The sequence below is a fragment of the Manacus candei genome, unplaced genomic scaffold (genome assembly GCF_025592945.1).
Source record: "Manacus candei isolate 608988 ecotype Guabito, Panama unplaced genomic scaffold, ASM2559294v1 h1tg000010l, whole genome shotgun sequence".
In the NCBI taxonomy this organism is placed as follows: Eukaryota; Metazoa; Chordata; class Aves; order Passeriformes; family Pipridae; genus Manacus; species Manacus candei.
Genome location: NW_026138058.1, coordinates 4,987,699 through 5,059,787, shown reverse-complemented (window position 1 = coordinate 5,059,787; position 72,089 = coordinate 4,987,699). Strand labels below are relative to the sequence as shown.

Genomic DNA, 72,089 nt, shown 5'->3' with positions numbered 1-72,089 from the left:
CTGGGCACACTGCAAGGAAATGAGGTGGGAGTAGGACAGGGGGCTGGGGACAGGAGCACCTGTTGGTGTTGTGGGGATACCACTGTCCCCTGGTCCTCCTTACTCCTTACTGCTTTAAGCAGTGGGCAGCACTGTGGGCTGCTGAAGGTCCCTCCACAGATACACTGCATCATTTCTTGTGGGGGAGGGAGGGGTGTTGGGCGGGACAATACAGAGTCACAGAAACATAGAATGGTCTGGGTTGGAAGGAACCTTAAAGATCATTTTGTCCCAACCCCCAGCCATGCTCAGAGACATTCTCTGCTAGACCAGGTTGCTCAGAGCTCCATCCAACCTGTCCTTGAACACTTCCAGGAATAGGGCATCCACAGCTTCTCTGGGCAACCTGTGTCAGTGCTGTGCTGATGACTAAATATTTTATACATTGAGTGGTACATTAGATCATCTGGAAATCGTTACAGAATTGGTGGCAACAACAATATGAACAAAATTTTTTAAAAAAGGCGACGCATTCCAGGTTTTAAAAGTACTTTGTGACACTGTTCTGTCTGCCTTAGTTGAGGCGGGAAAATCAGGGAAACAAATGTAGCAATCTAAGGCCAAAGTTGTTTTGATGTTATTTAGAAACTACGTATCAACAGAAAGGTTCCACTGTCGTTTTCCTTTTACAGAAGAAACTAGAACCCCTTTGGTGTTAGGCCTGTTTATTTAATTGGTCCCATTTTACTACAGAACAGCTTACCCCAATTTCTCAAAGTACAGCAGATGCTGTATGTTGGACACAGCAGCTCTCTGCCTGTTCCTCTCCCCTGTTTTGGGCTGAAGCCCTTCCATCTTCTGGGCAGTGTGGCCTCTTGGACATGCACGTGCTGGGGTTTTGTGAGGCCATTTCAAATAAATTAAAATAAGCATTTTAATTTATTATACTTTCTAAAAACTAAATTCTTCTGTCTTCAAAGAACTCATATACATTGGCAAACCAAGTTTCTACTATTAAAAAAGTCAGTTATTTTCCTTATTAGTAGTAACTTTCCCCCTCTGATCCTTAAAAGCAAATTTGAGGCAATTTATAAAAATTTAAATAGGCAGTAAAAGGATAAAGTGTTTGAAGCATTCTTTTCATGCTTCTTTTTTTTTTTTCTTTTTTTTCTTTTGCTCACAGGATCTCACGTGAGTAAAGGCAATAGGCAATTGGATTTTTAAAGAAAAAAGGATTTTTAAAGAAAATTTAATACTGTTTCTTAAAAACTAGAGTCTTAAGGTTATTTTTTTATTTTTTATTTTTCATCACTGAAATGAAAAAGACATCATTTTTGACAAGTTCTTACATCTCTCAGAAGAACCTATAGTCCAAACAGGAATCACATTACTAAATTTTATGTTAGACTGTATGCTAACTTAGTCATGGATCACTACATAACTTCTGCCTTCAGTCAGTGCAGAGGGCAGTTAATTTTGTTTTAAGGGAAGTGTTTTAGATTCCATGAATTTTTCATTTAGCTTAGCTGGTTACTGCGAATTGGTGCACATCTGTAATTTCCCTTAAAAGAGCTAACAGCTCCTTAAGGTAGGCTGAGTTCACAGGCTTTTACTGAAATGACGTGTTCCCCCAGGTACAATCTTTGGTAGTTGCTAGTAAGCAGAACTCCAGCTTGACTACAAACATTTTTAATAGCAAACAAGTTAACCAGTAGCTATTTTCTATTGCTGCTATTTACTTACTAGCTCATAAGGAATAGATGTCAGCATTTCATGACAGACACATTGCCTGTCTGTATTTTGACACAACTGTGTGTTGTATTGACTTGCTTAAACTTCTGTTAGGTTATGTCATTAAAGGCTTAAGTCCAGACAGACAGAGGAGCCCAGCATACCACTGGCAAGTGAGGTGACTCAACAGACCTATAAGAGACCTGAGCACCTGTCCCAGAAAAGCATCAGCCCATCTACCCTGGGCTGGCACCTGAAAGTCCCTCCATCACCCCTCAGCCTGAGGGGTACTGCCAGCAACACTGCAGGACTTAACACGGACTGCAGGTAGCAGAATTTCAGGGTTATGAAAACTTGTCCGTGGATGTTTAGAGCAGGACCTTAGGGGAGGACCACAGGCAGAAAGTGGAACAATCAAGGTGGTTCTGGGAGGAGCAAGTGGGGGAAATTAGAGGACTAAGGACCTAAGTATTGGTTGTATGCAAAGAGGTATGTGTGTCTGGCCATGCCCTGTGCTTGGTCATTGAACTACTCTGTCCTCTCATTAAATTCCATTTCTAACTATTTTCTTAGGTAAGGGAAAATAGTCTTTTCTCTGTGTGGAGGTGCTCAGTGCCAACCACTGGACCATGGGACAGAGGGGGGCTGTGTACAGGGGGTGACAGCAACAGAGGAGGCTGGATCATGTGCATGCTGTGTGATTATTGCTAATATACCAGCATGTTAGCAATAGCATAAGCCAAGCCAGACTTGACAGTGACCAGGACAAATAGCTTAGGAAGCCAGGTAGATGTCAGAGCTTTGTGAATTGGCTACTGGAAGAACCGGGGGGGCCAAGTGACCTACTGAGGACTCTGCAGGGTCTGGGAGTTGGTTGAGAAATGTATTTGATGTGTGTTTCATCATGCATTAGGGAATTGGAGACTGGAGGATCTGTGAGCCATCTACTGGGTAGATTGGGTGTCTGAGGTCAACTACTGGAGGCATCCTCAGCTCGTGTCTGTGTGTGTTGACGTTTTGGCTGGCTGTGCATAAACATATATATGTGTTGTACAATTATGCTTGGGAGTGTGTGCCTGCAGCTACAGATATCAGACCTGGGGGCATGAAGCTGCAGTAAGCTTTCTTCCACCAATCAGACTAACTAATCCAGCTACCCCTAATGCCTTTTACCTTCCAGCAGTCGGCAGAGCACAAACACTTATACACATATAACAGGATATCCCCAGATGGAGTAATTTTGGTCACTTTAGATGGTAAAAACCAGGTAAACAGATCTTGAAATACCTGTCATCTAGCTCATTTTATTTATCTATACAGATAGAATTCTTTTCCGTTCATTCCTTTTTAACACCCTTTCTCCACTAAATTTTCGGTTTGCTCCTTCCATTAGCAGTGTACAGAAAATGCAACAAATGAAAATTGAAACATTTAACTTCATCATCAATATACATGCTTTAAAAAGAAGGCATTTACGCTATAGAGCTACAAAATTCACTCCAGAAATTAAAGGAAAACAAATAAACCACAAATAAGCAAACCCAAACCCCGATCCCCAAAAAAACCAAAACCAACCAAACAAATTAAAACCGAAACCAAAGCACTTGAAAATGTTTGTTTTTCGTTGGAGTTGCATTATCCCAGACATTAGGGGAATAAGTAGCTCTGGCCCCTCTGGGGAGACCTCATCTCCTCTTCCCACTACTGTTTGTTATAAAATTATACAGCTCAGAATACAATGGGCTGGTCTGCAGAAAAAAAGTATATAAAAGTGGGCTTTTTCCTTTGTTGTTTGTTTGGTTGGTTTGGTTTTGGGTTTTTGTTTTGTTTTTGTTTTGTTCTTAGTGTTGTTTATGATCTTACAATATCATTCTCTTTAGGAAATACGGATACAAAAATACAAAAATAAGAAACACTTATTCTGTACCTATTTTGAAAATTGCAGTGTAGCAATGCTCTTCTATCAGAGCCATTCATATGAGCAATGAACTTAATCATAAAACTGAAAAAGCTGATTTAGTCATGAAAATAGAAAGCTGTATTCTACTTGAAAGAAAGGTAGGCTAAGATTTGCATAGTTCGTAACATATTTTTCTTGCTAGAAAGCAGTATTGGATATGCATGGTAAAGTCAAATGGGAATGTTTTATTGAAAATATGTTATTTTCATGTTTTAATATTAATTAGTATATTAGTATATGCATAAAATTACTATGTGTATATAATTTAATGAGCATATAATTTAAACAATTAAATTGTGGGAGAAACAAAGACTTTTCATACATGTCAATAACCTGGATAGGTGAACTGCCTTTAGTAAGTCAGCACCTATACAGACACAGAGATTTGTGGAACAGAAATACTTGTAAATTATACAAAAGTAAGTATAATCATATGAAGAATGCAGAAGGGTTGACTGGCTGAAAATATCTAGCAGGATTTTAAGAGGAATGTGTCTGGGAAGCCAGTAAATTTGAATCAACTATTTGTAGCGTCCTTCTCAGACACTTCTGTCTACTTACACTATGAAAGATGTTACCTCATCTCAAAAGATAACCCAATGATTTCTAAGGCATCTTGTTGGCCTCTCATTTGACATTTAGATCATATGTGCCAGGAGCAACTCACCTTAAGGGAAAATACAGTTGGCAACTCACGTGTTCTGTGTAGGCTGTCTTTGCCTATTGACAGGTCAACTTATTTTTAACTGGGAAGAACAAAATCTAGTATTTATACTGAGAAGGTCTTAATATAAAATTACTTCCTTGCATATCTCTAGGAATTCTAGATTAGACTGAAATGAAAAGTCATGCAAGCATTTGATCATAAAGTTGTTTGCTGTAAATACCTTTATGTGAATAAATCATGAATGACTTCATGATTGCTTTCCTGAAACCAGGATTGGGATACCACAATTTTCACTATAAATATATTGGCTCGTTGTCATTTGTTGTCTAGTGCTTGTACCTCTGCCAGTGAATTTCCAGTGTTGTCATTGACTACAAGGGTATATTTATTATTTATGCATCTATAGGGAGGAAATAACATTTCACATTGCCAATATATTTGTTTTCTAACTGGGTTGGATACATACAGTGTTGCCTAGATCTAAATATATCTTTTCCTGAGCAATCAAAACACTAAAGATTTTCGTCTTGAGTTTTGAGAGGAGTAAAATGATTAGAGGGAACCCTTAGAGTCTATATGGATGTAAAGAAATACATCAGTGTTAAGATATTTCTTAATTAAAAAGATATTTTATAGAAGTATTACATTGGCAATAATAATCACATTGTCATCAACTAGGAAAGCAACTGGGAACTACTGTGGTGTAAGGGAAGATGCCTCCTATCATGGATTTGAGCTGGGGTCTGCAGCATCCATGGCACTTGAAGTGATGGGGAAGCAGGAGCTGGTTTTGAGATGTGGGCCTGAGGGGTCCACCAAAAGATAGGTCTGAAGATGGGCAGCCCATGGAACAGGTTCAACATCCATCCAGGGAAAACCTGTGTGTCCCAGTTTGAGCTTATAAATGGGACCTCCGGGATGGATGCCCCAAAGTGGGTCTGGTCAGCACTGTTAAGGTCTGATGTTGGGTGTGGAGTGTGAAACAGATGTTTACATGATTCCAGAGTGGATTTTGATATCAGTGGGATAACAGTGGGATAATACTTACTAGTGCACACTTGCTATGTCTATTCCAGATGGTCTTGCTGCTTTAGACCTTTTATTTTTATGTGCATTTAATCATCTGACTGGGCATAGATTTTTCAGTGGGAGGTACAGAAAGCAACTGAGTTTTGTTCCATGGAAACTGAACCGTTGTAAGTATGGGACACTGCATTGAGAAGTTTCAAAGTGAGCTACAGACAACATGATGCAGGTCAGCTAAGGAAAAGTCTGGATAGAGGAGGCTGGCATGTTCTACATCCTCTTACTCCTGCTTGATCTCCTCTCCTTTCCTTTCAGAAAGAATATGGTCCTTATGCCAACCCTCACAATACAGTAAGCCCATTATGTAGCCCTGAATGGAGTTTGCTCTGAAGAAAGAAAGAAAAAACTTCAGCAGCCTATGAAGTTAAAATGCATTCTCTAGCAAATGTAGATCCCAAAATGCACCTGAGTCAGTAAGACTAAGACAAAGAAAGAGGACGACAACAGATTTAGTCCTTGAAGTATTAAAAGAGATAGTCCAAAAGCATGAGGGTTTTTTGGCAATATGCCACTCCAAATTATTTTTCTGCAATAAAACCCTTTCTTCCTCACCATACCTCACAACTAGCTTACAGTTCTAAATCCAAAATACATGATCCTCTACTAGATTATTCTGTGGGAACGATTTGAAAGGAAATTTGTCTGGGATAAAAGGCCAGTAGAAGATTTCATTAATGACATTTTGCTCTGAAAAGTCAAGAGCTTACCATCGTGGAGCAAGGCACATAGTTGTGCCAAGTTCACTATTAAACCATGTCCCTAAGTGCCATATCTATTTTTAAATACCTTCAGGGATGGTGATTCACCTACATCCCTTGTCAGCCTTAGTTGTTCCAGTGTTTGGTAATCCTTTTGTAGGAGAAAATTTATTTTTTTTGTTTTGGTTTGGTTTTTTTTGTAGCAACATTTAGGATTAAGTTCACCTGCAAAAAACCCTGAATGTTGTGGTATCCTAGATCCTGCCCTTATTTCTGTGTCTTTAGTGGAGCTTGTGAAGTGCAGTAGAAAATAGCATTGAGGGAAATCTGTTTTCACAATAAGGCTTAGTTCACTTGGCTCTATTTATTCTGGTGCAGGCGAGTTTCTGTCAGGGAGAGAATAATCTTACTGCAAGAACATGAAGAGAAAGCAAAGTTATGAGACCAGTTGGTCAGATGCTTCACCAGATCAGACAAGTCTCATGTCACTGTGTTATAGCAAAGCCAGGAAACTCACCACTCTATGTTGTGGGTAATGATAAACTATTCCTGTTCTCAGAGGACTCTGTGAAAGCCAGGTGTCAAAATATAAATAGGGCATATATGGCATGAAACCTGTATGTATTTTGTACAGTTTGTTCTGGCTGCAGCCAAGGGATTCTGTTCAGTATGTGCTTTTTGCAGAAGGGCATGCACTGACTTCAAGACAGTGAGGTACTCCTTCCTTCACTTTGCTATCTTCTTCTCCCCCATCCCTCCAAAACTCTTTTGAATTTTGAAAGCAGTGAAGTTGAGAAGAGGGGGCACCTTCTGTTTTCTCTGTAATGGTAGCAAATCCACTGATGTTTTTGCACTTTTCTGGAAGACAAAATAAAGTTTGGGGAAATCACGTCTTTGCAGTGTAGAGATTGTCTCAGTATGAAAAGCCTCTCTAACTCTGGGAATTTAAAACATAACTGGATCGTTAGCTGTCTTGCTAATTTTTTGTTGTTGATCAAGATGGTTCAGGCTCCATGCTCTTAAAAATTACAATTCTTTGTCTCCTTCCTCCCAGCCAAACGTAATGAACAGCTAATAATCATCAACACTATAAAATAAATTCAATAAATAACCAGTGAATGAGCCTGAAGGGCTTTTATTTGAAGTATTCTGTAGATTTCAGCTCATTGTTTTGCTCTGTTTAATCTATTTCTTTTAGCTGTGGCATGTTCTGGGACTTTGCTATTACGGCCTGATATAATAATTGTCTCTATGAGGATTTCTTGAACAAACATCTTGACAGCTAAATTCTCTGCCTACTGGGACCTGCAGACATCACTTTGGTGCTGTAGGTGCCCATTTATGTCTCCCTTCTGCCTGTCTCTGCTGTTAGTGAGAACTGTTTCCCAGAAGAGATGGACACCTTGCTTTCGCATAATATTGGCAATTCCTGGAACTCCCTATTTTGAGTGCATTGTCTTGTCTTCTTTGTCAATACACACCAGCAGGTCACGAGCTATCTTGATGTTAATTTCTAATGCACGTTTTTAAAAAATCAGCTGTGATGAGCTATGTTTCACCAGTGTTTTATCCTGTTTTTTAACATAACTGAATAGGAATCAGAACCTGTCTGCATCATTTTGGTAGGAGATACTATTTTCTCACCATTTTCCATTAAGACATTTTGCATGGGAATAATGCTAGGTAGTATTTCACTTGTATTTTGTTGTGAAATGTGTCACAGAGTTAATTTCATAAGTTACTTCACCTAAAAATGCAACACTTCATAAGCATTATGTCCTATTTATTTGCATTTTGGTAAGACTGTCTCAGGGAACTTAACAGATAATTAAATTTTTGTCTGGCAGCAATAACCTCTGCCTCCCACAAGTGCTATTTTTAAAAGTGTTGGGAATATCATCTCTTCTGCTTGCATTTTTCAGTGCCTCTATTCATTTGAAGCTAGAAAAGAAAATATTGACTTGTTTATTTTTTTTTTTTTGGATCACAGATGATTTTCATCCACATTAAAAAAAAAAAAAAATTCTTTCTTGTCAAACTGAGGAATTGCCATGCTGATATCTTTAACAAGATCTCCTCTTGCCTGAGTGCTCCCACTTTTAACTGGTAGCAGGATGTGGGCATATGCTGTTTATCACATACTGAGTCCCAGTGGCTTTTAATAAGGCTCATCTTTAGCAGCGTCTCTGATATCCCTTGATGATGCACAGGCTTTTTACTTCTGTACACTTCTGCTTGTTTTTGTGAAAATCTACAAACTTGCTCTGCTTTCCTCTAAGGGTTTATCAAAAGCGATAAAAAACTGTTTGAACTCAAGTGTTGATTAGGCTTGTAATTCTGATGTTTTTAACCACTTTTTCCTTGGATATGGGAACATTGTTTTGCTGTTGCTGATCATTGAAGGCAAACATTAATTTTAGCTTATCTTGTTTTCTTGTTTGCAAAAGAAAAAAGAAACCAAGCAAACAAAACTCTCCAGCTCTGTAGTTAGAGGCCACCTCCCTCCAGTTTCCCCTATTCAAGAGTACAGATGCCAGGCTTTCACTAGTACCATAACATACAAAAGTCCAATTTTGACCATTTCTTAGGATAATAGCACCAATAACTTTCTTGCATGTGTCTCACACACATCAGACTCTTATGTGTTAACTCCCTGGGGGCCTTTTTTACTGAAATCTTCAACTTCATTTAACATTTTCTTTAGAAGGTTGTCTCATGTCCTTTGGATACCCCTTCCCAAAAGTCTTCATGTGCTCATGTACACAGTCAGAACTGCAGCATGTTCTAAGAAAAGCTTAAACTCTTGCTCTTTCTTCTTGGACTTTCGCTGTGGCCACGTGTTTGGAACTAGGAAATGCACTTAATGTATCTTGCTGTCTTTATTTCTGCTTTCTAGCTCCTAGTCTAGAGCCTAGTATCTTTGTCTCTTTTAATGTTTTAGTGAAGCACTGTATCTGGTTAATTCAGTCCAAATAGCAAACAACCAATGAACAGTGCTTTTTGTTGACTGCACCTCTGCTCTGCTGCAATCTGCTTTGCTAATTGCACCTACTATTAATCAGCTGTACATGTAGCAGAGTATCAGACATTCCTCACGGAACTTCTGCCAAATAGGTAGCACAAAACATATCCTCTTTTTCTTATACTTATACTAGTTTATTATGGAATTTCATACCTAAGCAACACCTTTGTCATTTTGAAAATGTTTATTAGCTTTCAGACTAACTTGCATTCAGGTAAAATATTCTATGCTGTAATAACTCTAAAAAATAAATAGCACTTGCAAAAATTGTTTTGGAAAAAAGGGTTGTGAGAGACAATGTTACTAAGAAATATTGCTTATTTCTGGTCTCCCTGAATCATTCCAGGGTGACAAACCATTTTCCTGCTTCTATGGACCATTGATCTACCAGTGTTCACACGGGCACTGTAGAGGTCAGTGCTGCATTTGGAAATTGTTTTAGAAAGCATACTTCATAGAAAGGCCATTGAATTGGAAGCTTGTAACACGTTCAAGTTGAAGAGAGAAGGTAATAACTGAATGACTTTAAACGGCAGGAATTTAAATAACCACTGGTGGTTTCAAAGAAAGCAAAAGAACAAAACCTGTCAAAATATAAACTGATTTGTAAGGTAAAACATACACAGGTATTCTTCCCAAGAATGCCAAGGCAGTGAAAGGATTTCAAAAAAAGGTTTATTTCAGATGCAAGGACCACTTTTTTTATGATGCAGCTCATCGGACATTTGGGGGCAAAAGGCAAAGCCCCTCCTCCTCCAAGGCTTTTTGTATCTTCTTTCTCTCCTCTCCCACTCTCTCTGGCCCAAGGAGGCCTTTTCTTCTGGAAATGTGTCTATTCCTACAGATTGGAAAACTCTTTAAAAGTACTATGGATTTAAATATTGACATATATAAAAATTATTGTATAGTACTGGAGAAAATAAGCAGATTTTTATTTAAAGAATAACTTTACATTGTGTTGGTAGCTAAATAAAACTCCACTCCTATTGTGCAGATGAAATCACTCTTTTATTCTTAAGAGATTTTAGTACAGCTTTAATAGTTTGACTTCTGGTAATCTATAAATCTTCGTCAGAATTCACATTTAAAGAGTTAGAGAGGATTTTTAGAACTATTAAACCTGTTTGGCCTGCACTTCCGTAATCAGTTGCACTGATTGAAATTATGTGAGTCCAATGCCAAGGCTATACTATTTTGATAATACTATAGTAAAGAGAAGAGAATGGGATTTTATAGGAAAATGTGATGCAAGATTAGAATTATTACACAGGCAACAAGAAAAGAAAGGTAAGAACAAGTCTGACTAGCAACTATAGAAAGGGACAAGGGAGTTAAACCTTAACAATATCAGGAAACCTTTCCAGATGTCTTACATGAAATTAGGGATCTCTGTAACTATGATCTAATTCCTTATATCAGTCAATAATATCAATCAATATTCACAAAATTTTGAACCCAGAAATCATGAGTGTATAAGCCTATAGTACAATGACACATGATCTTATTGGTCATATGATTGTTTAGAACTTTATTTCTGTATGAATTCTTTTCGAATATGCAATTTTGGGAGAACAGCTGAATGGGATATCATAAACTCTGAAAAAGGATTCAATAAGTGCAAGAAACCCTGATGCTCCACTAAGAGGGAAAAAAAACCTTGAAAAAACACCCTAAAATAAATCAAACTGATACTATCAAATTAAGCAATACTGTTAAGGTTTAAAAAAGGAAGCTGATCTGTGATAGTTACAGTATGCATGCTACTTTTCACTACAGGTACTAGTCATAGCAGGAGAGTAGTACCTACAAATGCTGTTGTAAGGTGAAAGAGGTGGGATTTATTTCAGCTACTGAAGCTGTAAAACAAAGTAGGTAATATTTGAGCAATTACTTTGAAATCTCTGTTTTGTATCTACTTACTTATCTACCTATTTATATGCCCACTGACTTTTTAAAGAACTTCAGCTGTGCTTTTTCAGATGATAGAGGACTGTCTGGTCAAGGGTGGAAATCTAAAGTGAGGGTGTCAAGGAAAGACACGGGAGAAGATCAGCCCACAAGTATGTGTGTTTTTGGATACCTGGTTTCTTTCCTTGCAAAAGCAAAGCCTAATGAACTGTAGCACTGATAGCAGGGTGGTACTTCAATACTTTCTATACCACATGGTAGGCATTATTTCATTCACTTTAAACTCTTGAATTGCACCTTGAACAATTCTACTTACTTGACCTTTTTTCAGGGAGACTTGACAAGGGAAGGGGTTTGGCTTAGAATCACAAAGGTGATCAAATTTGTATTTGGGGAATATTAAAAACTTAGTTTTAACCTGACATTTCTTTATGAAGAGAAGGAAATAATATAGAAGTTCTATAAATCAGGTGTTGGATTATCAGTTTAACAAATAAATGAGAAATGTTTCTCTAATCACCACTTTCTTTTGCAGTCATTGTGACCTACTGTTACTACCAGTGGAGTAACAATGGAGTAAATGGATCATTTCTGTAATTTCTTTTTTCTGGGCAATGTAATAACCACATTTTTGGGGTTCCTTGGACTTGTCTATTTAGTGCTTTATATAATGCTGTATTCCATATGCAAAACATTAAAAGGTCCACTTTCAAATTTGCTCAGCTTGTGGAATGTTTTTAAGTTGCTTCTAAATAAGCAAACTCAGGCAATGAACTAATAAGCATATCATTCCACTTGTAATCCTTCTGGAAAAGGAAATTACAGATCAGAAAGGCATCAGTTTCTAGTGAGAAGCATAGTTTGGTGAGTGTGTTTAAAATTGTTTGGTGCTTCAGAAAGATTCTCACGTCTAATTGCATCACCCAATTTAGGCAGAAGAGAGGTCCTCTGAAACAATGAAAAGCCTTGTCTGGAAGAGCAAATGGGCTTTTTGTAGGCAGGAAGGTCCTGTAATTCAGATTTACAGCTGAGGAAACATGCTTTGGAAATGTAAGGTCTCTGCAGTCCTGTAAGTGTCTCCTAATTTATCCTGTCTGCACACAGAAGAGAGAGTGGCTCGCACTTAACTACTCACAACAGTAGAAGGAAATTTGCATTGCAATTGACAATAGAAATCTTCTTCAGCTGTAAGTATGATGTAACCTTTAAAAGACCTTCTGCTATTCTGCATGATTTGAAAGGTACTTACATTCCATTATTTTAATAGTTTGGTGGTAGATGTGCATTTTCTTCTTACACTTGCCATTTAGCTCCAATCCGCATTGCTTGATCTCTTCTCCTTTCCTCTCTCACCCCTAAAATCAAACCTGAGAAATGCTCTGATCCTGTCAGTTTAGTCTGCTACAATGAGCTGAAAATCAAAGCTTGTATAGTGAAAGCTTTGGTGGCTTCAATGACTTTGACTTTTCAGAATGTATTTAATTCTTCTTTTCATGCATTGGCACAGACACCCCTCTCAGATGCTCTTCAACTACAGCTTTGTGCACTTGCATTGACGAACTTATCAAATAAACTCAAAGGGAAAGAGGTAAGTAGAAAGACTTTCTGCTACAGAAAATAAAAAAAAATGAAGAGGAAGAAGAAAAAAATCAATACCTTTTATTTTAGATAGGCCAAGTAAATTTCCAAGCATTTTCTCAAGCAGGCAACAGCAGTCTGCTAAGGCCGTTGTGGCTATTACTTGCAGCTATTGAACAGCTTCCATCTATCATATATTTGTGTTCCATGCAGGTTATGTGGGATCTAAGTACATTTGAATGCCCTTCTGTTATTATATAATATCTTACAACTTATACACAACTGCCTGTCTCATAGAGTACTTATATTCTGTCATTCTGCAAATAGGTCATCCCAAAGGTCTGCTGGAATTTACTTACTTGCCTTTGGTTTTTGTTTTCCACTGTGCTTAGTTTCCCTACCTTGGTTTATGCAAATTCACTGCTGTTTACACCTGTGGGAGGATGCTGCTGTACAGCACCCCTCACTTTGAGGACTGCCACACGTTTGACGTCCTTAAAATGAGAATGCCTTCTTTTTCCTGAGTGCCTGATGCTGTTTACACACTGCAGTCACCGCCGGCCATATGGCCGGGACACCAGGGGGAAAAAACAGTTGCAAGAAACAGAGCCTCTGCAGATATAGAGGGAGCAGAACACAGACAGTCTCTGGCTAAATATTTTGTCAAAGCTTTCTGCCTGGAGAGTGTTTTTTTCCAGACCCAGCTGGAATGATAGACTGTGGAGAGCAGCAACACGAGGAGGTGGAAATTACCATCTTAATTCACCTGAAAGTGACAGTGGTTAAAAGAGTTGAATGTCTCTCAACATGCCTTATAGTTTAGATACAGATTGGAAGAAGTAGGTATTGCTTCTGGAAGAAGTAGATATTGCAGCAGCACCTCAATGTGTTCAAGTAGGAATCTTCCATGATGACTTCTGAGAGCCAAACCTCTGAGAGCTAGTATAAAGCACTTTACTGCTATTTTTTAAACAGTAGCTGCTTGAAGCTTACTAGTTGAAATAGGTCATAGGGTAGATTAAGGTAGGATAGGAAGCAAAGTACAGGTGAAGTAACCAAAGCTGCATGATAAAGTTATTAAAGATGTGTAGTTATTGTCACTGTCTTCAACTGCTTGCTATGTCATCAAATTTAGTTTTCAGCAATTTTCTCTCACTCCAGATTTAGACCAGGTGATTTCAGTGATGTTGCACTGAGCTGGTTCAGTTAATAGTTGCTGCAAGTTAACTACACCAGGCTATGTCCTTTGACTCAGTCTTGCTAAGGCAACTTGAGGTAGGTAGCCCTTGCCAGCAGGGAGTTCTGGCAATCATTTGGCAAAAGAGCCCATGGTGGAGTGTCTGCATTTCAGTGTTTAATTTTGCCTTGTGGTTTGATAGGCCTTATACTGCTGGGGAGGTGGAGGGAACCAAGAAGTTTCTGATGCTCAGCATTTATGCAAAAGGGATATTTCGAGTCATGGCTGTCAGATAAGCAGTTTGATGATGGAAAATCATGTGTTGATGCTGTTGCCAGGGAGATCAATGGTTTATTCAGAAGCTGCTGATGTCCAGAGTTAAAAGGAAGACAGTGAGAGGGTGAGTTATGGATGCCTTTGCACAGATGTCGATCTCAGATTGTATTAGTGGGACACGAGTTGCCCTAAGCTAAGTCTGGTCACTATTTGGTAGGTGAAAGGGATGGGAGTACAGCACTGAACCTCTTCTCCTTCATGGTGTGCTCTGTAGTATGTGCTGTGTCAAACAGTACTGATGAAAGAGTTCACGGTTTCCTCGGGGAATTGATATATTTTCTTCCTTTTTTCTATTTACCTCCAAGGCCAGGGAAAAACCATTACTTTGGTCTGGGGAATCTGTGTTGTGGTGTTGTTCTGCCAGGTTTCCCTTTGTTAAGACTGTAATGATCTATACCTGTGATACCAGAGGTTTCACCTTCTTTAGAAAGACCCCTGTTGCCTTTTGATGAGTCAAGGCAGAGAGGGGCTGCTCCTCAAGCATCTCTCAGTTCTTTAGCAAAGTGTCATTGTTGTATTACTCTGGAATAATTCCTTCTAGTAAATGCTTCAACACGAAAAAAAAAAAAAGGGAGAAGTTTATAAAGCTACATTGGAATGTGCTTCAGGAATATGAAGGTAAATGGGATCATCTTATCAACAGGGTTGCACTCCTTTTTAGTCATTCACCTTCAAGTAGAAATTTAAGAAGCTAGTAAGACTCTAAGTCAACAATACACCAGCTTCTTAGACTGCTCTTAGTTATCATTACTTAACAGTACCATTCACAAAAGTAGAGGAAAATCAGCTTCCAGTACTGGCAGGAAGCTTAAGGAAAATAATCCACTGCCCCTTGAATAAGAAAAGAAGTCCTAGAAGCACTAACAGAGATCTTCAATAAATAAAACTAAAAGTAATTCTAACTATGTGTTTGAGTAAAGAATTGAGCTCTCCAGTGACTCTAATGATGTCTAATTGCTATTGTATTTATTTCTTATCAATGAAAGAAGAAGCTCATAGAATCACAGAATCATAGAATGGTCTGGGTTGGAAGGTACCTTAAAGATTGCAAATTCCTCCATGATAGGCAGGGACAGCTTCCATTTGAGCAGAGCCCCATCCAAGCTGGCCTTGAATACTTGCTGAAACAATTGTTTTACTAAAACTTGACAGTAGATCTCTTATTATTTCAGGTAATTGCAGAGGACCAAGCCTTGATCATCAGTCCCCTCTTATGAGGCTGCTGCTTATTAAAAGCAAGTATTGAAAGTCAAATGCACTAGAATATGAAATTCAAGATTAGTAGCGATATCCTGAACTTGGAGTTAGGTTTTCAGACAAGCATACATTGATGTTTTTTGCTAGGGAGACCACAATTTTCATGTTTCTGTTGTTCAGTCAGATAATTAAGCATCGGAGTTCCAGGGAGGTAAGTGACATCCAGGCTGCTGGTTCAGTTCACCTTGATATGTAATGGAAAAACTTTCAAGCCACATTCTTCTAAGTATACCACATACTGTACTATGGTATTCTTGTAGCAGGAGTACCTGTGGTCTTGGTATATCAGGCACTAAGTGTTCCCCAACAGTCTTTTCCTTGACCTTGCTAAACACAGCTATTCCCACCTCATTTTTGAACACCTGGAGACAATGTCTTAGTTGATTTCGTCTTTGCAGCACTCTAATCTGTGGCAAAAAGCAATATAACACCTGAAAATACCTGTCTGTCCCCTAAAGGTGCTCTTGGTGAACATGGAATTGGCCTTGCATACGTGAGGCATCATTCACCTTTGTGTGAATGTCGGTCTTCCTATCTGGATAGCTCCTTGGCAACAACCCAGAAACCACTCTAATCTGCTCTGATGGCTGGTAGAGAGCAGCTATGTCCTGAAAGCAATGAGCTTTAATTTTTTTAATGGATTTTTCTGTTATGCCCCTTCTCTGCTACCTTAAACTGCATCTCAGTCCAGGAGAGTATCTGACGTGTTAGTAAACTGTTAAATCCTATTTTGTGTCAGCATGCCCCAGCCTAAATTCTAATGCCATCTCACAGCTAATGAGCTGCTAAGAGCTGTATCTGATGTTTGAAATCCCAGTGGTACTGCATCCCAGACTTTAGTGCATGAGTTCCATGCAGTCCAAACAAAAAAGGTGTATTTCCAAAAGTATGGTAAGTGCTTTTAGGGAGATGTCTGATTTGTGGAACATGTGCCCTGAGTTAGGTCACTTTCCTGAAATCTTGTGATTCAAAGACATGGTATTTACCAGGGTCATCCTTCCTGCCCTTCTTGAAAATTGGCACAACATTTGCCAACTTGGCTGGTACCCCTCCACCCTCTCAAAAACTTTGAAAAATCACTGAAAGAGGTCTTAGGATGACATCAACCAGCTTCTTGCATACCCTAGGATGAATCCCATCAGGCCTCATAGACTTATAAGGATCCATAGAGAGTAGTAAATCATGCATAAGTTTGGGGGAAGATCAAAGCAATATGTTTAAAGTCCACTACTGACTTCTGTCTCCTGTCCCTGCCTGGAGCCTTGTTCAGCTGGGGGTGGGGTTGTATGGTGAGGCATGTGTAGGTTTTGGCAGGGTTTCTTTATCTAAGGGTTAAAATAGAAAAATAAGAAGGGCTTATTGCCCGCTCACCCCTGTGAACTGAACCTCTATGAGATATATATGCTGTTGAATTGTCCAACTGATTCCTATCTTCAGGTTTTTGGAGTGTCCCAAATATGTGGTGTAGTTGGTGGAAGCAGTCAGTACTGGAAAGTGGTTGTAGGCTGCCTGGTAAGTAGAGATCTCACAAATGTTGCTTGTTAATCTGGTTATTTAAAAACTGGTTACAGATGACTGTCCAGAGTCAGCACTCTGGTACTGAGATGAATTCAGCATCTCAACCTTGGGTGTAACAAAAGTGACACAAAGTGCCCAGAGCTGCTCAGGGTGAACCACACACAGCATGCAGCTATTGCAGTAATTCACCAGGAAATTCTGGAGACACAAACAGAGCTGAAATCCCACTCCTCTAAAGTCTGAATGTATTACATCATCATATTTAATACGTTTCCAAGCAGCATTTGTAGTCTTTCTTTGAGACAGGAAGATGGAGTATCTAAGTCAGTGTAACGTCTTTTTATTTCCTACATTCAAGAGGATGTTTCAACCAACTGCTGTGCAAGATTGCCTGTCCTTGTGAGCATTTTAAAGTAAATTAGTAGGTCAGTTTTGGGGAGGATATTCCTTCGGCAGGTCAGCGTTTGTCTGTGTTACATGTTTCACTCACTGTGACCAGGGTGGTGGTGCCTGAGATCTGTTTTTCAGTGGAGGGCAGCCTGGGGTCCTCAGACCCTCAGGCATCTCAAGTCCTGCATGACATATGAGATAAATTCTGCTCAAAACAGAGCCAATGTCTTCCCCTGGCCACCTCAACCTTTACAGTAATAGATGAGAGTGTAAAATACTCTGTTCTATTCAGCCTGTTCCTTAGGTCTCTTCTTGAAAAACAAATACAGGCTAGATGGGTACAGATGTGTCTGACATGGTCAAACTGTCTGATTGAGAGGTCAGAAAGATTACAGGGATTCTTGACAGCCTAAGACTACTTGAACAGACAGTTCTTCTTTTGTAGCAGTATGTCTCAGTCCTCCAGGACCACTGAGAATTACAAAAGGAGGAACTGTAATTAGAGCAGGGCAGTAAGTAAGCCAGACACGATTTGGTTCTGCTCTCAGTGACAAAAGTCTTCTTGGGGAGAAAGGTGAGTCAGGGAGTCCCAAATTATCTTTCTTCCAGAGATATTGAGTGTAGCAGGAGCTTCATTAGGAGCAGAGATCAGAACACAGGGTTCCCTGTGCTTTCTGGCAGTGGGTTAGGATGCTCATGCCAGTTGTTTTTTGGGGGAGTAGGATTTTTCCATTCTTTCTGCTCTCCTTCTGCATGGTGGCTCAAACTTACATCCAGGTGAAGAATAATTCTGCCATGGCATGTCCAATGACTAAAGTGTGTCCTATGAGGTTAGAGGGATGAATTCAGAATACAGTCCAAAGCCCCTAGACTGTAAATATCCCATATCCTAGGCAAGAACTGTGAATACTGTAGCAGTATGCAAAAAAGCAGGCTATAGTTGCTTCCTTTCCACCTCTCTTAAACATGCTGAGTGTTTTTTTCTTGTGCAGTATCACAACTTTCTCTTCACGGTGTTTTTAAGTCTCCATCGTTCCACTCCAAAATCAAAATTAAAGTCATTATTCAGTTAATAGAATTTCTAATGTCTTTTTTTTTTTCTCCCTGGATGCCTGAATTAATATCCCACATCCTCAGCACCTCCACTGCATAATGATGGTTCACAAGCACAGAGATGAAACCATTCAGCACACAAACATTCCAATGATGAGTGCTCCAGCTGTAACACATCTCTCTATAGACACAAGGGCACACTTGCTTGCTTGTTTACCTTTTGCAGCAGGATGTAAAGACTGAAGTATTTCATGCCCTGTCTCCCTCCCTTCCTCCCACTCAGAATTTTCCTGTATGTGTTTGATCTTCCTGTGTTTTTTGGCTGCCATACATGAAATCTGTGTTAACTCAGATTTACTTCCTGGTTATTTCTGCATGCATGTTTTTTTAGCAAGTGAAAAGTGCCCCCGATGTTTCAGAAGACAGTTGGAACTGAGGAAACCACAAAGTATCACAGACATAGGCCTCTTTATTTACCAGGAATACTAATGGATCAATATAGCAAAGAAAAACTCAGGTTAAAAACAATGAAACTAATTCAAAAAGGAAGTTATTGTTTTTATTGAATCTACAGTTTCACCGGCCATTAGTCTTTCCTGTTTCAAAAAGGAAATATCACTTAACTTCATGGCCATGTGTAACAGAAAAAATTGGAAATTTTAAATGTTTCATGCTGTACATTTATTGAGAACTAAGGTCTACTAACAGAACCCATCAGAAAAAACTCTCTGAAGCTATGGTTCCTTTTGAATTTTTCCTCCAACACTTCTTAACATTTATTTACAGAAATAAAGTCAGATCTCAAAAAAAATCCCTCTCGTTGATTTTTGCTAGTATTAGATTCATTTTTTTCTCCTCTGTGAGAAGTACATACACATGTTCATATGATACTGGCTATGTAAATAAAAAGTTTTCACAAGTATTCTGGGTATAAAGGATATTTCAGAGGCATCTGGAGACTGCAATTCACTTTAAATTCAGAATTCATCCTGTGTCTCTCAAATTAAAATATACTAAATGAGTCCTTAACATGTTCAGAAAAAAAAGTGGTGTCCTCCTGTATGTAGTCTAAATTTAACATGTGGGTTACTGAATTATTTCAAACACAATGACAATATTCTTTTAGGGAAGGTGTCTTAAAATTTTATCCTCTCCTGCAAACACAGCACTGTTGTTTCCACTCTACTCTTTCACACAATGTTGCAATAAGGCAGAATTAGGTAATTCAATAAATTAATGGAAAACATTTTTCCATGTGCACTAAATAAACAGAGATTGTTCAGCAGTTAAAAAAACCTAACAAAACATAGAATAAAGTACTTTGATCTACCATACGTCTAGAGATAACTTAAACTAATGTGGTGCAGTCACCACTCTTGTTAAGTGACTGCTGATGTTGTGCTTCACACTAGTGAAAATGTAGAATACATGAACAGTGGCTCAGAGTTCTTGAACTTTTGCAAATCACAGCAGATTTAGACCTCCAAATGACAGACCATTATAATGAGGAATACTTCATTTGAGATATTCTACCTATGAATTTTCTTTTGCAAGCCAAGAGTTGTTCTTTGTCCCTTGCAGAACAGGCACAAATGTCCATTACTCTGTCCTTTGATATCCCTGCACCAAACTGTGGGACCGGGGAAGATTTGGGGTTGATTAGCCAGCCACTGGGGTCCTGGTTCACTTAGGTGTTAATTTCCCTGAGTCAATAAAAAAGAAACTGCTTCTCTTGGTCTCCTCACTACCATCTGGTCTGCAACCGTGTCTGATTGAGTTTCACAGGAACATCTTTTCCCAGTGCAAATGAGGTAGTAGGCGACCCACATCTCTCAGTTTAATGTAAATACACTCTGAAGACCTGAATATAATGTTGGTTACAGGGATTAGAAGTGAAAGGGATTCAGTATTTCACTTGTGTCCCAATTGTCTTTACAAATTAAAATGCATCTTTAGTCTTTGTGCTTCAAACAAATTCAGAAATAAGCTACTTTACAGGTTTTTTTGGAACTGTGTTTCACAGCCAAGCTGTGCAATGCAAAAAACATTACCTGATATTCCACTAAAGCACTGTCTTCCTTAAGCTTTTCTTCTGATTCCTGGTAATGATGGAAATGGGAAGCACAAATGATAATCTCAGAGTTAACTTATTTTAAAAGTTTAGGACCTGGAATGGTTTATTGTACTTACAAAAGTTTTACAATTAAGTATTTTTGGAACAACTTGTTTTTTTCAATGACCATTAGACCTTCTAAAATTAACTTCTCTCCTAAGCAATTAGATCTTATTAGGCAGGTTTGTAATGTGTTTCTCTAAGTTGTATCTCAAAAAAAAAAAAAAAAAGAGCATCCAACTGAGTTAAAACCACCACAATGAGAATACATCTCTCCTCTTGGCTGAAAAAGACTTGACTTTCATTGAATATAATTTGAGATGACAGTGCCTTCTGAGAGAGAGAGAGAGAGAGATCAGAGAGGGTATGGTGGATGTTAAATGGTTTTGTTGTTTCCTTTGTAACTCACTGTGATCAAGTGAAAGTTAACAATATACCATTGGTCAGATAAAAATTTTCGCATAAAGAAGACATTTAGGGCATGATAGGAACAAGGAAGAGGGACGAGGTTTGCTCAGTTTCGGTCAGGCCTGTACCATTTCTGTAAAATATTGAGCCTGTGCTAGTGCTGCAAAGGAACTACAAATTTCTGTATTCTCCATCTCCATCTGTATCTCTAATTAATCCAGATGAACAACAATACAGGCTGTCATAATATGATTTGCAAACATCTGTAAAACCAGCAAAGGTGTCTTTCTGTAACAGAATTACAAGCCAAATTTGCAACTGCTTGTACAAAGAGTTATAAATGGTAAGAGTTTGACATGGGATTTTGTGAAGCATCATTTCAAATAATCTCATCTGTTCCAGAACAGAAGTTGCTAAATTCAGTAAAAATTAAACTGTAAGCCAAGTGTGGTTTTGCTTCACTTTATTTTTAACTCATGCAATTGGGTTTTTGAAATAACAATATAACATCGTTTAGAAAAGATAATGTAATTAGAATGATATTTGTTACATACTAAAGGCCACATATTTCAAGGCCAAAATAGCTCTTCAGGTTTCAATCATTTAGACAGTTAGCTGCTTCTGTGTTTGAAACCGTTACAGATGAACAATGAATTCTAAGAAATGTTGAGCAAAACTGCAGGCTGATGTCTCACTAAAGTCTGGGAGCCAAACGAACACTAATGCAGACAGTCGTAAAATTGCTTCTCTGCAAAATGACCACCAAAAATGTCTCACAGGCTGACCAAGAAATCTTTGATGTGTTTCCTTTCTTCATTCATGACAAAGTAATTGAAATTCCGATAGATTCCTGCTTGTAAACAATCATGGCATTGATGTTGTAGAATTCTCAAGGAATATTCAATAACTGTATCAGTATCTGCAACTCTGCTAATTTGCAGGGGGGAAAAAATCCCCTCCAGGGATTTATTTGTTTGTTTGTTTGTTTAGGACTCCACTGACTTTTGCAACACTCATATGATCCAGCAAAGCCTGCCAAAGGTCATCCAGAAGAACATATGTCACAAGGGAAGCAGATGTCTCTTTAGGTCACTGCCAACAGAGACAGAGCTACAAATGCAGTTCCCTGCAGTAATTTAGCATAAATTTCCTTAGAAGTCCTCTTATATTCTTCTAGGTCAATTTGACTTTTAGCTCAAACTGAAGATAAATGCTGTGTGGAGGTTAACACCTGGGTATATTTAAGAAGGCAATGCATTTGCTTACCTCTTGAGACATTATGTCGAATTGCTATTTTAGAATCTGCAAAAGTAAACCTCCTGCCAAGTGTGGAAAGCCATGATTTACTTGCCGAGGACTGAAAGTTACAAATCCTTGACCACTGAAGTGATGGCAATCACAATTCCTAAAGCTTGAAGCCTGGCATCAGGGCTCACAGGCTCACCTTAGACCTCCCAGGTGGATTTCACTTCCAAATGCTGAAAGCAACCCAATGCTACTGGGAATGCTACCAGCTGTGTGTTTGGAATTGAAACCACATTGTCTAGGAAGGGTTTTAAAACGAAAAATAATGTGTTTTTTGTGTGGATTGATGCAGCTATGCTTTTAAATTTTGTCTAGCAGGGGAAGTGTGCATGTACAAGTTCTCTGAAAGGTGATTTCAAGGGGAAGAGATGAGGTGGGACCTCAGTGAACTCAGTGGCAGGGCTGAAACTTAAAAGAGCAAAGGAGTGCTGGCACCTGCCTGCCCTTGGCCCACCACCCTGAAGTCCCACTGGGAGGGCAGTAGGTGCTTCTTTCAGGCCTTGGCTTCCAGTTCAGTAACTTCAGGCTATGGAGAAAAGTGTTACTTCATGTTTAGAAATAAATGAGCCACCTTTCTCACAAATTAACTGGCCCTTTTACGTTCTGTAATTACTTCCCCTAGAGATTGCCAGCTAGCACTAAAAATATTTTCTTTCACAGCATGTGTCATGTCTTTTTGTGCTTTCATTTGAGGCAAAGAAAGAGTTAATCAATGACCAGACAACTTTCAGAGGGAATACTATCTTTTCTGAGACAAAGGCTCTGCAAAAGAGAGCCTCCCACCCTCAGCCTCACCCCATAAAATGGTGAGAAGTTTAACCAGCTGCTGATCTAGTTTTGGCAGGCAGACAAATAGCTTTGGCATGGTCCTTGCATAAGCCCAAGACAAGGTGCTTTCACTCAGGGGACGCGTCTGCTCTCAGTTTGGGATTTTTTGTTCCCTTTCTCCTTCCAACTGGGCTGTTCTTACCAACTCAGCCAGGTGGTTTCAGTGCTTAATCTCAGGTACAAGTTAAATATGAGAGGTGAGAAAAAGTTTCCAAAGAGTGGAGATTGTTATTGTTTTCAAAATAAAAATCGTTGCTAAAAATGTCCTGGGTACCTCCTACCTAAAGGCATGATTTTCACTTGGCTCTCTCACAAAAGCCATATGGAGAAGCACCAGGGTAATAGTCCTTGAATGTGCTGGTGCCTTTCAGAGCACCCGTGGACTTCTTTGGACATTTTGATCAAATAACTTCTTTTGTTTGTGTCTCGTTTCTTGGATTTGTGAAGTGGAAATAACTATGTTCTTTATTATTATTATTATTATTATTATTATTATTATTATTATTATTATTATTAATAATAATAATAATAATAATAATAATAATAATAATAATAATAATAATAATAATAGTCTTCTTTGCTTATATTAATGTATGGCACCAGTAGGTCATTTTCAGAAAACAAATCACTCAGAGATTTCTACTTCCCTTTCTCCATCCTTCATTACTTACAAACACATTTTTTGTAAGTAATTACTGGAACTACACTGGAAAAAAAACCCAACATTTTTGTGAAAACTCTCTGCAAATCAATTCAAATAGCTCATATGAAAATTATATCACCTATTACTCTAATGCCACTATTAAATGCCATCAGTGTCAGTGCTATTCCCACAATGTAAAAACCACTTTTACCCATGTCCCATCCAAATCCTACTATAGATATGTTTCTGCAGCCTTTCTGTCTCTATGAGATCAGACTTTCACTGCCCCCACAGAAAATGGAAGCATTTGCTCCTGGTGCAGCTATGTAAATTGCTCGTAGTTACTTTTGTCCTGATTAAAAATATCAGTTTTCTGAAATATTACATTGCTAATGGTGATGAAGACATGACAAAAAGAATGAAAACGCCATCTGTTATTAAAAAGAGGATGATGTTGTAAGAGAAACAGAACAAGCCATCATTGTTTCTGTACTGTGAGGGGGTGCTCACCAACATCCCCACTATAAAGACTCCAAAGAAATCTTTTAGGCTTCAGCTCGGCCCTGGTGCACAACAGAAGCTGTCATTGCTCAGCTGTTTTGCCTAATAGTGTCTGTTCTAGAGAAATACATTAAATGGAATGACAGGGAGAGAAAATCCCACCACAACAATCATCTAACAAAAGATAAGCAAAGCACACCAATTAAGTTAAGAGCGCGAGACCAATTAACTTAAGAGCATGAGATAAAAATAGAGCAGAAGTAAAGTCCTTCAGACTGACACTTTAATTTAGCATGTTCCTGCATATTCCGTGACCTAGCTTTACTTTATGTGGAGTTAGCAAAAAACCCCATGTAGCTTGACATATTCTTGATTTCGTTTAACTTCATGTCTTTAAAAATGTTAACTTTGTCACTATGCTGAATATGGTACTTCCCATAAGTTACTGTGAGATTAATTTTCATTAGAAAATGGGTATTTTGTATTTTCTTGTTTAATAACCTGATAATTTACTGTGCATTCTGTGCCTTGTGTCAGAATTTATTTTTACTGTAGATTACCTAACAGCTATCTGAAAATAATAATATTAATAAGATTTATTGCTACCTCCTCTTTGTGTTCTTCAGGTTGGTAGTCAGTTGTCAAAAGGGTTGTAATCAGGAAGTTTGATAGTAATGAGGAAGTATAAAATCAGAAGACAGAACATTTTCCTTTTCTACATTCAAATCCAAAGACTGGAGTTTCATCTTGTGAATCTGTTTTGTTCTTATGAATTTACATATCTGCATGGAGAGATCCTATGTGGTTCATCTGGAATCTGAAAACCCTGAGCACTACCATGGATTTTTTTTTTTAATCTAATAATATTATAAAATAAACTGGTTTGTGGTTCCACCCCCCACTCAAAAAAAGGAAAAAAAAAGCAGAATCCCAGAATATGCTTTGTTAGAAGGGACCCATAAGGATCATCATGTCCAGCCCTTAGCCCTGCACAGAACCATCCCCAAGAGTCACATTGTGTGCCTGACAGTATTGTCCAAACACTTCTTGAACTCTGTCAGGCTTGATGCTGTTACCACTTCCCTGGGGAGCCTGTTCCAGCACCCAAAAATGACAGATATAAAATCAACAGGGAAACATACAATTATGTATTTGGATGTTTATGTTCCATTGATTCCCCCATCTGTAATGCTTAGCACAGATGCTCATTGCCTCAAAACTGTGTACTTATTTTGGTTTTATTAGTGGGTGCAGCTGATAAAAACTTCCATTTAGGAAAAAAAGTGTCATTCTGCTTATTGGGAGGCACAGCAGGGCTTCAAGTGTCCTGGGATAGATCTTCAGCTGGAAAAAGCACCTGCTAGATTACACTATCTGGGATGCTTCCTCCCTGCTTTTCATGTGCAGCTGGAATTATGTTGGCAGGCCACATAAGCATGACTGTTTGAGCTGCCTTATCTAGGAATCTGCCTGAGAGCATTTGAGGGGGAGTACAGCAGTGGTTCCTGCTGCATGGGAAAACTCAGCCAACGAACAGGGACCAGAGATCGGGACCGTTTTCCGAAGCACAGAATTCGGGCTGCCCAGCTTTCACTGGGAAAAGCACATTAAACAAGGAAAGGTCCAAAGAGGACACATTTGTAAAGGGTTAGTCAGTTGGTATGACAAGCTTGTGCTACAGGATGCAGCTGACCAGTGGGTTGTTCTAAGCATTTCTGATCTGTCTTTCTAAAGTGTGACCTTCCATGGGAAGAAGTAAAAAACTAACTGTGCTGGGATTTTTCTAACAGCATTGAAAAGATCCCTTTGTTATTCAGAGGACTGCACAAGGCGTGGACTCCTCCTGTGATTTTAGCTGAGTTTGTGGTAAATAATAAATATTGATTTGATCTAATCCCTGTGTTAGACAGCATTAGATAGAAACAGAGATTATCTTGGCATGTGGTTTGTTTGTTATCAAATGCATGAGCATTTTTAAAGCCAATTCACACGGAAAACTTGGTGGAGCTGAAAACAGATTCATCTTTCCCTTGTAAATGAGTAAATGTGATTATCTACATTTGGACATATTGAATTATACAAACCTTAGGTCAGAGAAAAACTGCTATATCATAGTTCAACTGGTGTCTCTGTTCTCTGAGCTTCAACCTATTTGAAAATCTGGAAGAAGGAATTGTTGTTGTTTGTTGGGTCTATTTGTTTTCTGGTTTTGTTCCCTTGACCTCAGACCATTAGGAAGAGCCTACATCGCGATCTTAATTTTTAGGCCCAAAACTGAGTTGAAAAGGCACAATGTAACTTCATGTTTCTGAAGCTTTCAAGTAGTAACTGTGTTTCATGTTATATTCCAGGTAGCCTCAGTTTCCAACAAAAAGTTAAATTTTTGCAACACTCATACAAGGCCTATTGAATTTGGCTTACCACCCAATGAAGCCTGATAGAATTAATTTAGATAGAAAATTTCTGTGCAGGGGAAAGCTCTCACTGACATGCTGTCTCAGTGGGGCCACAGTGTGTCCAGCCAGGAGTGGGAAGATGTTCTCAGCACACTGATGAAAGGGAGTAACAGAAAAATCTAACATCAATCAAATTTAGGTGAATAACAATCATTAGTAGAATTATTAGTTGCCTACCTGTAGAGTGCCTGAAAGGGAAGTAACAGAAAAACCTAATATTTATCAAGTAGGTGTAGGTGAACAACTTAGTCACTTACTAGAAGTATTCAGCCTAAGAGGAAGGAGTGCAAAAGTTTTGATGAATCAGAACAGAAGAGAGAGTGAATGGGAATAAGGCAATAACAAAGCATTTGGAGTGGTCTAGTGTTTCCCTCCTCCAAAATAAGCTCTAGAGATTGCCACAAATAGAACCATAAGATCACAGAATATCTCAAGTTGGAACAAACCCATAAAGATCATCAAGTCTGACACCCTGCTACTCATAGAACTACCTAAAACTGGATCGTATGACTAAGATCATAATCCAGAGGCTCCTTGAAGTTGTTTTAACAGGCTTGGTGCCATGACCACATCCCTGGGGAATCTGTTCCACTGACTGACAACCCTTTCTGTGAAGAACCTTTTCCTAATTTTGTTAATTTTGAACTTCCCCCACTGCAGTTTTATTCTAATTTCTTGTGTTCTATCTCTGGTCACCACAGAAAGGACATAAGTCCCTCCACTGCCCCACTTCCTTACAGAAGCTGTAGACTGGCATGGGGTCACCCCTCTGTCTTCTCTTTTTCAAGCCAAACAAACCAGATGATCTCAGCCACCTCCTCACAATTCTTGCCCTCAAGACTTCTCACCATCCTAGTCACTCACCTTTGGAAACATTTCAACAGTTCAGCTGTTTCGAATTGCTTTAATTTTGTATCTTATAGCAATGTCTTTTTAGTCCTAAAACAGTGTAAAATATATTCATGGCTTTAACAAGTAGAAGTAGAGTTAATCTGAGCATGAAGTGGAACAAAATTATTTCAGCTGTTTAGGAGTACTTTGGTAGTAGCAAAAGGATGAAATTCTTGTGACAGTGCTCTGAGTCTGATTGGAACAGTATTCTGACTAACCTGCTTGAAAAGACAACCAAACAGAAAAAAAACCCCTTGAATAACTGCAGTGATAATCCAAGAAAGTGTTACAGAAGAGCCTGGGGGGTTTTATAGTGTATGAGAGAAAAAGATGGGGATAGATATTAATTTTCCTATGAAGCTCTGATAGCACATGGCAAAAGAACCCTGCAGTTCCTATGCACACATAATTTTCTCCTCAAACTGTTTCAAATTCGGTTGTCCGTGTATTGCCTTGCCAGTTCTGTGAACCACGGTGAGACAAATTCAAAAGGGACATCTTCTCATGCAGCTATGTGCCTTACTGCAGCACCTGCAAAAATATGCATCTTGGAGAAAAAGAAAACAATTCATCTTGAAAGATTTGTAGCTGAAGCACATGGATTCAGGAAAGAACTGCCGGTTCCAACACGTTTACACCCACCTCTGGTCAGACACATACTGCTGAATTTGTGAAGCCTTGCCATCACTGGCTTGCAGTTTGACTACACTTTGTCTGTGGGCTGAGTATTAGGTCACAATAGTTTATTTATGCATATTGTTCATTTGCTAATTTTAACTATTTAAACAGCCAGAGGGCAGAGCATTAACATTTTTCTGCCTAATGCACCAGTGTATGACTGCGGGCACCTCTTCTACCACAGAACTGGAGAATTTATTACTCCTTGCTCTTTCTTCCTTCCCAGAAGATATTGTCTCTCTGGATTTAGAAACCAATTTTAAGAAGAGAGAATTGCACTCAAAGGATCAAACATCAGCCCCTAGAGGTGGGGTCCTGGCACAGGAGCAGCCAGAGCAGCCTGCACGTGAGGTCACACTGCCCCATCTCAAACCTGAACCAAGTGACCAGCACCTGCTTGTTAGGAAACTGCTGCCAACTTATTTACAGCTATTACAGGACACCAGCCTGTGTTGTTTAAACTTTCTTGCCTCTGAGAACTCTGCCTTTTGTTGTATTCCCTTCCATCTTTAACCTATAATTTGATTTTTCTTAACTTCATAGAATGTACAGAAAGCAAGAGTTCAGGGAAGAACCAGTATCAGGATACAGCTGTGAAGGCACATGTTTACTTTGACGAGACTGGTTTAAAATAACAGTGTATTGAACAAATTGGCACTAAAAGAACTCTTTAAAAAAATTACATATGCAACCGAATTAGGCAAACAATCTCCAAGTCATGTCTCAAAAAGACATTCCTGTTCATTCCTGCCAACTATACAGAAATATACCAGGAGAAAGTCCCAATTATGATAATGTTAGGGTGGATGCTTGACAAACAACACCCCTTTTGTGGTCCTTAAGCATCTCTCCCACAGGTTTCAAATGCAAAAAGGTCTGCATTACAAACAAAACTGAAAAGGTCAACCGTGTCACAGCACGAGTCAAAAATTAGCATGCCTTTCAGAACTAGTTCTCCAAGGTGCTTCTCAATAAATGCATAAAGCCACAAGCCAGCGAGGGAAGGAAGAACAATGCCTCCCTTCAGGGGAGAAAAAAAGGTAAACACTATCAATAATGCCTAATATGTTCATACTGCTCAGCTTGCTAAGGCCATTCTTAGATCTTGAACAACTACAGCTAGTGGTAGTACTTTACTGGACGTAATTTGCCTAATAGTCTACTATAGGAATATTTTTTTCACTGTTTTCCTCTTTTCCCCTGTCTCTTTCTTTCTTTTTTCCTTTTTCTTGCTTTCGTTTTTACTTTTGCAAATGTAAAGAATCTAATGGAATTTGAGCAAGTGTATTTCCTGATTTATTGAGCCATCTCTCTCTCACTTCTTTCATTTCATTAGCACTAAGTGTTTCTCCTCCCCCTCTTTTGGCTGGTCTCACCGTGCCACGGCAGCGTAAATTCAGCATGAGACACCTGCTCCAGAAAGCATCTTGTCTTGGGCACAGGAAATTATCCTGAAATAAGAAATTCAGAAGGAGAGAAATTTAAGCACTGTCATCAGAGATCAGAAATGACTCTGCCAAAATCCATGCGTTGGATGACAGTTAAGCGAAGAACTACATAATCATTTAAGTGAAAAGAATGAAAGAAAAGAGGAAGATGAAAAAGTTATTTAATGGTTGTATTTAGGATGTGCCAGAACAGGAGTCCTGTCTTAATATCAAATGTTTTTTCTGTAAAAGGTTTACAGATGAAAAAACAAATGAAACAAAACAACACTAACAGAGACTTCAAACAGGTAAATTATAGCAGAAATCGAGGGCAGTGGAATCCTTCAGCAAGAATTAGGGTTGATGTGTTTTTCTTTCATTTATTCCATTAACACTTTAAAATGAAGACTCTTATCTCTAGGAAAAATAAATGGACTGCATAACATTTAAAAGTCTTCTGTAGTAGCATCCAGCCTCCCTGTTCTACTGTAAGAACTGGGACACCACAAAGACCTGTTGTCATTACATTTTAATTTCTCCAGTGTAATTAAAATCCATTTAAAACAAATTTGCAGATGCAGAATCTTTGTCTGTACTTGACAGAGACGTTTGTCTCTCTTCAGGATTCAATATTGTGTAAATTCTCCTGCAAAAACAACACATTTACAGTATGCAACAGTATTTGAAAAATAGTTGCAAATTCCAATAATTTGATCTAGTTAGGAATTTCCTGGAAACAAGCAACACACCATACACAACTTGTGAGGATTTGGGTCAAATGTTATATTATCTTTTGCCTATGAAAGGATCATATGAAATAGTTATGATCTGTAAAAAGCACATATATTGCTGTACTACACGTTAATGCCCTGGTTTTTTACTTAAACATTTCCAGTATGGCTGAAATACTTCACATACAAAACCCCCCAACAAAACAAACAACAACAACAAAAACCCTGCACATGATTTATTTTCTATGTATAGCTTGTTTAATTCAAAAGTTTATCAAGAACCACTGGAAATATTTGGCTGTGGTACACCTTCATTTGACAGAAGTTCATCTCTTCTGGTAACTGAAATTGATAAAGGATATCAACTCTAATGGCAAACCTCTTCCCCGACACTGGTAGTGCACCTTTTTTATATATATGTTAAATTCATTGCTTCTGTTCAAATCAGATTACGATTTAAATCACACGATAACGAAGATTATATCAAGAGGATTTTCTGCATGCATCAGCTATTCCCTGCAAATGTTCCGACCAACCAGCACAATTACTCCTGGCAACAAGTTTACACAGCTGCTAGAGCAAGAGTATGACAGATAAACACACCAGGGATACAGGTCTCTAAGACGTCATTCATGCCTGGGGGAGGGAGTACCATGAACGTATTTGTTTCAGATGTGATGTTACTTTCAAACAGACAGGCTTTATTATCAGTGTTTATTTAATCCAACTACCCCCTCTTGTTCACCTGAATCTATTTCACCCCTCTACTTCACCTCACTGTCACTTATTTGGGTTTTTTTTCCTCATGCTCTTCATGTTGTTGGTGAGTAATTTCCTATTTGATACCTAGCAGAGTCTTTGAAATTTCACTTTCATGAAACAAAAATAATTAAGCTGTACCACCCTAAAATTTAAATGTTGCACTTTATGCCTAAATAGTATTCATTTTTAATTTCTTACAGCCTTGGTTTTTCATGCAAATAAGATTTGACCAGGAGGTTATGTACAAGCAATCAAAGTCAACCTGTCAGAACAATATTTGTGTCAACTGACCAGATCAGCAGAAAGAAAAGGTTCCTGACAGTTTCAAGACAGAAATTACATTTATTTATTCCCTTAGACTGATACTTTCTCCCACTAGAAGAATTTGTTTAGCAAGCTCCATGGTTTAGGATGAATCACAACAGCATTAGTGTTATATGTTTTTGCAACGCATTTAGCACAATACAAAGAACTTCATGATCTGGAAAAATTAATAAAATACCTGTATCTGCTGTGAATTTTTATACTAGATTTGTATCAAATCTTTCACCTAGATATATAATCAAATGCTTGTGTTATTTATTCATTGTCTTGAATAAATTCATTAATATCTTTTAGCAGTAAGTGCTTTAACTTACTATTTTTCTTCTAGTTCTGGTTCTTTTCATTTTGAAACTTCTAAGAGCATCTGCCACCTCTGATTTTCATGATTTTCATGATTTCAAATCCTTAGGTATTAAATACACGTGATTATATAGTCATCGAAGTTAAAGATGTGGGAAGGATAAATTTGCTCAGAAAATTCTCAAAGGGTAATACCAATGGTTATTCATTCCATCGTAATCTGTTTTGGTTTTAAATTGATCTGGAGTAAACAACCCCCAAGCAGCCTCTCAGTGTCAGAGTGGTCTGGAGACGTGTGCCACAGGTCTTTCCATTCTTTGATTCCATACAGTCTTTCTCCATACCTTTTTCTGTCTTTGACTCCCTCTGACACACTGAGGGATGCTGAAGACAGGCATCACAGCCATGTTTTTTATTCGACCCTGAGGCTTGCATTGAAAGCCCAAAAAAATCCTTATGACCACTGTAAGCACTTCCTTACTTGGTACATATGTTCACCAGCTTGACTGCTGGCATCACAGAAGTATTTGGGAGACCAGCTGCCATGAATCAACAGAGACGATTTTGGTGTCTGAACGTTTCACATGTCAAAAGACAACCAGAAAAGCTAACCTGGTAATTGTCAGTGTACTGAAAGAAAATCCTGTGAGTTGAGCAGCTCCCAAAAGTGGGTTTTCCTGCTGATTCATTAACTGCAAAGTGAACTCAAAGAATCACGAAATGGTTGAGGCTGGAAGGGGCATCTGGAGATCACCTGTCCAACTCTTGCTCAAGGAGAAACATCTAAAGAAGGCACTGAAGTGCATATATGTAGAGCAACTAGCCTTGATGTAGCTTTTTATCTATAAGTTTCTGCGCAGGTAGATTTTGAGGATGGAGGATGGAGGAGAAGCTCCAAGAGAGCTACCACTACCCACTCCTTGGCACATATCAGTAATATTACACCAAATTAATTAAACACAGGAAAGAGAAGGAGAAATTTCACACAGCTTAATTTCCCCAGGAGGTTTATGTTTCGTTTTAGTGGATTAAGTGGTAAAACTCACAGATTTTTGAATAATTGTGTAGGTGTGCTAATACCCAAGACGAAAAGGACACATGTTGAGGAGATGTTTGTGTCTGAAACACAGCTAGGCTTTGACAGCTGGTTTTTAGGTAATACAAATAATGAAATGGAATTAATTGTTAGCACTCAGCACAGAAGCAGATTCAGACACCTACTCCTAATAGCCTCCAGCTCATATAGATTTCACAAACTTCATCTTTCAGATTGTCAAAAATATGTCTGATTAGGAGATAAGATCACAAGTTTAGCAGGTTATTTTGAAAAACGTACATCAATTTCAATTTCTTTTTAAATTGGGTATTTTCTTTAGTCTCTAAGGAAATGTCTCACAACAATGATAGAAGAGTAGAAGAGCAGAAAGAATTCTAATTTTTCCAAGTTCAACCTTCTTCTAATGCTACTGCCATGATTCCTTTCCCCAGGGATTTCCACACCACTTGACATGCTTACATAATCCTTCTAGGTCAAATTCAGGTTTCATTTAGCTGCAGTAAATTCTTAGAGTGATTCCTCCGCCCATTAAAATTCTATTGCAAAACATTTATTGACTGCTCCAGGCTTAGGATTTCATATGAAATTCCTTTACTTACATCTGTTGGAGGCACTTCAGATTTAAACTCAGGTCACTGGAAGCTGCTTAGCAGCTGTAGAGGTGAACAGATATCTGTGGTCATATACAGTGTGTACATTCAAGTGTTCATTCTGTAATAACATTTTACCATTTATTTGAATGTCACTAAATGTCACCTTGAACAAGCCACATTGAAAAATAAAGAAAATAATTTTGTTAACATTTGGAAAAGCCATTTACACAATTAACAATTAGAATGGACCGATCTGTACGTTTCTTATATACTCCACCTGATTAAAATCTTCACTATTTAAATAAATTATTTATCAAATCAGTTCTCTTGAAAAATGTTATCACTGATACAATATATGTGCTAGCCACGCTTAAAATGTATTTTTAAAAATTTTAAGAACTGATTCTACTCCAAACAAGGGAAGTTCCACAAAAAAGACTGAAATTGTACAAGGTCATCTACTGATTGCTGCTAGGCCATCTACTGGTTGCAATACTTGTACCAGCTTCAGGACAGATTAAAGTAAAGTAAATTAAATTACCTGTAAATTTAGTAACTTGACATTCTATTTTAATATCCCTTACAACATCCATATCATATTTGTTAAGCTTGTAAAAATAATTAGAGAGAGAGAGAGATTGAGTGAGAGAGATAACACATTGGCATTCTTGGGGAAAAAAAAGGCATTGCCTAAAAACTAATTCTACTGTGCTTATTTTGGTATAGTCATCATCATCAACAGTCAAAAAGTGCTTTCTATTGCCTGGTTACTCACATACTGTTACTGTGGTTACTTCTGTGTGAAAACAGAAAGTATTTGCAATTTTCTAATAATGATCCAGTGATAGAAACAAGACACGAAGAGCCAACTTTTTTTTCAGTTTCAATTCCACCTGTATGTATTCCACATCTTATACACCACACTAACTTCATCAGTGTGCGAGATCAACCTGCTTCAGCACAGTAGCCGTGAAGCTGTTGAGAAGAAAAAAAAAAACAGAAACAGCTAAAAAGTAGCAATAGTTATGGCCCTTGGTGAAGGTGAAGATCAAGTTGTTAAATGTTTTGGTGAAAAATTTTGGATAGATAACAGAACAGCGACTGTGTACAGAAACCCCATTGCAATGCAGGAAAACACAGCACATTCTGAAGGAGAATTTCAACTTTCATCGAAGGTCCAGTAGGAAGAGATGATGCAGGAAAGATCTGGCAGCAGAGGGCATTAAAAAAGTATATAACTTTTTTAAGTTAAAGAACGTCCTTCAAATAAGAAGTAAAATGAGATACTTAGGAAAAGGCACTTGTATCAAAGGGTCAAAAGGTGCACAGGTAAACAACCACCTGTCTGACATTTGTCAAGAACACCTTGCAAAATTAACCACCCCTTTTGAAATCATATTCAACTGCAGATGAATGCTGAACATCAAAATCAATAAACCCACGTATCTGTAATAAATGCACACTTGTAAAAATTAGAAAGACAAAAGCCACATACTTTATCTAATAGATTATTATTTCTCCACAAAAATAAGTAGTATCTCCTTGGCAAATTAGCAATGTCAGATATATGTAATATGCATATTTAAGAACATGCAATGTTCTACCATCATTAGCACAAAATTCCTATGTATTATACTTCCTATGTGTTTTACTTTACTAAAATAAACTATTCTTTACTTTGATTGACTCACAAAGGAAATAAAATTACTTATTTCCTGCAAGTCCTTCGTGAACTACCATTCACAATCAGAACAGGAGCACAGTGTTAACAGCTTCCCTTAACAAAAATCTGCAGCGTTAATTGTAATATAGCACTGCCCTGAAGACAGGAGGGAAAAAACCCACTAATCATCTGCCTCCAGCATTTGGAAGAAGAAAGGGAATTTTTCTGTGACCAGTTTTCTTATCAATTGCCCAGCAAAAATACAAAATGAGAAATCTTCCTGAGAGTTTGGGAGATGGTCTCTACTCTTTGGCTTAGTTGCTTATTTGGTGATGTTTCTTGAATGTTAGTTTGACTTGGTGTAAGTTTTATGGCAAGACAGCTGTGACAAATGAGTGCAGTTACAAGCCATGAAATTATCACAAACAGAAGCCCAGGACATCCAATCTGCAAAAGGGAGAAAAGAGTATGATTTTCCATGAGCTTCATCTGATCACCATTTTTACCTTGCTCACTGCTTTGGCCCACACATCCTTGTCTCCTGCCTCATACCAGCTCCAGCGTTCATGAGGCTCAGTGTCAACCTGATCAATTACTTTGCCTTTCCTCCTCCCTGAACAGTTTCTGCTGGTTCAGGTCACTGATCCATCTGGCCACGAAGCCACAAAACACTAACCATGGCACAAGGCAAAGAGTTTGATCCTGTAGAAAGACTGGGAAATGCAGATAGAGGAAAACCCTTTCTTGACAGCTCACACTGGAGTCTTCTTAAGTCACATAGCTACAGCTTTTGGATGCCTCTCTGGATCCCAAACTTTAAGTTCTGGATCTCAGAACAAGAAAGTTTATTCCAGGTGTGCACAATGCCTTTAACGTTTCAGGATCCTACATGACACACGTAGTGAAATCAGATCTCAATAATGCTGTGTGCACACACACTCTGAAGGATGGTGTCTTAGAGGTCTAAAGAGCTTATGGGCTGAAACTAAAAATATAATTACAGCACAGCCACTGCCAGCCAACTCTAAGCATTAAACATGGGACTGAAGAGAGTAGTGGAAACGTGTAAGATTATAACTGCTCTAAGACACTTGTTTTCTGTCTTCTTGCATTATATAATATTAACTATACTACCTGGGATTTTTGCTATTTCCCTTGCAGGTATTTGCACGCCATATGAGACCTGTGTAGTGAACAGCCCAAATGACAAAAGAGCAAGTCATTATGACCATTTCTGTATTAAGAGGGTCTGACTTAGAAAAGAGCTTTTATTTGAACATCAGTTAGGAAGAATGTTTAAAAAATTTTTAGAAATCGTAAGATAAATAAGTGCATTGACACAGAAGAATTAAAGATAGTGATGTATAAGCCAACTCAGTCTTTATATGTTGAATATGAGAACTAGAACAGGATCCCAAAAATAGAACTACATACAATGGAAATAGTCTTACAATCTTTGGTCCTCCACATACAAGAAGAAGAAGAATATCTGGCAATATTTGTGAATAAATACAAAAATTAATGTTTGTAAAGCTGCTTGCAGGTCTCCAAATATGCAGTTGTTGTTCTGCCATATCATCTGCACACTGACTGAAAGGAGTTTAAAAAGGTTTACAGCTATGTGGCTCTTCCTGCTCCTCTTCACAGAATCACAGAACATTCTAAGTTGGAAGGGATCCACAAGGGTCATCAAGTCCAACTCTTAAGTGAATGGCCCATATGGGAACCAAATCCACAACCTTGATGTTATTGGCACCATCCTCTGATTAACTGAGCTAATACTGTGATTTGCCATTTTCAATACAGAATAAATTCTCATCTTTTTCATAGTTCTGGGTATTTTTCGTCCGCCTGCCAACAGTTTGAAAGCAAACTCTCTGCTGGCACTTTCAGGTTTTTGACTGCTTGAATAGTTATTTGCAATTTCAGAAGTGGGAGTTGAGCAGTATGGTTGAAAAATCCTGTTGTCCAAGTTTAAAAATGAGTGGCAGCAGTAGACTCAGAAAAGCTTTAAAAAATTATCTAGGAATGAAGTTACTTTAAATAGACTAGTGAGGCTTTAAGTTGTTCTGTTAACATCACCTGTATGTGCAGATTACCTTTAGAAAAATATCTGGTTGGGGCAGGAGGTGCCAAGGTCAGGTTTAAACCTATAACAAGTTAAACTGTGATGTAAACAGAGTTTTCTGACTTCAATTTAACATGTCATGTGAGTCCTCAGAAAGGTAATTCTTTATTCAAATAAAGTCAGGAAATCTTCTGGTATTTCTGACACACACACACAAATAGAACGAAACAAAACAGTTCTGAAGAATGTAACTTTAAAAAGCTAAATACAATATCTAGGACTACACACAAAAGAGGTTTCTATACAATGAGCTCTCCCCTCAGTCTCCTCTTCTCCAGCTGAACACACCGAGTGCCTTCAGCCGCTCCTCACACGGCTTCCAATCAAGGTCCTTCCCTGTCTTTGTTGCCTTCATGGGGACACTCTCTAACAGCTTAACATCTTTCTTATATTGCAGTGCCCCAAACTGCACACAATATTTAAGGTGAGGCTGCCCCAGGTCAGAGCAGAGCAGGACAATCCCCTCCCTCGACTGGCTGGTGATGCTTTGCCTGATGCCCCCAGGACAGGGTTGGCCCTCCTGGCTGCCAGGGCACTGCTGGCTCAGATTCAGCTTGCTGTTGACCAGTCCTTAGCACTAAAAATCTGCTCTAAAGAGTTACTGTCCTGCACAAACAACAGCATGGATCTTGAAATGTTTTCTGCACTTAGTAAATGGATTTTTGTAATGACTAATACAAATGAGTAAACCTGTTCTTTTGACATTTGTGTTGTAAAGAGTAACTTTTCCAACATAAATTATTCTTGATAGGGCTTTTTATTTTTTTGTCCTCAACAAAAGCTATCCTTTGCAACTGTGCTAGGTATAACAGTAGAATTCACTATTTACATCTTCTCTTGAAGAAAAACAGACAGGGAAGTTAATTTTCTGAATGCCTTGTATACTTTATAGAACAAATAAAGAACTCTCTGCTATCATGATATTTTGAGAGAGGAATTGCCTCCTTGACCATTTGAACCACTTGCCTTTCACTGGCATGCTACAACTGTAATGTACAAATACTTACATGGGAAACCAATATTGAGAAAGTACTCACTATTATATTTGGCATCTTTAAATGAGCTGGAAATGCAGAAACATGATAACATTACTACACTAGACAATTTTTCATTAACTTTGAGCAGATGCTCTGAATCATTAGCAGTCCACTAAGCATTTTCTGCATCACAATTTTCTGCAGCACTATAATTCTGCACCACAGTCAGAATGCAGACCTCTAAGAGGACCAGTATGTATGTGCAGTATGTATGATGATCTGAATTTTACTTCTTTAATAGCTTAAGTTTTGCCTCCAGTTACTCACTTTTCTTTCCAAACTCTGTAGATCTTCTCTGGTACTCTGCTGGTGACTTCCCTCTAAACCTCAAGAAAGTAGCCACCTTTACCTGATGTGCAATTTGCAGTTTCCACTGGAATCAGAGGTATGTGCCTCGTAGTTATCCATCACTCTGGTTTCTATCCCTACCAGGTGCAATCCACACCAATCCAGAAGGACCTGGACAAGCTCAAGAAGTGGGCTCACGGTAATCCATGAGGTTTAAAAAGACCAAGTGCATGGTGCTGCACCTGGATTGGGGCAATCCCCAGTATCAACACAGGCTGGGGGATAAGGGGATTGAGAGCAGCCCTGCTGAGAAGGACTTGGGGGTGCTGGTGGGTGAGAGGCTGGACATGACCCAGCAATGTGCACTCACAGCCCAGAAAGTCAGTTGTGTCCTGGGCTGCATCCAAAGCAGTGTGGCCAGCAGGGTGAGGGAGGGATTCTGCCCCTCTGCTCTGCTGACAGACCCACATGGAGTACTGTGACCAGCTCTGGGGACCCCAGCACAGGAAGGACACTGATCTGTTGGAATGAGTCCAGAGGAGGGCCTCCAAGGTGATTAGAGGGATGGAGCACCTATCCTATGAGGAAAGGCTGAGAGAACTGGGATTGTTAAGCCTGGAAAAGAGAAGGCTTTGGGGTAACCTAATTGTGGCCTTCTAGTACCTGAAGGGAGCTTACAAGAAACATGGAGATGGAGTATTTACAAGAACATTTAGTGATAGGACAAGGGAGAACGTCTTTTAACCAAAAGCTGGTTTACAATAGATATTAGGAAGAAATTCTTTACTATGAGGGTGGTGAGGCATCAGAACAGGCTGCCCAGAGAAACTGTGGGTGCTCCATCCCTGAAAGCATTCAAGAGCAGATTAGATGGAGCACTGAGTGAGGTGGTCTAGTGGAAGGTGTCCCTGCCCATGGTAGGTGGATTGGAACTAGATGATCTTTAAAGTTCCTTCCAACCCAAGTCATTCTATGATTCTCTATGATTCTACAATTTGTAGGGTTGAATTTGGCATGAGAAAATGAATGTGCATCACCTTCTGAGAGGGCAATGCCATCTGTAGATATATTTCTCTGTTCAGGAGCTTACCACAATAGAACATTTATCAATATATTCTTTTAAAATTCATTACAGGCCCAAAAGCTTCCCAAAGCCTACTCAATTTACTCATCACAAGATTTATAACCTACACCAATATTTTTTTAACATCAGGCATAAGTATGTCTACCTTCATGAAAATGCAGCTTTAAAACTGCAGAATTTGAAACTAGTGCAAAGACTCCATAAAATCTTTGAACTGCAGATGTGTCATGGTTTAACCCCAGGCAGCAACCAAGTCCCATACAGCTGCTTGCTCACTCCCCTATCAGTGAGATCACAGAGAGAATCAGAAGGGTAAAACCCACAAAATTCATGGGTTGAGATAAAGACAGTTTGGCAGGGAAAGGAAAAGCCATGCATGCAAGCAAAGAAAACAAGGAATTAGTTCACTGCTTCCCATGGGCAGGCAGGTGTTCAGCCATCTCCAGGAGAGCAGGGCCCCATCACGTGTAACAATTACTTGGGAAGACAAACTCCACCTCTCTAAATGTCCCTCCTTCCTCCTTCTTCCCCCCACTATGCTGAGCATGATGTCCTATGGGCTGGAATATCCCTTGGGTCAGTTTGGGTCACCTCTCCCAGCTGTGCCTCCTCCCAGTTTCCCATGCACCCCCAGTCTCCTCCCCAGGACGGCAGCATGAAAAGCAGGAAAGGCCTTGGCTCTGTGTAAGCCCTGCTCAGCAATAACAAAAACATCTCTATGTTATCAACCCTGTGTTCAACACAAATCCAAAACAGCCCCATGCTAGCCACTGTGAAGAAAATTAACTCTGCCTCAGCCAAAACCAGCATAGCATGTTTCAATAAAGTTCTGTCTTGTACATGAAGGTTAAAATTGACAAAGGATATGTTTTCTCTTTTGTCACAATGACTGTCAACAAAGACCATTCAAATTATTCTCTCTGCCTCTGACAGATTAATTTGTCTGCACCACAATTTCGTGTCCTTTAGAGACAGACAGAAAAACATGCTTTATGTTTGCTTCCTTTATTGGATTGTTTTTCAAAACATGGGATTGAAATTACACACTCAAAGATGTACATGAACCATAACAGAACAGCCTAGGATGAAAAGGAAATGCAAGTCAGTTAAGAGGTCGTGCAAAAAAAAAAAAAAAATCAATCTTTTCTGCCACTTCATCTGCACTCGTCTGAACTTCTGTTGCCATTATTGTCCTTTTATTTTTGTGTGTGTGATAAGAACCTGAGCCAGCATGCTGCTGTGCCAAACACTGCACGTGCACATGCACACATGCACGCACACAAATGTGCTCGGCTCTTCTAGTTCTAGAGGATCTACATCCTAGGTAACTGCATGTGTAGTCATTTAGTTATCCTTTGTGTCCAATTCACTAGTCACATTCATTTTTAAAGGCCAGATGCAAAATCTTGGGTCTAGATCAGAAAAACAGTTAATTTTACAGGGAATCAGTCTGGGCATAACAACCTGAACCTCCACTGTTGGAACAGGCATGTAGCTATCCATGTAGAAAAGACAGGAGCAGCCAAGAAAAGTCTTCTTCCTTTATAGATGAACCCATCCTGACTTCAAGGGTTACTGAATATCAATGTGGCAACGAAACAGATCACCAGATTGACCCAATGCCATCCCTCACTCCATCTTATCCAGTCATCTGCCCAGATACCACTTAACAACAGCTATATCCTCATCTAACCAGTAATAATCATTACTTGGTTTTCTGGATAGAAGGCTGCTAATTCTAAGGGCACCACAGTGTGGAAAGCAGAAGCTCACTGCAGCTGTTCAGTGGAAAACTCTGAGCCTTCTGACACTGTGATGAATTTTCCCAGCCTGAAGAAATTCAGCCCATTAATGGCTTCTCCCCTTTCTGATTCAATTTCCACAGAAGCTTCTCATCCTCCATTGATGCTAGAGTTTCAGGAGTGTGAAAAGAGCATTCATCAGTAACTGCCAGCCCTGTGGGATTATTTCTGCCTCTGAGTCACCCTCCCTGCCCAAAGAATGTTGTCATGGAAATCACTGCTCTGTTGTGCTGCAGGAATTGTCTCACTGCTGACCTATCACTTGAATCTGCAATTACCCCATCCCTGGAGAATGCTCACTCTCACCTCCACGTCCTGGACATTCAAACTCCCGTATTATGAGCCTGGAGTCATTTCTGCTTTTTGTTTGTTTCTTCTGCCATACCAAAGGAACATCTCTGAAGCAGAACGGATAATATTTTAAAAATGCAGAAAATAGAAGCTCTGTGAACACTGACTGACGTTATGAGGCACACTGATAATGAGCAAGAAATATACACACATTATTAAAAGCCCAATGAGCATTATGATGCCTTTGGAAATAGCATCTTTTTTCGTTTTTCTCCTAAGTAGACTGACAGAGCGCATAGTAAATCTAATAGACAGCTACACTGAAAAAAAGAATAGATATCCAAGTTTTACAAGAAGTGATTCTTGTCAGCCTTGTTTTAAAGTAGCTGTTACTGTCACATAACAAACCAGCACATGAAGTGGTTCCTCTCATTCCATCGACTTTTAAAGGTTTGATCCAAGCAATGAGAATCCTGCCAAGTCCTAAGCAGTCCTTGAAAGGTCTCATGTGAAAACAAAAGCAAGATCTGCTAAAGTTTAAGAGGAGTGTTGATTTCTACGACTTAAAATGGGAAAATTGCAGCCCTCTGTCATGAACACGTGCTGTCCCTCACAACAGCCATTTCAGGCTGCAGCAGGAGGCACTAGAGGGGTGGCAGTGCTTGACCTGGCCTGGACATAGAGACCACTCAGAGGGCCCCAAAACTCCCAGTATTCTCACTGCTCTTGATTTTCTCCTTCTTGGTCCCCTAGTGTCTTTAACACAATTATACCACCTGGTTTTCCTTAAACCGGGAGATGACACTTGTTAACTTGTAGGTAGCAGTTTTCACATCTTGGGAGTTTCTACTTTTGTGGTATTAAGGGGAATAATTTGCTCCCCACAGAGCATCACCTTCTTTTCAAACTGTTTAGACTACACTTATGCTTGAAATTCAAGCCAGGTAACCACTGAATTTCAGGTGAGAAGTTAATGATGTTGAAATATAGCTGAATATCTTGGTGACAAGTTCTAAAAGAGGAACATTTTGAGAGATCAGGATATATCAAAATGATCCTATCCTAGATCAGTTTTACGAGATTAGCTGTTCTCAGGAAATTTTTGCCATGGCAAGAAAGCAACAGTTCTGTCATTCATAATGGTAGCAGAAAAGGAGAGGCAACCTATGACCAAAAAGTCTTCAGTAATGCAAAAAAATCGTAGCTATGTATGCAATGACCCCATCAAAATCCAAAGATGCTTGTCAACAAAGTTATAATTTCAGTTTCTCATTTATAATGTCTTTTTCCTCTATTTAGCCAAAATATTTTGTTAAAATGCATGACTATCCTATAAAGTAAGCAATTTAATTCACAATGTATCCAGTGGTTAACATAACTGAATAAAGATTATTCATTTCTCTTAAAGTCCAGTAAAAGCAATGACAGTTTAATTTAGCTAAAAAACATGGAGAAAAAAAATCTCAAAAAGAGAACAATAACTATACCATCCAGAATAAAAGATTTTACTTTATCACAGGAAAACTATAGTTATTTATCTTTTTAAACTTCCAATTTAAAAAGGAAAAAGAGTGCTTGAAATCAGAGTCTTTTCTCCCACAGAAGGGAGAAAAGCACCTTCCTACAGCACCTTCCAGTACCTGAAGGGAGCCTACAAGAGAGCTGGAGAGGGACTTTTCACAAGGGCATGTAGTGATGGGACAAGGGGGAATGGCCTTAACCACAAAAGGGCAGGTTCAGATTAGATATTGGGATGAAATTCTTCACTGTGAGGGTGGTGAGGCACTGGAACAGGTTACCCAGAGAAGCTGTGGATGCCCCATCCCTGAAAATGTTGAAGGCCAGGCTGGGTGGGGCTTTGGGCAACTTGTTTTAGTGGAAGGTGTCTCTGCCCATGGTGGGGCAGAGGAGCCAGATGATTGTTAAGGTCCCTCCCAACCCAAAATAGTCTATGATTCTACGATTAAAAACAAAACCAAAAAAAACCCCTCCCAAAACACACAAACAAAACAGAAAAATGAAAAAAAAATCACATACACAACCCCCCCCAAACAAAATCCAAACAAAAAATACATGGAATAACTAAAACTCAGTAATTATATGTTATCTAGCAGGATTTTGTTTTTTAGATAATAAGGAGTGCAAAGTGATATGAGTCTTCAAAACTTGGGGATTTTCACACAGCTTTTGATTTTACAATAAGTTACCAAACACCTAAAGCTTGTCAGCTCTGATTTCTTGATCACTTGCAGAGGGGATCCACTTTTCACAATCTGGCCTACTAATGCCACTTCTGACCTATCTATGTATTAATTGAAAAAGACTTCAGTGAATACTTTCTGTCTGAGACTCCATGGTTTCTCATTTGACCAATACTGCCATTATCATGACTAACTTCTCTTGCTAAATGTATATGATTTATCAAACAAATTCTGGATGTAGTCTCTGGCTTATTTTTATGTTGAGCAACCTTAATGTAAAAGTTGTTGAGTGGTTTTCTGTGCTGAGGAAGAGACATAGTGTTTATATACTGATAAGAGAAACAGGGTAAAGTCAAAAATTGGAAATGACACACTTGGGATTACTGTTTCTCAGGAGAAGACTAGAAATGAAGCTTAAAAAAGGTTTCAATCCACGTGGATCAAATTTAACCTTTCTGAAAAGGTTGCTGGAGTACTGAGATGTTTAATTCACATCCCTGAATGCTGCGTTACATCAGTTTATTTTTATTTTCAGCTCTGAAGGAGTGAAGATGTCAAGTTCCCTGAAAAATAATAGTTCGAGTAATTAAGCAGGGTTAGCATTGCTCTGGAAAGTTTTAAACAGCTGAGCAATTACAAGGACAGCTTTTGACTAATGAATTCCTTCACCCATGCCTTGAAGGACAGAGTTGCCCGTGAGTCACCATCTGTTTTTATGATGTTGTTAACAAGTGACTTATTATATGGTGTAAGCTATCACTGCCATATTACTTTAGATGTATATTGGATGAGTTACAGTCCTTTTAATTTCATTTAGCCCATGTCCTGAAAATACCTTTCACGTCTTCCTGTATTACATTTGTTCGAAAGAATCTCTCATTATATAGTGGAAAGTATTTCTTGTGGACAATAATAAACATAAAAGTTTGCCAGACTAATTTTAAACGATGTAAACATGACTGAAGGAAATATTCAAAATTCAAAGGTTAAAACGCAATGTTCATCTACCATAAAACAAGCCTTTAATAAAGGTAATAGTTTGCACTGCATTTAAGTTCCTATTATAAAAGCACTCAAATAGAATTGTTTCTGAAATAATGGTTGGGAAAAGACACTTCCTTTGCAAATGTAACAGATACTTGGTTTATGAGAACCAAAGTCATAAGTCATCCTGAAAAGAGGGCCTGGCAGAGGAGAGAGTGGAGGGAGGAAGAGAAGAGTGTGGGAAGCAAAAGTGAGCTGCAGCTAGAGGCAGGGTAATAAAACTTTTCTAAACATCCTATGAGTTACATATTGTGGGAAATTTTTTCTTAATTAACTGTGATGCAGCTAACAACTACAAATAACTCAAGATAAACAACAGAATCGATCAGTTTTCCAGATGAAAAACTGCTCTTAGCTGTGAGGCAGTACATTGTAGAGTGTGTAGCAACTAAAACTCTGGAGCAGATGATGAAATCCCAGGGGATGATCATAGAAAAGGAAGAGACAGAATTGAGGGAGGTCTGTCGAATATCAATAGAGGAGGACAAAGCAAGGGAAGACTTTGCTGTCAGTTCTGCCAGCAGAATTAACAGCACAACTCTCCCAGCAGTAAAAAGCAAAGGAAATCCAATGAGAAGGAAGACAGAGGCTGGAGATCCGAAGGGAAGCGTGTAGAAAACGAAACCTCATTCTGGCATTGAAGACAAGTGCTACAGCTGGAAGGAAAAAGCAGAAATCAGGCTAAAGCAGTTCAGCAGAAAGGTCAGACAAGAGCCATCATGTTTAAAATTAGTAATTTATTCAGATAGTTGTTGGTTAACTATGAAGATTCAGTATATAGTGACCGGAGGGTACAGATCCACTTGACAAAACAGACAAGTCTGTCTGATATTGTAAAAGTCAGTAAAATGTCATTTGTAAAATTGTTTTGTAAAATATTTTTGTAAAATATTTTACAAATGTAATTTGCAGATGGAGATTTTATTACTTCTTTGGATTTTCCCTGCTGCCCAGATTTTCTCTTTTTTTTTTTTTTTTTTTTTAGTTACATATGTTTTACTTATACTTTCCTAGTTTTGTTATTTTTGCAAATATTCATATGTTCCCTCTGTCTTGCTTCTTTGCTCAGTTATATCCAAATTTTGCCTTTTATCCCAAACCAGTCTTTTATGCAGTACTTTATATTTGCTTTTAGGTGCAGAGATAGGTAAAGAATACCTATCAAAGGTATCAAAGGAGGAGATGGTTTGATCTCTTCTTGTTTTCTTGAAACTATGTGCCTCCTTATTCCTTCAGAAAAGAACACGGCATGCCAGGGGAAACCTGATCTTCAGAGCAGCTAGATGGCTGCATTAAAGGAATGGAAAACAGCATATCAAAAAGTTACCACACATTCAAGTCAATGTGCACTGAAGTTTTTTTAAGGATTTAGTTCTTTTCACAGGCGGGTATGATCTTGAGGTTTTGATCAAGTATCAAGACCTGAAATTATTTTGTAAAACAATATTCTCATTTCTTAACCAGAACAACAAATTTTTACAGATATAAATCCTGGTGCAGGACACCCAGCTATCATACATGGATTTGGATGTAGAAAATGAAGAAGTGCTTAAAGCCATGGTATCAAAAGAGCAAAGTCTTCTGTTCACAGCTGAAAGACCACACAGACTAATGGGGTTTCTGTTTCCATGTTTAAATAGAACAAAACCAGAACCCAGGTAATAATTAATGGACATTGCAAAGCCCAGGTTGCCAATGAAGGCAATCTGTTGTGATGGCTATTTTCCACATACCACAGCAGTTCCCTGACTTAAAGGCTCAGAGGATTAAAGACACAACTATGGCTATGATGGCTTGTCAGTCTATGTTCCCTTAAGCAGGATGGTTGTGAGTGTTCAGAAAGAGAATTATCCTGGCATACATATTATTTAGTACATTCTTCAGCCCTGCTGCTGAGAGAAGAACAGCTCAGACACTTGCAGTGGGTAGTATTCCTGCACACCAAGAGAAAACTATTTAGATCAGCCCCTTGCTGTACCACTGTGATCCGCTGCATTTCCCACTGCTCCTGCTTCCAATACCAAGAACAGGATCTGTTTTCTCTGCACACACCACTGTGCAGAGGTGCCATTGTACACTCTGAACTTTCTCAGTCTTAAGCCAAAATTAAGACAGGTAGGATGTATTACTGAGGAGATGCGGGGTATGTTACTTGTGTTAGCTGCTGTAGGGGAAATGAAAACTTGTCTGAGAATATTTAAATTGGGTTTCTTTCCACACATAGGCTTCTGCAAGAGCAGCATATTTCTGTGTCTGGGGTAATAGAACAGTGTTTCGAAAAAGGATTAAAAGGAGTGGTTAAATGTTAAGCAATAACAGAAGAGGACTGTTATATTTTTTTCTTTATACTTCCTGTCTTAGATAGGTTAATTTCAGTCAAAAGCTTTAATATATTGTCAGATTGGATGCTGCATGGAGCACCCAGTGCCCAGACTGGCTTCTTCACTTTTCCCTGTTCCCTCCACATCCATGATTTTGTTGTGAGGTAGGAACAGTTAATTCATCCACTTCACTGGGCTTCTTACAGCTAGTCAGATGCAATGCTGTAGGATAAAAACTGTGCTATAAAACTGACTTAAGGAAAGCTCCAATTTTTTTATTTCTAACAAAGTTTCAAACAGTTTATAAAGGTAATCCACTGGGATTAAAAATTAAGGATACATACAATTAAAAAAAAAAAGTCTCCTGAAAACCTAAGGTTTTCTTTTAATGCCTTATGCTGAAAGAATTCAACAAGTCCCTGCCATTTGGTTTCAAGCTAGATGCAGCCTAATTGCATTATAGTGTTGAAATCTTAGGATACTACATAAAAGTGCTTCTCTTCTTTGAACAAAGTGCTTTGTATCTCTACAGCCTGTCTGCTCCAGACTATTTTTGTGCACAGTGCCTTACAGTTGCTTTAGGAAAGCAAGTTATGCCTTTGAATGCTATGCTTCTTCATCCTGGACAAGGTTACCACAGCCCATAAACCCAGTTCATTTACTTAGCAAAAATAGAGGGGTTACTGTAACTTTCATGTAACTTCTTGGCATTATGTAGTTACAGTCTATATATACCAGACTTAATATAGCAGTAGGAAAAAACTTACAGATAAAATTTGTGTTTAATCACAACACGTTTCATAGGTTTATGCTTGAATTGTTTTAGGCCCCATTTGAAAAGTAGATAACAGATAGGGTTAAATGAGAAGTCTGTCTGATTATAGCGTAATTTTGCTTGCATTCACAGCTTTAAAAGGTTGTTATTGCTTTGATTCTCTCCAGATAAAGTGAATTCTTCTCTCTGGTGAAGACAATTTCCCTCTATGTGATGGAGAAACTTTTTTTTTTAATTTAATATTTTTGGTGAAGAAGGACAGGAACAGCAAAAAATATCAAGTGGAAATCTAATCTTTTGGTTATTTTTTAAAAAATCCTGGAGAGAGACAAACTGTCAGTAAACAAACCTCTGCATCTCTGCTTCATGAACCCTGTGCCAAATAGTGACAGAATAAAAATTAATTATAAAACACAATGTCCTTCAAACAGCAGATCAGAACCCTTATTCAAACAGAAGCAGTATCTCTGAAGCAATTTTGTATCTTCTCTCTGGTTTAGGATATACATCCTGATGAGAACTCTCTCTCAACAGGCTTTTTGCTACAGATTTGAAGAAGCACTTGGATCTTCAACACCCTTGCCATACACAATTTGTTCTGACCTGAAGAGAATTTCACTCTTGAAGGATTTGCAAGATGAGGATTTTTTATTTGCATATTAAATCCTTCCAACCATATAAAATTGAATTAGCTACTCATTTGATTTATACAAAGGTAATCTTAGAAGTGTTTGATGTATGCAAATCAACTAAGCATTCAAGATTTGTTGAGTCTGAGGTTCTTCTTCAAATGTTTTCTTGCGCAATGACTTTCTGTACCAGACTTTCCTGACTTCTCTTACCCTTGATGCTGTTGCCTTCAGTTTACTATCAAGATGATTGATTTGTTACTGTATTTATATATTTCAGTACATCATCTCTTGACAACGAGGTGAAATATTTCTGAACAAAATCTCTGTCGTTGACTCACAAAGTTTTCAGTCAATTAAGTCTATTAAGTCTTTGAAACAATTTTTTTTAAACAAAAGCCAATTGAGTTGCTTTTCCTTTTTCTTTCATTGTAATTTCTGCAGCAAGACAGAAAAATAAAGAGCTTCTCTTTTTTTGTTTCTTTCAGTAGAGACTTGAACTGTTAATACCTTCTGTTAATGTCCTTCTGCAGGGCTGCACAGCCCTCTGGGGTACTGCCCACTCCTCCCAGCTCTGTGTCATCAGTGAACTTGATGAGGAGGTATCTGCCCCTTCATCCAAGCCACTGATGACTAAACAATACTGGGCCCAGTGTGGAACCTTGGGGGACACCACTCATGACAGGCCTTCAACTAGATCCCGTGTGACCCTCTGGGAACTGCTGTTCAGCCAGGTCTCCAGGTCCACTCATCCAGTCCACACTTCCTGACTTTGTCTATGAGGATATTGTGAGAGACACTGTTGAAAAGACAGTGTCAAGAGCCTTGCAGAAGTCAAGGTAGACAATTATCCGCTGCAGTCTCCCCATCCATCCATGTAGTTGTTTTGTTGTAGAGGGAAATCAGGTTGGTCAAACACGATTTAGTTTTAGTGAATCCATACTGACTACTGCTGATCACCTTCCTGTCATCCACGGGGATATTGATGACCTCCAGAATGAGATGCTCCATCACTTTTACAGGGATTGAGGGGAGGCTGACAGGATGGTGGTCCGGTAGTCCTCTGGGTCCTTCTTCTTGGCCCTGTTGAAGGCTGGGGTGACATTTGCTTTCTTTCAGCCCTCAGGCATCTCTCCTGATTGCCACAACCTTCCAAAGATGATCATGAGTGGCCTTGCTGTGGTGCATGCCAGCTCTCTCAGTATTTGGGGATGCATCCCATCAGGGCCCATGGACCTGGAAGTTTCAGGCTTGCCTAGGTGTTCTCTAACTGAATTCCCCTAGACCAAGGGAAAGTCTTCCTTCCAACATTCCTTTACCCTGGTCTCCTGAGTCAGAGATTCCTGAGGATTGATCCTATCAGAGAAGACTGATGCAAAGAAGGTGTTCAGTAACGCTGCCTTCTCTGCATCCTGTTACAAGGGTCCCCCTGCATTTGGTAGTGGGCCAACATTAATACTATCATACTAATCAACATAAAAATACAAAAACTTACATAATGAAAGCTGACCTGCTTCTGATGAAAGCCAAGCAAGTCATGGGATTTGTCTGTTGAAGCCACATGAGCCACTGCAGCCACATAAGCTCTTACTGCTCTTAGAAGTGAAAGCTACTACTGACTGCATACTACGTTTTTGGTCTATAAACATTCCTACATCTCAGCAGTGGTTTTGTCTCAGTCTTCTCAGATATAGTAGGAGTGTGGGTTATTTTGTGGTTTCCCAGAGCTGTGATTCTTTGGCCTCTCACCCTCATTCCCTCTTCTTGCAGACACACACTGCGTGCTCTGCAGACCAAGGATGAAATGGAGGAACAACACTGTGGGCCCTTACCTCACAAGTAAGGGCTAAATCAAAAGTGTAGCTATGGTTTTTCACTGAACAATTAGCAAGGGAATATCTATTCAATGCATAAAACAGTATAAATCTAAACACAGCTGGGAGAAGGGACTTTACAAAATGTTTCTCACAAACTACCTGTTGAGGTTTGAGTAGCCCAGTATCCTGCAGCCACTTGAGAAGTGGATATCTTTTACTTAAAATATCATGGATAGAGATTAATACTACTTTGACTCATTTCCACCAGAAGAACCTGAACAGGCAAAAAGCAAAATCAACTTCCCACCTGCACTCTTTCATTATGATTTTTGTCATTTGAGTTACTAATTCATTTTCTCATAGAAACCTATTTTAAATTACTTTGGTCAGACTCATGAACCCGAAATAATTGTTCTCTCATAGTATTTTCAATTTATTATTATCTCTACTGCTTCTCATCAGGCTTTACCAGCCTGTCAGACAACACACATGACAAACACAAACATGACAAAGAGGAAATATACAAGACCAACACAAACACTTCTTTCCAAAGAACTGAATGTTATATGTGCAACAGAAAGGTTACAGTCATAGAAAGGTAAATATAAAATAAGAAAACAGATGACAGGTCAAGGCAACTGTCCACAGTCTTTGAATTTCTCAGAGACTCACCCACAGCACCCTGTGTTTACTCTTCCTTCCAGACTGCTGCAGCACTGCTACATCAGGACCTGAAACCTTGACCTTTGCAAGATGAATAGTAATTCCCAGTCTTTCTAAAGGCATCCATCAGTTTTCAGCTCTGCAGCTCCCAGTTCATATCCACCCTATTAAAGGTCAGTGAAATAGTTTGTCATTTTTCTCGTTAACAAGTCTGTGACTTTAACAACTAGTATGGAACTGCAGACTATCAAATCACAGGCAGCAGAAGCAAAACTCAAACACTGTTGAATGAAGAGTAGCAAATTAATTGAAGAAATCTTGATCTACTTCTAGAAACTGAGCTGAAGAAGAAATCAAATTACGATGGAAATAATTTAGAAATAATGATCTATGACATTTACAGGTTAAATTGTTTTCTGAGCATAATAAGCACTAAGAAATAGGAATATGTAAGCAATCATTCATAGATTATTTACAAGTTTATCTACCACTGAATCTGCATTAGAGCACAGCTGAACATATATGATGGAAGCAAAACCAGAATGGGAGCATATAAAAACTTGGATATTAGGAAAACAGTGTCTAAGTAAATAAAAAGAAAACCAAATAATTTGAGGACCAATTTGAGGACAATTGGGATTTTTTTCATTACATTAACGTGTGAAGGTGACCACACAATCACAGAACAGAATACCTTAGAAGGGACATCCAGAGGTTGCCTGTTTCAAACACTTCACTCAGACCAGTTCCAGTCAGGTGGCTGTGACTGGTCACATTCTGGATATTTCCAAGGATGGAGAATCTCTGGACTCCTCTTCCAGCATTTTATCATCCTAATGGAGAAAATTTACTTGTGTTTAATCAGTATATCCCTTCTTGCAGATGGTGTCTGTTGCCTCTGCTCTTACCACCACGGACCTTCAAGGAGAGTATTATTCCATCTTCTCTATATTCTCCCATTACAGAGCTGAAGACTACAATGAGATTTCCCCATTGCACTTCTCTTCTCTGGGCCAAAAGCCCCAGCTCTCTGTCAGCCTCTTCTCACTTGTCAGGTGCCTCAATCCCTTAATTATTTAGGTGGTCCTTTGTGGGACTCACTTCAGTTTTTTTAACGTTATGTTCCCTTCCCCCATGGAGCCCCAAACTAGACACGACAGTCCAAATGTGATTTCACATTTGAGCTTTGTAGTTGATGCTTATGGGCCTGTCTGTCTTGTTTTGCAACAGGGCAAATGGAGTTTAGTAATAGAAGTATTTCTAAGTTTAAAAGTTTACATGTGTTCCCATGCGTATTTACTGTAAATTGCCAATCAATAAGTGCTTACATTGTAAGAATCACTTTGGTTCACAAAAGTTTCTCTCAGTGTTTGTGTGTGACTAAGTAAGATCTTACTTTCATTAGCTCAGTATCATCTTTTTTTTTTTTTTTTTTTTTATTGTTAAAAGGGAATTTTTACCAGAGCATATTTTGCTTGTAATATCAGTGCAAATCATCACTAAAAACTGCCATCTTTTGGGACATTTTGAGTCAATAGCCCTGTAAAAAGCCTGCGCTTTTTGTAATCCACTGTTTTGCTGTGGACAATGTTGCAGATACAAAAACTAAATTCTGTACCAATCATACATATACATCATACAGATACTATTAAATTATGTCAGAAATTGTGCACCATTCTTTCCCAGATTATCTGGAACAAAACGTAAGTTATAAATAGGAAAGTAGAGAAAAGTAATAATTGGGGGTTTTTTTGACACTGCTTCTGTGCTGACTACAGATTTGGAATGAAAAAGAAGGTATTTTTGAGGATCATCCTGTAACTCCTTGATTCTGGGTGTCTCTAACCTGCAAGAGCTTTCGGAGTCCTACACATGGCACTGGAATGCTGTAACACTGTTATAACAACATCATTTCTAAACTCATTCCTTTTCTTTTTTTGCATAGGTGCAGGTAGAATAGTGTCCTACTAGTAGAGAAGGGGAAAAGGAGGCAGGGAAAGAGTGGGAAAGAGAGAGAAACACTTCTTCTTCCCTTTTTATTTTTTTTTTTTTCGTTCTCCCCAGGGTAGTCAGAGTAATCAGGTTTGCCTGCCATGGGTTTGCTGTCAGTTCAACTCCAGAGTCCCTTTCCTGTCTGGACTTGACTGCACAAGGCCATTTAATCCTCCTAAAACAGGTACCAACATGTTTATGCAGAGGCTAATACTTTAATCCTCAGTGTGTATCTATATGAGTGCTGCAGTGTGCAACGTCAGTCCTTTTTGGGTATGAAACTTCTGTGCCATTACATGTGAAGCTCTGTGCAGTGCACTAATGCATGCCTATTGATGCTCAGGAAATGGATTTTTTCTTTCTGAACCACTTAAAACATCTGTGTCCTTTGTGGAATTATTTTACACTTTAATTTTTCCTCATTTATTTGAACACATATATTTTAGAGACATTTAGGACAATAGCTACATAGAGCAGTACTCATACTATTTCAGGCATTTCTTTTTTCTTAGAATTACAGATTATGCAACAAAAACTAAAAAAAAAAAGGAATACAACATCTATAATACCTAAAATTTGAAAACAGTTTCTTACTTTTTAATTTTGTGGTCCTTTCTCAAAAAAAAAAAAAAAAGAAAGAAAGAAAGAAAGAATCTGTGATGCAGTAACATTAGAAACAGTTTTTAAACAGGGAAAGTAAAGCTAGAGGTATTGCATTATGAAGCCAAATTAAAGAGTACTTAAGAATAATTAACGACCTATTTGACTTTTTGATAGTATCTGCATAGGTAGCTTTGGGAATAAATGGGGATAATATGCCCTAGTATTTTAGAAGTTCTTTAGGCATTGACCTTCACAGTTAGGCAACAATCTTTACAAATTTATTTTTTTTCTAAACCCACGAATTAATGTTATCTAGGATATCAACTGCAATGACAAGAACCTCAAAAATTGTTACAGTTCAGCTAGACCAGATCAATTACATTTCAGTGAAGCCAGGATAGCATTTTCAAAAGCCCCGCAGTTCTACTTCTGAAGTAATTTGTGGACTTGGAAGTTCAAATCCCACTGAAATGTAACACAACTCCTATTCATTTCAGGAGCCTTTTAAAGTTTGCTTAATAAGCTTCCAAAGCTCAAGTCTTCAGAGATACCCAAGTGCCAGTGTCTCACATGTTTCAATGGGAGATTGCTAGGCACTCAAATGCTTTTAAGCAGTGTGATAGGTATTTCTTTGTTGAAAATCAGATTGAGACTGCTTTGAAAATGTACATGGGTCTCAACAAGAAAGTTCCCCAAAGCAGTGTGGAAAGAAATAGTGTGAGAAACAAACAATTCTTCTGAAAGCAGGTAACACAGCACTGGCTGCCACATAGGGAAAGAGATATTTTTTGCCCCTGTTGTAATGCAGTCTTCTGTCCTCGTTGAGCTGTGTCAGGACAACTTCACTTACACCTCTGCACTGAATTTAGTTATGCCTTCTACAAAGAACAGACCAAAGGGAAACACTTAACACATTAGCTACTGCAATAGCCAAAAATCTCTTAGCTCTGGAAAGAGATGGAGCTTTTAATCAAGTACTGCGTTTGTCTGGGGTGGATCTGGTATTATTCATATCACCTCATATGGTGCTATTATCCTGTGTTTGTGCCACTGTGACCAGCATTGATAACACATCTATATTTTAGCTATTGCTGAACAGTGCCTGCAGAGTGCCAAGTCCTCCTCTGTTTCTCAATCTCTCTCCCCCAGGCAAGTAGACTGAGGGCAGGCAAGAGGCTGGCAGAGGATGCAGACAGAACAGCTGATCTCAGGTAACCAAAGGATATCTCATACCTTGCATATAACATCATGCTCAGCAATAAAACTGGAGGGAAGTTTTCCAGTATCACCCTTGTTCAGGAACTAGCTGAATACCAGGCATCTGGTGGTGTGTGATTGCTCTTGCATCACTTGTATTTTGTTATGTTTTGCTGCCTTTCCCCCTTCCACCTATTAAATTGTCTTTATCCCAATCACAATTTCTTACTTTCACCCTTCTGATCCTGCCCTGTGTTCCCTTGCAGCAAGTGAGTGTGCATTTGTGTGGGCCTTAACTGCCTACTGGGGTTAACCCATAATAAACCAGCTCACACTTAGGTTCAAAAATTCGACCTTCCAAGGAGTATTTTAGCACAGCAGCAACAGCTCACATCATGACTCATAACATGCACTCTACATCACAGAATTAACTGATGGGCCATGTGTAGGCATCAGTCTTCATTTTCAAAAAGGTTGAGAACCAAGGAAGCTCTCTAATTTAATTTCTTTGTTCATTCTTACAAAGCCTCATCCATACTGTTCCAAAGAGCAGGGGAGAGACTTTGTCATTCTCAAACGTTTCAGTTCCATGATATTCCATTGGACATAATTTCATATCACTACCAAAATGATAGGAAATAAATGGAAGGGACAACACAGGTGCTCTGGTAAAGAGGTTAGGTCCTTTCTTTCTGCAGTGCCTCTGTTTTCTCCTCCTATTTAACATCACCCTCTAACCTGTCGAGTTCTTGTTGCTGGAGTTTCAAACAGAAGTAAGTAACTTTGGAAGATGGGGGTGATCCTGATTCTTTTCATATATCTAGTCATAATGTTGAAGTGCTTTTCAATTAACATCTTTTCTCCTCCTCCAATTCACAGTGGAATAGGAAGCATCATAAGAACAGAAAAACCACTCTTGTGATAATTTCTGTGTGTTTTATAGAATCATGTAATTATTAAGGTAGGAAAAAACCTCTAAGATTATTAAGTCCATCCATTAAGCTAACACTGCCAGGTCCACCACTAAATCGTGACCCTAAGCACCAAATCTACACATTTTTGAACACTTTCCAGGGATGACAATTCCACCACTTCCCTGGGCAACCTGTTCCAATGCTTGTTTGACCACACTTTCCATGAAGAATTATTTTTTCTAATACCCAATTTAAAACCCCCTAGTGCAACTTGAAGCCATTTCCTCTTGTTATCTGGGAGAAAAGACCTCCCCCACACCCGTCTGCAGCCTCCTTTCAGGTAGTTGTAGAGAGCAATAAGGTCCCCCCTGAGCCTCCTTTGCTCCAGGATAAACAACCCCAGTTCCCTCAATCACTCCTCATCCAACTTGTGCTCCATACTTTTCACCAGCTTTCTTGCTCTTCCTTGGACATGCTCCAGCAGACTGGAAGAGAGTTTCTCAAATTTTACAGAAGATAATGCTCATGTGAAATTTAAACTTGATTTTAGAAACTTACGCAGTTTAGGTAGCTCCTTTTAGGAAAGAGATAGTGGCATTATTGTCTGAGGCATCTTTGGCTCAGGAATAGTAACATCTTTATTCCTAGAAGCCTCCTTTTTTCTAGAGATGGGTGATTAAACAGGACTAGACAAGATAAGCAAGACCCATTACCTAAAATAAAAGCAGCAGAGTCTCTATGCACCTCGTCTCAGTTTGATGGCTCTTAGGAGGCATATGAGTGAAATTATTTATCACGGAAAAATCTACTAAAACCTTCCATCTGGTCATCCAAGAGGGAGAACTTTAGTAGATACTTGCTAAGAGGGAGAAGGAAGTCCTGAAGCACCATTTTTTTTCAGCAAACTGTGATGCTGAACTAATGGGTTAGCCTCAGGAGGTACCTTAATCATTTTCCTATTACATAGTCCCTGCTCAGCAAGACCTTTCCTTACCTGATGTGATATTCTCTGATAGAACTTGAAATCTTCCTTTTTCCTAACTATCTCATATTTAAATAAATGTGTTAAAACAACTGCGAGCTTCCACTCCACAGCAGCATCAAAATAAAGCAGTATGAACACTTTTAAAAGTGGGTGATTTCACAATTTATATAAAGTCTAAATATAAGAGTCTGGTTCCTATAAAACAATCCTCCTCTAAAGCACAAGTCTTATTGCCTGCCACTATTAGATATATCAACTATTTAAGCAAATGTTGTCACCTTTTTTTCAAAAAAAGCTACTAATGACTTAAAATTTCAGTGCAGAACTGGTCATTAGAGTTAATCTTTATTTCCCCCAGAAATCATTAGTTCACTGGGAAGAGATTTCAGTTCATAAAACTCACTGGGTTCTTTTTCCTTACCTTTACATTTCTTGGCAACACTGTTCTGTTCATTTAAGGGCAACAATAAGCAATAAAAGTACTGCATATTCCTCCTGAAACTACTTCAGTTACCTTGTGGAGCTACTACAGAGTTCCACCATCTCATGTCAGCACAGTTTTTTTAAATCGGCAAAATAGAAATCGATTCCTGGTTTTGATGTCAATATTTTTTAAAATGTTCTAGCACTGACTTAAGTGGTAAAGTGTTCTTAAAAAAAATAATTCATGTCGTTTGATCTCTTTCTCAGGAATTATGTGAAAGGTTTAGCCTAGTTATGAGGGTAGGGCTGATGCCTGGCTGCATCCAGTTTTTCTCAGATTTGACACCCAGGCCTGGAGGTTGTCTGAATTGCCAAGAACTGTGCTTATGTGCTTCCTATAAAGTGTACAGTCATAAATACATATTGGAAATAAGAATCATCCCCAGCTGGATACAGTAGGGATGCAAGATGAAATAGAAAAAGGAATGAACTTAAAAGAACTAGTTTCTAACCTCCTTTAAAGGAATGTTATTGTGGAGTTACTTTAAAGTGTGTGGAGCTAAATGCAGTGGAACTGAAAATAATGTTTTGTAATCTTCTCTGAGTTTATCAAGAAGTTAGATTACATCAGCACTTAGTTCACGTGTGTCCACAGTGTGTACAGGAAAAAGCTGCTTGAAAAATTAAATAGGCCAAGGCTTAAGTTTTAGAACTCATTCATGCACTTTTTAGTGGTCTGGGAAACAAAAAGTCGTTATATATTCCAGATGTTTGCCAGGTATACTGCACAAAGGAATCTGTCACTACTACCCACTTTAAATTGAAAACAGAATATAATTTCTAATAGAAAGGAAAACAGGAACAACTTTAAGAAAAGGCAGACACTGCTGGCTGATCCTAACATGTGCAAATACCACATGCACTGCAATGAATAGAATTTATTAAAAAAAACCTCTAGAGGAATCAGCTGAGATGCATAGCTGAACCAAAGTATTTTGTAGGGGTGGACAAATTCGAGGCAATATTTTCATTCTGGTCAGAGTGCTCACAGAGTTCAGTGGGATATCTGCCCGATTACAGAGTCCTGTCTATGTCCTGGACATGACAGGCTGCAGAACCCCACTGGTCACTCCTGCAGCAGTGCCATGGGGCTCAGGGGACTGCCCCCTCCAGTTTTGGTCTCTGGCACTGCCTCAACCAGAGGGATCACTTCCTCCACCTGGCCTAGCATTGCCAAGGCAATGGAAACTTGAAGAAATGGAGCAAGAAATCTGAAACTTCTGCTCTTTGGAATCACCAGCACTCACATTCGCATCAAAACCATCAAAAAGCCCAAGTCTCACATGTTGCTATTCCTCACTTTCTTGCATACCCACTGACAAGCAAGAGGAGACTTCCAAGCAACTGACTCCACAAACAGGAGAATTTTCTCGTGTCAATAAGCCAGGTTTCTAACACACAAGTGGAAAATCAGAAAAGCCTGCAAAAAGAAATGCAAAAAAATCTCTGAGTCCGGATGTTTTTGCCACAAGCACGTCCTCTCTCTGTTATGAGCACAGTTCAGTCAGGTCAGCCTGCATCCTCAACCTTTCATGCCATGGAGATCTATTCTCCAAGTCACAGACTTGCAGGTGCCCTTTGCAGCTGTCTCCCTGAGCCCCAAACCATAACTCCTTCTGAAGGAACGCAGATTTCACAGAGCACTTGATTTGTCCTTACTTCATCAAAAGGCCTTGCTGCAAACTCAGGTGTATAAATCATGTAATTAATCAGAGCTGACCTGTTCCTTATCTAGATAAACAATTAAAACTTATCTGTTATAACACCTTTCTGCATGCTACTGAACTTGAACTGTTTTCTAAATATGATTGTACAATACAACTGGCATAGAGATACTGAGGTAAAGCTGTTTAAAAACTTGTTCCAAGCCAAAGCAAAGCCCCCAGAACAACACTGTCTGAAGAAGTGAGTGCACTTGCTTGTCTAAAGTGGGTTACCATAAACCCCAGAAACCCCATGTACCCTCTGGTTCATTGTCTAAGGCTGAATCCTCCAAGCTTCAAACTCGCTGGCTTATTTATGAAATAAATCAAACCAAAACAAAACAAAACAACCAGACCGAATCAGTAAAATAAAATAAAATCATAAAATAAAATTACAAAGTGTTTCAGCAATCTCCCTTAAGTAAAGGTATCCAGTTCTGAAGTCCCCAGCACAGGATGGATATGGACCTGTTGTAACAAGTCCAGAGGAGAGCCATTAAGTTGATTAGAGTAATGGAGCACCTCCCCTACAAGGAAAGGCCAAGACCATTGGGGTTGTTCAGCCTGGAAAAGGGAAGCCTTTGGGGTGATGTAATTGTGGCCTTCCAGAACCTGGAGGGAGCCAACAAGAAAGATGGAGAGAGTTCTTTTATAAGGACGTGTAGCGACAGAACAAGGGGAGTGTCTTCATACTCTCAAAGAGTGTGGGTTTACAATAGATATCAGGAAGATATTCTTTGCTGTAAGGGTGGTGAACCTGGAACAGGTTTCCTCAAGAAATTGTGGCTGCCTGGAAGTGTCCAAGGCCAGGTTGGATGGAGCTCTGAGTAATCTGGTCTAGCAGGGGTTTTGGAGCTAGATGATTTTTAAGGTCCCTTCCAACCCAAACCATTCTACGTTTCTATGATGCTGTGAATAAGTGTGTCCTTTGGAAAGATGAGCCATTGAACCAACTACCAATAACCATAATTAGGTGTTTTTGAAACTTAATGGTGTTATTTTAATTTTTGTAGTTATTAAGTCATAGCAATTAAAATTTAACAAGCAACAAAAGCTGGATATATTTCAATCTTTTAAGAACCTTCTTATTAGTACATTTCCATTCATTCTAAAATGTTCCAAATATTCAATCATTTTTAAGTAACTTGCAATAGAAAGCAGTAAATAGATAGCTAAGTTAAATAATTGTTGTCTACTACATGCTATAATACTGTAATTTATGCATATTATTCTGTATTTTTCCCCTCTATCTCTGAACAGCCTGTGCGTTGTTCTCCTAAGACATGTATATTATTGTTTCCACCTGGTTTATTGCCATAAGGAACAGCTTGAGAATTAATTTATTGAAAGAAGGTATGAATAAAAATACAGCAGTTTACTGGAAATACTCTCTGCAAAAGTGTGAGTCTGTAGGTGGCTCCTCTGTCAGCACCCAGGCAGCCACTACTTTAAACTCTTTCTATAGTGATAAACTGTACTGGGGGGGAGGCCAAAAAAGGAAATTTAAAAAAAAAAAAAAGTGTGTTGTTGGCAAATATTGCCAGCCTTTCAAGAAATTTTTTGAAGCACTGAGCACAAAGTCCTTCTGATTTCAGGTCAGATAACAGGTTACGGAAATATTGTCTCAGCAGCTCTTCAGATGCTGAATTTTCTATTTCATCAAAGAGCTAATGCTTTCCACAATGACTTGGTCAACAGATGCCCACATCCTCAGGCTAATCCAATTTAGTTGAGGGCACTTTTAAAAGAAAAAGCTGGGAAATAAGAGAGAGCTTATTTGCAACCCATGGTTGCAAATAGAAGCTGCATCTTGGGAAGTTCTGCCCACTGCTGCTCACCCCAGCATCCTGCATTTGGGCTGTAGTAGCCAAGCCCAGCACCCATTCTGCAAGTGTTGTAGCAGCATTATTGGTTTTCCAATCCCATCATTCCTTTCTGATTTACTTAGGGAATTTTAAAATCCTGCTGGTTAGCCAAAATATATTAAAAGATAATCTTTTTTTTTTTTTTTTTTGGCTGAGGTCCATGGGAAATTACTAAAAGCTGATTTCGGATGTATTTGTACAAAGAATTTAATATTTAATTAAAATTAATTTATATTTATGTTTATTTATATTTAAATTTTAGTTTTAATTTATATTTATTTTAAATATATTTAAATTTATATTTAACTACGACACTAATTTTAACTTTCAAGATGTATAGAATATTCAGTTTTCAAGCACTCATGTACAAATTGGTATTTGGTTAGTAAATACAAATTTTATTGATAAATACAAATACCTGAAAAAATGAACTCTGTGTATCTGGCCAATGATTTTGGTTTTGTTGGTTTTTTTCATGGGTTTTTTTTTCTCTTTTTTTAATATTCATTATTTTGGTGAGAAAATGTTATGTCTCCTTTGAGGAGTGTCTATTTATATAATATTACAAAGTGGTATGTTACCATTGTTTAATATATATCCTGTACTGTCTTAGGTATTATTATGTAAAGGACAGACAATGTAAAAACACACAGGAAAATGAAGCATAATCCCAACTGCATCCATGCAAAAGATGCATAATCTTTTAAGACAATTCATTCTGCTGCAGAAGAGCAGTTGAATTCTTCTGCTCTTTTGGAAATGCCATTTTTCTGGAAGAAAGTGAATCTTTCATGTAAAAATATAAGATAATGTAGGAAGTTAAAGAAGCCTAGGATTTCCTCAGCATACATGTGCATATAGATATGATGTATTTGTCTCTTTAGGGCTGTTTCTACAGCCTGGCAGGTAAATGGTACAATCTTCAGGCTCTGGGAAAGGAGGACACAGAAGGATCGCAACTCCCTCCGTCCCCACACACCAAAGTTTTTTCAGAAGGAATCAAAATACATGTTTCTATCATGTAGATAGAATAAAAGGAAAACGAGAGCACATGTTTTGACAAGAGGAAAGCACAGTTGAGCCTCATCTAGCCGGTTGTGCTTGGAGCAGGAGCAGGGGCCAGATGAGCTGTAGTGGTCCTTTCCAGCTGAAAGTGTCCTGTGGTTCTCTGGCTGGTAGGCTGGAGGAGTGTCTTGTTCATGCAAACAAGAGTAGTCAAGAGTAGAAAGTTAAGAAAATCTGTGTACATATTAGGTCTGTCCTAAAACTTCTAATCCATTCCAAAAGTAGCATTAAAAAGATATGTGTGTAACCAGCTGTCATATCTCCTGCTAAATTGTCTTATTCTTCTGTATTTTACACAGGCTGCTGCATGGAGTTGCTTTGCTACTGTGCCACGTTAGTGCAATGTCAATAATTTTTCTCTTTTTGGATTTTTAAGTTGGACATCTTTGGCTTTCTAGAGAGGACAATATACCCTCCCTGTTCACAGTGGTCTCTGGAAAGTCCTGTGAAACACAACAATTTTTTCAAAATGCCCTGCAGAATGAAGCACATCAAGAGGATGCAGCCACAGAGTTCTACTAAGCCAGTGTCAAAACACAGCTCTACAAAGCTTCAAATAAAGCTTTTCAAAATTTAAATTCATAATTAATTGCTACTTAAGTACATTTGGTTTAAAAGGTCTTGAAAAGTAGACATTTTAATAAACTTCCAATCATATAAAAAAACATATGGGAGACACATCAATGTTGTTTAAAAAAAAAAAAAAAAAACCACAAAGACTAAACTACATAACTTGATTTTTTTTTTTCTCTTTTCTCTTTTTCCTGTGTGGCCAGAAAGAAAAGTAACAGCCAAAACATCTTTAGATTTTTGTTGTTGGGTTTTTTTTTTCCCCAAAATGTGTTTCAAAAAACATGCTCATAGAAATATGATGTTGGAGTATACTGTTACATGAAGACTTGAACTCTCAAACAAATGAACTTGGTGGTCCAACCGCTCCTCCCAGAAGTCTTTTCTTAGAGCTCCATTTCTCCTGTGGCTGAAAACCTCAATTCAACACAGAAGAAAGGAAACCCCTTCAAAACATTTTCATAAGCAGTTCCTGCACTTCAGAACAACATTTCACCTTAGAAGTCTCTTAGAAAGTGATGTAGAAATCAAAATTCATATCTAGTTGGTCTAGAGTAGGGACATGACCTCGAGTCTCTGACTCAGTTATATATGAAAAAGTCAGATAACATGTCTCTGGTCTAATTTCATACAAAATGGATAAGAAAAAAGAAAAATACAAAGGGACAGATCAGCAGCGTGGAGTATCCAGGATCTTGCCTTGAAAGAGGTGGTGGAGGAATTCAAACTGGGTCTGTGTTATTCCAGACATGTGGATTCTTCTCAGCCCAGCCATTAGGAGAGGAGTTGAGGCCTTGGAACAAATTTCACCTATCATGGAAGGAAAAAAGGCATGGATTTGAAGACTTTGTGATGAAATAAAAAATAATTCTCCAACTACCTTTAAGGGGGATAGGAGCTTCCATAGGCCTTTCATCTCTTCTCTGACTCATTTTTGTCCATGAATAAAGTATTTCAATCTTCGTGTCTCTTTTCCTCCAGCTGTAAAACAGCATTAGTAATCCCTCCTGGCTTCTGATGCCTGCAGTAAGAATTAGTTCACCCATTCCAACATATAGAGCTACCCAGAGAATTTCTGTTACAGGCAGGGAGGTGAGAGGAGTAAGGGAACAGAGAAAGCGTTTTCTGCATCTCTCTTTGAGCCCTGATTGGAAGAAGCTTCTGCTGCTACACCTCATATGTTGAGATCTTTAATGTGGCTGGCACTGCCAGCTAAGAAGGATCAATCTGGAGAACTTGGAAGCCTTCCTTCCCTCTTGCCAGATGGACACTCTTCCACTGAAGCACCCATTTCTCAGTACTGACGAGTCACTTCTCTGCCCTGTGGCAGGTACAGTGTCAGTGATATGAACAAGTGATCACTGATATGTGCTGCATCACACACGACACAGATGTATGCTTTAGAGAACTGTATGTTCTTGTAAAATATCTAAAAAATATCTGAAGGCATTTAGCATAGCTGATTGGCTTAACTGCATTTAAAGTACTGTTTTGCCTGTTTATTCTTTTATGTTTTTCCTTTGTGGTACACTTCCTACCACCTAAAGCAAAAAAAAAAAAAAGAAAAAAAGAAAAAGCAAAGTTTTTGTGTGAAGTACCAGTAACAAGTGTACCTCTGGGAATGCCCAGAAACCCTGCAGGGGGATCTTTCAGATAATCAGACAACAGTTAACAAGATCCTAGTGCAAACCATCAGGGCTTTCTACCTCTCCCACCTCCTCATATATACAGTGATCTTGCTGGAGAGCAGACTTATTTAATATTTCATAGAATAAAGTAACATCTTTTTCAGCTGGCTGTCACCTCAGATGATAAGGGAATTAACTCTGTTCTCACTTTATATCTGTCTTTTTATTTTCTTCCCTGCAGTAATAGTACCACCAGTAGCACCTTTTCATCATACTTCCTTGTTTCCTTCATACTGCCTCCTTAGTGATGAATATTTCATGATTTTTTTTCTTCCTAGGGGCAGAAGGGAATGCATAGCAAAAGTAAACTAAGGCACAGAAAGTTTATGTAATCAACTCCATTTCATGTAGGATGTGACTAATGACAGTTCATTCTTTTTAATTGTCTGCATATGTTGTCCTCCTCAACACTTGCTGCACACTGCATTTTTAATCAGTTACTGTCAGCCCCCGCACATGCACATATAAACTTATTACACTTTTCAAGGGAAAGAACTGTTTATTAGCTTATCTGTAACATATCCAATTTATTTGTGCTTTACACAAATGTGGAGAGAAAATGTGGAGAGAAAAATAGCAGCAGGGGAAGACGCCTTTGGATCTTCACTGCTACTCCAAACCCACCAAGACCTTTCTCCTGTACACTTCTTGAACACCACTGCTTCTGATTATGAAAGTACAGGTCCCATTCCTTGTATAAAACAGCAAGGCCTTTTAATCTGTTCTGAATAGAAATTAAAGACAAATTCCTCTTCCCAAACAACGACTTTCCAGCATGGCATTGCACATAATATCAATATGCCTCAAAATGATCAGTTTGCTGAAGCAACATAATGCCTATAGGACTTCATAGGATGCACTCTGTCAATTACAGTAGCTTAATTGAAACCTCAAAGCCACCACACAGAAGCTGTATCCAGTATTTTAGAAGGAAGGCCTTCCTCTGCACAGAGATTTTCATTTAACTTTCCTGAGTCAAATGTACATATATTAGTCTGTCCACCCAGGAAGATTCAATACCGTGGTTTTCCAGACCTAGTTAAGGAATCACAAAATCTAAGCTGATTGCCTGATTCCAGGAGTCTGAAGGAACTCAGATTCTCTCAAATTCTGCATCAGTACCTTCCACAACTGAATAAACGACAAGGTTTATATAATTTGCTGCAGCTAGGAAATGCAGTTCACTCAAAAGTTCCACCTTCAGCTGAATCCACTGGTTTGCTGCCAAAGCAGCAGAGTTTAAAAGTTTACAAACCATCAGAATTTGAGAAAAATTGATTTACAAAAACACCTTTATCCTGCTGTGCACTGGGCATTCACAGTCAACCTGAAACCAGTAATTTAAGTGCAGCCATGAACGTCCTGGTCACACTGCTGCAGCAAGAATGGTGTGTGGTAACTTCTGTGAATGGAAGTCTAGCCCCTGAATCTTGACCAGGTACGCTTTGTAATGCTGCAAATCTTGAAAATTATAATGGATGTCAATTCTGAAATCTAAAAAAAAAGTGTAAAGAAATATTTTTCAATGCAAAATACGAATTCATGGCCAGCTTAGAAACTGTGTGATAAATGCAAACACAACTGCCATAAACCTCCAGCTTCCATTAAAACCCATTCTCCCTAGTCCTTCCTATAGGCCTTCCTAATAGTTTTCGAGTATTTCATAAGTGACTTGTTATTTCCCTTTTAATAACCCTGTTAACTACCTTACAGAACAGCAAAGGTATCAAGTAGGCTAAATCAAAGGTTCTTAAAAGTAATACTTAGTGCTCTAAAAGATAGTATACATAATTTTTGTGGCACCTGAGACTTCCAACTACTTTTCATTGCCCAGCATTGTAGAAAAACAACGTATTCAGCTATGCAAAAAACTCACACTTTTTCTGTGTGCGTACAACGACCATTAACACTTGAAATCCATATTGACAGAAATTGATAGTTAAATCCATATCTTTTGTTACAAATTTCCATTTTCATCTAGAGACTCCGCTGCAGTTTCAAAAAACACCATAAAGCAAACCAACTGGACAAGCAACAGTGTTAAACAGACCAGTTTATCTGAAGTGAGAGCTGCGAAGAAAAACAGAAAAAGAAGAAACTTCGAAAAGTTCTGTGACTATTTCCCAGTTCAGTTACAATAAACTTAAAATGCCAGTAGACACAGGTGAAAAAGGAACAGAAATAGCTCTGAGGTGTGCCTAATTCCAGTAATGTACCCCAGGAGGCAGTTAGCAATCAGCCCCAGGGAGCTGAAACATTCTTACTCCTACAAGGTACAGCACATCCACTGTTCCACTGGGACCTGGATCTGGTCCACCACACAGCAGGGCCTCTTAGGAAGAGGATTTGTGAGGTCCTCTGACAGATAAGCAGATTCAGAGTTTCTTCAGCAGGATATTCTGAGAGAAAACTGAGGCTCTGTCCCTCGCAATCATTTATTTATTGTTTATAGGGGATGCCCACATGATTCTCTGTTTACCCACATTTGGGTGAATGTGCCACCTTTGTTTTTGAGAAGCTGCTCCTAAGGAAAAGGTATAAGGTAGAGGAAAGAAGTGGGTTCAGTTAGCACAGTTCCCCGTGAAACTCTTATACATTCAGAGTTTTAAAGCCTGAAACCTTTTTAAATTTCACAGATTGTCTTTGAGCCTACCTGAACCAAAAAAATAGAGGAAAAACTTTTTAGATGACATGTTTGCCATCAGCTGAAAACCTGCAGCCTGATTTTTTTTCCCTCTAACGACTTATTATTAGATAATTAACTAAAAAGAAGTCTCATATTTCTTCAATGCATAGAAGTTTGCCTTTTATCTGAGTTCAGAGCTACCCAAGAGCCATCCATTGCTATTCAAAGTACAAGTCATCAGATTAACCATTCCTGAAAGCCCTGACAGACAAACTTGTTTGCTTTGTTTGTTTTATCAGCAGAAAACAGTCCTACAGCTCTCCTCTTTGCAGTTAGGGATGCATCTGAAGTACTTTATATTCTTCAGGTATTCCTCACTACCCTGCTCTTCATGCATATATAAAATTCATGTGCTCAGTATATGAAAGAGGATATATGAAAATGTAATTTCCATTTAGTACAATTATATGTGCACATTTCCACGTTGCAACCCCAGCAGCTGAGCAGTGAGCTAGCTATCAGCCAAAACCAGAAAAGTTCAAAGAAGTAAAGGGGAAAAATTAGAGTTCTCGCATCCCTGCCATGTCATCTTTGTTTTATGGCAGTGTAATTGAAGGCACTCAATTCCAATTTCACTATAAGGTAAATAGTTCCCTTCCTTTTTCCTGGACTGTTAAACATGTGAAGAAAGCACAGTTAACAGTATTCAGAAACACTTTCCTCTTTGAAATAAGATCATCATAATCAGTGTTGACTCTGAGGTGCCACATGACAGTTAGGACACTCTGTGTGTCCCTGATGAGCCGGGATAGCAATCAGAAGAGAGACTGGGATCTGCCTAATTTAGCCTCTTGCAGACCACTTTCTGAAAGTTACACTTGCCTTCTGTCAGAATTCTGAAGAATTCACATATCATTGAGGCAAATGTTTCTGTTGCAGTAAAATTAACTGTCAGAGTGTGGTGAAGCAAAGATGCCAGGAAAATAGGTATTTGCCGAAGAAAGTAACTTCTCTTCAGTAGTACTGCAAAACAACATGGTAAAAGCCCTAAAAGACAGCTGAAAACTCATCTAACCTGGGAAATAAACCTATATGTAGAACAACTCTCACCGGCAGACTAGCAGAAACAAGCAGCAGCATTCATGCATGTGCAGAACAACAGACTTTGAATGTGTGGTGTATGAATGCCCACAACGGGGCTTAAGGCTTGTCAAGAGTGGCTGCTACCTTACTGCCCAGGAAAGCACGTTACTGAGCATCAGCAAGGTTTGCACGTGACCCACTGCTGCAGGGGGTGGCTTTATGCCTCTTGAGAAGGTGGATTTACAAATTCAGGTCCTGAGAAGACAGGCAAGTGAGGCAGGGTATCAGCTATGACAGTCATAACTATTCTTGCTGTTCAGTTATCATAACAGAATGCCCTGTTACCTCACTGAAATAAAGGTGTGCACTCCTGACCTGTGAAAAACAGCAAAGTCTCGGGCATCTGCATTCCCCATCAACACTGAGCAGCAGGACAAGGTGAAAGGGCAAACCTCATCACAAATATGATGTGACACATACACGAGGTTTGTGACTCTTTGTACAAAGAACTACACCCACTACTTAATATTTTGAACACACGAATCTTGAGTTCAGCCAACCTGAAGGGGCTGTCCAAAAAGTGTCTCCACCCAGCCTTCCTGTTCTGCTTTACATGCTGATTAGTCAGATTAAATCTTAAACTACTGGGGAAAGAAATGTGATTGTTTGGTATCATTTGAGAACTAAAATCCTTGAGGCAGGCTTCTTGTCCTTTTCCTTCTGCTGAATTATACCTTAGCCTAAGCAGTGTCACTTACTTGACAGGTCTATAAATAAGGTGGTATTTAGTATTAAACCAGTGCTCTATTGTATTTTGTGATGTGCATTCTAAAAAAACCCAATACAATGCTGGGAAATCAACAGTTTCTAAAAACACATACTAAAATCCACAAATCTGATTTACAAGATCAACAAAATTTAGAAGTTAAGTAAAGCATTGTAGTAGCAGATTAAATGCTAATTCTGTGACCAGATCAAACCATAGATTAACTCTGACACAGCAATAGATAGCCATGGTATGTTATGTGGCTCTGCAAATTTTTTCAACTTTCCCTTTTTCCTTTCAGAAGAGGTTGTAAGTTAGATTAGTCTACACTATATAGCACTGCATCTAGATGTAAAATAGGAAGAAGAAATTGAGGTATAACTGTGTAGTGGGTTGACCCTGGCTGGATGCCAGGCATCCACCAAAGCCACTCTGTCACACCTATCACTCCCCTCCACAGGTGAACAGGGGAGAGAAAATATAGTGAAAGATTCATGAGTTAAGGACAGGGAGAGGTCACTCACTGAATACCATCACGGGCAAAACTGACTCAACTTCGGGATATTAACTGAATTTATTACTAAGAAAATCAGAGGAGGATAAAGAGAAATAAAATAAATCATAAAACCACCTTCCCCTATGTCTCCCTGCTTCCTGGGTTCTACCCCCTCCCCCAGTGGCTCGGGGAGGCAGGGAATGGGTGTTACAGTCAGTCCATCACAGGTTGTTTCTGCCACTGCTCAGAGAGGGGAGTCCTTCCCCTGCTCCAGCCTGGAGTCCCTCCCATGGGAAGAGTCCTTCACAGACTTCTCCAACATGAGCCTGTCTCATGGTCAACAGTTCTCCACAAACTGCTCCGACGTGGGTCACTCTACCACAGGGTGCAGTCCCTCAGGCAGAGCCAGCTCCAGCATGGGTTTCCTACAGGGTCACAAGTCCTAGCAGGAAACCTGCTCCAGCGTGGGCTCCTCTCTCCACAGGTCTTCAATTCCCTGCCAGGAATTGCAGGAGTGGCTGGTGACTCGGGTGTTGCATATAGACCTTTATTGGTAGTAAAATACTATCACACTGGTGGTTCAAGTGAATATTTCCATGTCTCTACAGAGCATGTTTTAGTCCATTCTCCCTCAGTTAGATATCCATATGAATGCTGGGCACTGCATGAAGCTCAGGTATCTAATTGCATGAATATCCTTGCCAACACAGGGACAGAAACAGAGAGGACTGGAGATAGCACTTCCTCAAGCAGAAAAAGTGCTACAGGGGAAAACTTTTCATGGGAATCCCACATTCACTCTCAAATTTGAGCCGCCTTAGTAAAATTTATTCACTTAGAGATTCTTCATACTGAGGAGTCTTCCTCAACCACAGTAACTTGCCTAGAGTAATTTCCCTAGGCCTTCATAATTTTATACTGCACCAAACCTCTCCAGTGACAGACAATTTTTGACTGTCATGTCCAGACAGATACACTTTCCAAATGTGAAGTGGGGAAGAATGCTAAAAAATAAAAATGGCCCATGTTAAAATACCTGCAAGACAAAAGTAAGTTTGTGAATGTATTCCTACAACAGACACTTTTCTCCATAAAAAGTGCATCTATTGTTTTCTAGGATAAATTGCAAGGTATTCCGAGACTGTTTATAGAATACCATGGTCTAGTGAACCTCAGATCTCCTCCACACATTAGGCGTGTTAGTCATTTTAACGAATTAAGTGCTAAGCAGCCATAAAATTGCTTCAGTGGATCAACAGTTCAAGAGCTGTGGTTGTTGCTCCATCAATAGCTTTCCAGCTGATCCACTACTCTTGTGCTAAGTGGTGTTCTCTCAAGGCCTATAGTTTCTGTCACAGTTTGGTTAAAAAACAGAAGCTTTTTCTTCAGCAGCTTCATCCTGATTTATCATGATAAAATGTCACACTGCTCTTGGTGGGGATTTGCGCATTTTTTTCTCTTTAGTGTTCTGATTGTGCTGTAAGAAAGTTTCCCCTTCAACTGCAGCTATGTGGTAGGCAACAAAATGTGTCTGGTAGATGAAAAATCCACATTTCCCAGGGTGTGCAAAAGAACCTTCCCCCAAAGAAAAAACTGTCTGCTGTGAATAAAAAATGGTAGTGGTTAGACTTTTACTGTCACTTCCAACTCTCCCTGCTCTAAAGCAAAAACCAGCTGTTTATGCCCATTTAGAAATACTCATATCCTGTCTAAATGTAGAAACTGGAGTGATCATCTAAGATACAGATAAAAAGTGGAAATAAAAACTGACTTAAAATATTTATGTAAAAGATGTTACTAAACATTAGTTCAAAAGCAAGTTCTTGTAGAACTCTGCACAAGAATACACAGAAAATGTTCTGCAGTTTTGCAGGCTTAATAATATCTCCCATCTGTAAGCAATAGGTTTTTTATATTAATGCCACCAAAATACCTGCTAAAAGCAAAATTTGCAGACTGAATTATTAGTGTGTTATTTGCAATTACCTTCTTCCACATGTGACTTCTGTGATACCAAGAAAAACATTAATAGTTAGAGGACGGGTAGATAATTTGACAGGAATGACAGGATATAAAAATAGCTTTTTTTTTTTTTTTGCTCAGAAAGACATTTAACTGAGCAGGGGGTTAGAGAACGGTAATTAATCGCTTAATTGTTTTGAAAAGACAAGCACTAAAAAGTGTGACCTTTCGTTGACACTTTCCTGCAATGATACATTAATTATTGCTGAATTGCAGTGGGTCTCCCGTGGGAACACACGACATTCACATTAATACCCGACAAGTTTGCCAGGGTCACAGCTTTCGTAACAAATCCCTAGTGCTAAATTAAAGGACCATTTGGGTCTTGGTCTGCCATGTCCAGAAATCTTAATAGAATTTTTCTCTGTGAAATACTTATTGGATTTAAAAATTAGTATTTCTCGCAGTCCAAGGAGCTGGTGGACTGTAATTAAAGAAGCATGATGAAGAAAAACCAACCAAAATGGAGAACTTAGATAGCCTGGAAGAATCTTTTTTTTTTTTTTAATCTGTCAGTTATTATTCTTCCAAATTTTCACAACAGTAGACATCAGCTTTTGTGAAGTTCAGTACTTCAGTCCAGCAAAAGCAAGGAACAAGTCAAAGACTCTTGAATTAAAAAAATCCTGGTGGAGATCACACTGCACTGATTCAACCTCAAGGTAATGGTGCTGAGGAGTAAAACATGACAACATGAGGTGCAAAGACATGATGTGACACAGAAGGTGTGTCCATTCCTACAGTTGACTCCTTTGGCTTTTTTTCTGGTTTTATCCTTCAAATTTTACTCTGCTCCAAATCAGACTTGAGAGACTGTCAGAATAAAGAGGTTGCTCTCTCAAGGAGCTGGGAAAACAAGGCATCTGCACAAAACGCAGAACCTCCTTTAGGAAAACCTTCTCAAAAAAAAA

The 72,089-nt window shown here is 38.8% G+C and overlaps 1 long non-coding RNA gene across 1 annotated transcript; it reads left to right on the top strand.

Annotated features, from left to right (window-relative positions):
* The first annotated feature begins 54,863 nt into the window (after positions 1–54,863).
* LOC127466559 (uncharacterized) lies at positions 54,864–62,447 on the top strand. The gene is made up of 3 exons (XR_007902784.1): positions 54,864–54,926; positions 55,792–55,873; positions 62,227–62,447. It is a non-coding gene; the product is annotated as an uncharacterized LOC127466559 (long non-coding RNA).
* Positions 62,448–72,089: the final 9,642 nt, after the last annotated feature.